At 43.1% G+C, this 71703-nt stretch overlaps 6 protein-coding genes across 6 annotated transcripts in view; all 6 read right to left on the bottom strand.

Annotated features, from left to right (window-relative positions):
• The window catches only part of LOC133921513 (MYG1 protein C694.04c-like), a 4710-nt gene extending 1948 nt beyond the window's left edge, over positions 1 to 2762 (bottom strand). Inside the window, exons 1-3 of the mRNA XM_062366427.1 lie at positions 2358 to 2762; positions 1445 to 1591; positions 962 to 1060 (exon numbers count right to left, since the gene is read on the bottom strand). Of these exons, the coding sequence (XP_062222411.1) occupies positions 962 to 1060; positions 1445 to 1591; positions 2358 to 2657 (546 nt within the window). The 5' untranslated portion in view covers positions 2658 to 2762. The remainder of the gene's footprint in view (positions 1 to 961; positions 1061 to 1444; positions 1592 to 2357) is intronic.
• Positions 2763 to 14635: 11873 nt separating this feature from the next.
• LOC133921511 (FCS-Like Zinc finger 1-like) lies at positions 14636 to 15473 on the bottom strand. Its single transcript, XM_062366426.1, has 2 exons — positions 15172 to 15473; positions 14636 to 15062 (listed from the first exon to the last, which is right to left on the bottom strand). Exons 1-2 carry the CDS (start codon positions 15258 to 15260, stop codon positions 14882 to 14884), a joined length of 270 nt encoding a protein of 89 aa, XP_062222410.1. The 5' UTR covers positions 15261 to 15473; the 3' UTR covers positions 14636 to 14881.
• A 6740-nt stretch (positions 15474 to 22213) lies between these two features.
• On the bottom strand, positions 22214 to 23247 carry LOC133920417 (uncharacterized). Its single transcript, XM_062365036.1, has 2 exons — positions 22783 to 23247; positions 22214 to 22683 (listed from the first exon to the last, which is right to left on the bottom strand). The coding sequence occupies exons 1-2, from the start codon at positions 23064 to 23066 to the stop codon at positions 22521 to 22523; spliced, it is 447 nt and encodes a 148-aa protein (XP_062221020.1). The 5' UTR covers positions 23067 to 23247; the 3' UTR covers positions 22214 to 22520.
• A 2034-nt stretch (positions 23248 to 25281) lies between these two features.
• Positions 25282 to 26268, bottom strand: LOC133920416 (FCS-Like Zinc finger 2-like). The gene is made up of 2 exons (XM_062365035.1): positions 25975 to 26268; positions 25282 to 25878 (listed from the first exon to the last, which is right to left on the bottom strand). The coding sequence occupies exons 1-2, from the start codon at positions 26181 to 26183 to the stop codon at positions 25719 to 25721; spliced, it is 369 nt and encodes a 122-aa protein (XP_062221019.1). The 5' UTR covers positions 26184 to 26268; the 3' UTR covers positions 25282 to 25718.
• A 20624-nt stretch (positions 26269 to 46892) lies between these two features.
• LOC133920415 (FCS-Like Zinc finger 2-like) lies at positions 46893 to 47613 on the bottom strand. Its single transcript, XM_062365034.1, has 2 exons — positions 47387 to 47613; positions 46893 to 47289 (listed from the first exon to the last, which is right to left on the bottom strand). The coding sequence occupies exons 1-2, from the start codon at positions 47521 to 47523 to the stop codon at positions 47118 to 47120; spliced, it is 309 nt and encodes a 102-aa protein (XP_062221018.1). The 5' UTR covers positions 47524 to 47613; the 3' UTR covers positions 46893 to 47117.
• Positions 47614 to 54150: 6537 nt separating this feature from the next.
• On the bottom strand, positions 54151 to 55925 carry LOC133921510 (BOI-related E3 ubiquitin-protein ligase 1-like). Its single transcript, XM_062366424.1, has 4 exons — positions 55714 to 55925; positions 55485 to 55576; positions 55043 to 55392; positions 54151 to 54956 (listed from the first exon to the last, which is right to left on the bottom strand). The coding sequence occupies exons 1-4, from the start codon at positions 55758 to 55760 to the stop codon at positions 54429 to 54431; spliced, it is 1017 nt and encodes a 338-aa protein (XP_062222408.1). The 5' UTR covers positions 55761 to 55925; the 3' UTR covers positions 54151 to 54428.
• Between the last annotated feature and the right edge of the window lie 15778 nt (positions 55926 to 71703).

The following is a 71703-nucleotide window of genomic DNA, read 5'->3' as shown; positions in this document are numbered from 1 at the left end:
AACACTTCTTTTGGTCAAAAAAAGAAGGCAACAAATCTTGTCACCTACATAAGTCAAAAGACTTTATTCTAAGATGATAGGCGGAGCAAATTAAAACTATCAACAACCCTAATTGCAGAATGCATCCCTGAAAATCTTATTAGGTCCATAACTTCCCACCTAATAAGAAAAGGTTCATTAGGTGATGGTATTCCGTAAGCTGACAAAATACAACAAGAATAATCAATGTAGGAGAAAAATAACTTAAGCCTAAATAATCCTCAATTTCGACTGGTGGATCCCAATAAAATCTCTCAGAAGCTATATCAAACTTAGGGTATGTTTATTTTAGCTTGTAATTCTGAAAAGCTGCTTTTAAAAGCTAAAGCTAAAACAAACAAGTAGATTGTATAATCTACTTTTTAAAATCTAACCCCCTTTTCTACCACAATATACAAGTTGTCTCCCACTAGCTTTTTACAGACTGTAACTATATGAAAAATAGAAGTACCCACACGAACCTAGGGTAATGGGATCCAGATCCCCTGACTTCACAAAAGGGGCGTACAGTAAAACGCGAGGGTGCTACAGCATCTCTAACACCGAACACTGTAGCAGGGATACTGCTCACAGAAATCCTGTGTTGGCTTTACTGTTTACGGGTGCTGTAGCAGTACCTCTCGTCCATCAGTTCGCGATCCAACGGCTCACAACCGAGTAGTCAAGGAATCCCGAGCCAGGGTAATTACCCACCAATGCTATTACTATTCCCAAACCGTTTAGCTTTTTACACTCTACAATCTAGAAGCTGCTTTTCGAATCCCAAGCTAAAACAAGCATGCCCTTACTAGCCTTAGAGATGGCTAGACAAAAAATAGAAGTTAAGTTGCCAGATGTTTTTTTTTTTTTTTTTTTTTTTGGGAAAAGGCAAGGGAACATAGTCATATACTGAGCTTTTACATCTGCTTAATAAGATTCACACCTCAACAAAGCTTTTATAAATAGCAAGATACAAGCGGTGAACATCTTCATGGTCCTCATTGAGTCCAAGCTCCCTTGCAATTATCTCTTTACCAAAATGCTGCAATATCAGAGCAAGTTTAAATGATAAATCAATCTATTTCTGTCAACAATGAAAGATAAAAACAACTATTAGACTAGCAGTCACATTCTTCAATTTGAAAATTGTAAGCTTCAACAACCTAGCACGTTAAGGTGAGGTTGTGCATACAAAATAAAAGGTATGCTATGAAAATTATTTCATGACATCTGTTACGAAATGACCCCAAGAATCCACCTGATGCAGTGGTGCAGTTAAGAATCCTGTAGCAAATGTTACCAAATTTCAAAACAAATATTCTACTTTAGAGGCCTTTATTCAACAATATATCTAACTAATATAGCTGTAATTTCTCAGGAGCTGTCCGGAAAAGAATTCAGGATTGGCATTGTCCATGGGGAGTACCTTGTAGACAAGCCCGGCGCTGCTAAGTTTTGTGTTAAATCCATGCCCAAAGACTTCGTTGAAGCCCTTCTGGTGATGATCATAGCGATGGCGGCTGGGATCATAGACCCCACCAACATCAAGCACGACATCCAGTGTATCAAGGATCTACAGTGAAGTTCAATAAGAAAGGGAGGCAAAGAAGTGAGTGCAATTGCATTATACACCAGATGGCAAAGTATATATCTCTTGCAGTATCATACACAACTACATGCCAAATATTTTTTAAGAAAAAAACACTTGAGTAATGACACACAGGTGCCCCATTTTGACAGAATGTAGTGACTCATAACCGCACTCACCACTAATTTGATCATTGCACTTATGTAGTTATGTACCAACAACAAACAGGGCAATGAACGAATGCACCATCCCGGAGGCAATTCAACAGCGTTTAGCATATGCAGATAGGTCGAATTCATGTCCCAGATGACAGGAGTTAGCAACGTATACTCGCCTAATTTCTAATGTTTCAGTTCAGAACTTGTAATGCAGCGGTGTGCAATCTCAACAAATGCAAGGGTACTACCGATGTGCTGGGGAGAGGGGGAAAACACCCTTATCCATTACTCTGATAGAATTAACGCACATGGACACACGAAATTTGGAATATGCACACTACTCAGCTACAGAAAATCGAGTCGCAAATTGGTACCCGCAGACCAACTTGCAACCCAACAAGACTATGAAATAATTAATCCTCACATACAAACCGGCGTGCCAATGCCAGAGCCCCAGACACAATGCAAACCTTAACAGCTCAAAACCATTTGAGAGAGAAAAGAAAACCACGAAATCCGGTAAAAATTGGGGGAGAACCCAGGAATGCTAGGCTAATCGAGCCAGTAGGGAAGGGGGAGAGGGAGAGAGAGACCTGGGAGTCGCGGGTGCGGACGACGTCGGCGCCGGCGAACTGGGAGGTGAGGCGGATGAGGAAGCAGCCGAGCGCCTCGTCGCAGTGGAAGCTGCCGTTGTGGGTCCCCACGCGCTTGCCGCTCCCCGCGCCGTTCGCGGAGTCGCCGTCGGCGGCGGCGGACGAGTGGAGCCTCAGCCTCTTGGGCGAGGCGGCGGCGGGAGACGCCATGGTGGGGAAAGTGTTCCGGATTTGGTATGGCCTGAGGCCGAGGAGAGGAGACGCGACGGCTCGCTGCGACAGCCTCCAGGCGGCGAGCATACTAGACTCGTGCCGTGCGGACGGTGGTGGTTATGTCTAGGGTTTTGTTGGGGCTTTCGTCCATGTGGCATCGCGTGCGCTTCCCTGCTTATTTTTGGTTGGCTCGATTTCCCCCTCCATTTTTAGATATCTCTAAGACCGAAATCGTGTAACATTTCTCAAGCGACGTGAAGCCAGCAGCTTGGCTACAGCCATCGGATAAGAGTCAGGGAGCGTCGTGCGAAGTTAGATAGTGTTGATGCAGGTTTTAGAGCGACGTCAGATAGTGTTGATGTGGGTTTCAGAGTTACTATATATCGGGAGACATCGAGCGTTAGGAGCAAGTGAAATATAATGTGTAGATTATTTTAAATAATTATATGGAGGATAAGAGATATAGTATAAATGATAAGGCTAGAAAAAAAATAAAAGTGTCTGATTTTTCATCATATAACTAAGAGATAAGATAGTAGTCCTTATTCCCGTACGCTTGCTTTTGGATTGAAAATCATTTGGCTCTTCTTTTTTCCCTTCAATTTGTTTCGTCAACACTGAAATCGCGTAAGATTTCTCAAGCGATGTGAAGCCATGTCAGCAGCTTGGCTACAACTGTCAAATGGGAGTCAGGGAGCATCGTGCGACGTCAGATAACGCTGGCGCGGGCTTTACAGCTACGTATGTATCCAGAAATATCGAGAGCCAGGAGCAAGCGGAGCACAGCGTGTAGATTACTCTAGATAATTCTGTGAAGGATAAGAGATAGAATATAAACAAAAAGGCTAGGGAAAAAACAAAAGTGTCTTTGGCTTTTCATTACTTAACTAAGAGACAAGACAGTAGTTCTTAATCTCGTATGCTTGCTTTTGGATTGAAAATCGTCTGGCTCTTCTTTTTCCCCACGCATGTCCTTTGCGCCGGTCAGCTCCTGACAATGGAGTATCGGAGCCGGTAATCCAGTTGGAGGCAGGTTTACCACCATTGCGGACCAGCTGAGTCCAAGGTCAAGCGGACATAACAGCTTGTCGATGGTGATTTGCCACAACCGAGAAATAGCTTTTGGCACTGCCATTGCCGGCGACACCTCATACTTCTATTTCACATATGCTTATTTTATTATGTTTCTCAAATGATCTTCTTCTTTGTTTTTCTGTGAATGTACTAGATTTAATAGAGAACTTCATGATGGAACTGTATTATTTTTCAGGGTTAAATCGGCAATCACAAAATAATCAGAGGAGTGGCACAACGAAAAGAGGATAAGTTAAAGATAATAATCCTATACTTTTGTTCTGATGGATTTGTAATTACGGGTGTTCAGATAAGAAGTACAGTATGAAAAATTCATGAAAAATTGTTCTTATTTTGCACTCTACATGGATCCGTGGTCCAACTGATCTTAAGGTATGGATTTGGCACGGTCCAAGATGTAGTCTGCTCAGATTCCCTAATAAAATAATGCTTTGTAGTTGGCTTCTCCATGGATGAGCTCCGATTCCAAGCTGTTTATGCAGGTCTAGAACTCGTGATTTTGTGAGCTCCGGTACTAACTTGAGTTTAATGCATCAATCATCTCGCCCCCAAAGGAGTGAGCATATAATTCTACTCATTGAAGTTTGTTGCCACCGTTGGACCTTGGAATATATTGTTTCTGAAGCCTTTTGGAAACCTTGCAATAATGCTTCACATCTCTTCAGCTTCTCCATAATTTTTCTTTGAACAGGACAACATGGGATTTGCATTTGCTATCATTTTGCTTTCATGTATCTGTAATTTCTCAAGATTGTCACAAGTGATGTATAGTATTTTCTACCAAGTGAAAGGACTTGCAAAAGAAGCAAACACGTGAAGAAAGCAAATTAAAAAAATACAGTAGTTGTGGAAGGATATAATAAAGATTGAGAAACAGACAAGATGAGATCAATGAATATTTGAGCGTGTAAAAATATGTGAATTTCTTTGAACAGGACAGCATGGGATTTGCATTTGCTTTAATTTTGCTTTCATGTATCTGTAATTTCTCACGATTGTCACAAGATGAGATCAATGAAACAAACAAAATATGTGAATAAAGGTCCCGATCGAGCTAAAATTATATTTAAGCGTGTACTATTTTGAAGAATAAGCTAATATACTATATACACAGCTAAATTCTGAGTAGAAAGAAGTTTTTCATAGAATAGTTGATAGTGTATTAAACAACAAAATGATTTCTATTATATATATCAGGTCATGGGGGAACAGAAAAAATATTTTTGTGGAACACTATAGTTTCATATCTTATAGCTAAAAAAATTGTCTTAATTGTAGCTTCATCGGGAGTAGCCTCATTGTTGCTACCAAATAGCCGCACAACACACTCGAGATTCAAAATACTAAGTAGATATTAACGAACACTCAATATGAGATATAAAAAGAGGAACAATGTTAGCAGAACTACTGATTAAAATGTCTCTTATAATATAGGATGAAGCTTTAATGACAAACAACAATGCTTTGAAGCTCTAGATCGCATATATGAGCCAATTTAATACTGATGTAAATGATATACCATTTAGAGGTAAAGTTGTTGTACTAGGCGAAGATCAAAAACAAATATTACCTGTTACCGAGAATGGCTCAAGATCTCAAATAATAAGTGCTTGTATAATTAAGTCATATCTTTGTAAGTGTGTACATGTGATCTACCTAAATGAAAATATGCTTTTAAAAAAATAGATAGAAACAGTAGCAACTACAAACATATTGAGTGTTTTAGTCAATGAATTCTAAGCTTAGGAAATGGAACAATCACACCATCCGTCAATAACAACAACAAAGATTGTACACTGATAGATATACCAGAAGAGCTGCTACTGAGTCCTTCAGGTTCAAAAATTGAGGCTTTAATAAATGCTACATATCCTGAATTTAAACAAAAATATTTCGATGCTAATTAGCTTAAGAAAAGAGCAATATTAACCCCTACTAATGACTTAGTAGATGAAATAAGTTTATATTATATATTTTAACACTTGTGCCAAGCAAGGAGAGAGAATACTTAAGTGCAGATTGTATATCAAAATGCTTTAACACATGCAATGATATAGATATTTTGTATCATGTTGAGTACTTAAAATTAAACGTAAACAATTTTCCTGAGTATCAACTAAGATTAAAAATAGGAGTTCCAATCATGCTCTTGTGAAATTTAAATCAAAGCTTGGGTCTATGTAATGGTACAAGACTGATTGTAACAAATTTGGGAGACAATGTAATAGAAGCAGTTATAATAACTGGGACAAACATTGGAGATAAAATTTGCATACCATGTATAAATTTAACCACACGAGGCTCACGACGGCCTTTTATTCTCAATCGTAGACAATTTCCTGTTAAGGTTTGCTATTTCATGACGATAATCAAAAGTTAGGGTCAAACATTGTCAATGGTAAGTGTATAGTTAAAGAAACCAGTATTGACACATGGACAATTATACGTAGCAGTATCATGTGTTACAAGTAAAGATGTGTTAAATATACTTATAGAAAATGACGATGGAACATGTGGGTCGCAAATGTAGAATATATTATATAAAGAAGTTTTTAATTACATATAAACATACTATTTCCTTAGTTGCTAACTAATTTTACTTTTACCTCATCTTTGTCTATAGATGAATATCAGCCTACCGTCTCAGCTCCAGCCAGTAGGATAAACTTATGTACTATGTGTGCGAATCTCTAGAATGTGGAAATTTTAAGGAAGAAATTATGATGACCAGTCAAACATCTCAACCTGGTCATCGTAGATCAAAAGTAATAATACTTCTGAACTCCAACAGCAAGATATTTGCTGGTGCATGACACCTTATGATCATTCTCCTTTGCTCTGTACTGATCCCAAATGGCTGCGATCTCCATTTTAGCATTTTCTGAACTGGTACCTTCGATATTTTGTTCTATTTGCTGCTTAACTAAAAGGATTTGTACCATAACAAGGAACCGGATTTTGCACCCAACTATTCCTGTTGTTGCCCTGGCTGCTACTGCTACCGATTATAGTAGCAGCTAGAGGTTGTGTCACATATTTTTACATTGCTAAGATAGCTAGTTGTTCATCATAGGATAAGTGTTAACTTGTTCAACCAATGCTACTCGCCTCTGCAATAGTCTCCGTGAGTAAAAATTTGATAAGCTCAAGTCTCAGTTGGAGATATAAATTAAAAAAGGAGACCATTCGATTAACTACCATTAACACAAAAAAGAAACAAAACAAGGCCACAACAACCACATACATATGGATCTGCTAGCTCTGCCCTGATGTTTTTAGAATCAGAGCAATCTTCAGAAGAGGTTCAAGAACAGATACTGGGCTAGCCTGACCTATGTCTTTGCGGTAAATGACAATTGTAGAGTGTAGGCGTGCAGCAAGAGGGCAGCATACCTGACCCTCAAAAGATTGCATGAGGTCAACCTTCCTATCGGGTTAAGGAAAAGGAAAGGTAAATAAATCACATAGCATTGGGCTACCTTCATAGTCCATATTTTAGAGATGTCGTACTCCATCAGAGCTGCGAAACATAAACATTTTCCTAATATAGTCTCAAACTAACCATCTATCACCTACAAACCACATGCTCTCTGTCTATATAGATAACTGTGTCTACTTGTTGCCACCTGATTGTATTTACGAAATTTTATACTAACGAAAACTCGAACATTGACATGCTTCTCAGGGTGACTCAATGTATGCTGAAATCCCACCTGATGCAATGTCATTGCTAGAACCACGCTCCAAGAGAGAAAAATTGTTCTCATCGGAAAGATCACTGTTAAAAGAGCAAAGCCTGGCTACAAAGTTGTCCCCGCTCCATATATGATAAGGCTGAATAGAAGAACTGAAATAGCGGAAGTGGAGAACGAACCTCCTGGTTTCCCAAACTACACTTTTTCTTTAACCTCATTCCCAAATTTATATCAACACACAAATAAAACAAACCAGTTTCTTGGTACATATATAATTATGATAACTTACTTGATCATATATCTATTTCTTTATTTGATTAGACATATACATCTTAAACTTTTATTTTCCGTAGATATCATAGGCCAAATCACTGGAGTTTCCAATGCAGCCAGAGTATCAACCAGTCAAAAAGAACTATAAACTTGCGTGACCTCAAGTTAGATAACCCCTTATTTAGTAATTCTATGCGATCTTAAAATATAGACCAATAATTACTAACTTTTATATTATTGATATAGTGGCAATACGATCGAACTCTCTCTTTGGGGCACAAGGGCACTAGAGTTCAATGCAGAGCGGGTCTATGGGATTGGACAAACGAATCACATCATAGGCATCTTTGTTGGTACATCTATGAAATCATATAAGGCAGGACCTCCTTTCTTAAGTGGAACTTCAGCTTGTCATTGATATATTAATCTCGACGAAATCCTAGATTAAAGCCTTCTATAGAAGGTAATTTACATATTGTCATATTCTGATTACGTTTGTAACAACAATTCCATCTAACAGTTAATGTTCTGTTTTACTTTTAAAAACAGCATGTCACTAACCAAGCTGTACACAAACTTAACCTCAAGAGCGATGATGACATCCAAAATCAAGTTCAACTGAAAACAGTATTGCAGCTAAAGCATATCGACCCTTTTGATACCCTAGTAAATACTCTCGTCTCAATAACTATTACACGCAAGATAGGCTGTAATATAGAACTGTTCTCTTAAATACACATATTCCCAATGCAGGGTATTAGATTTGAATGTACTGTCACCATCACAAGAATTGCTCCAAACAAAGTTGGTATTATTCAACTTGTAGAGCGTGTAATGCGAAGTCCTTTTTCAATGGCACAACTTACGAATGCAGTAGAGACAAATGCACCTGCACACAAATTTGTAATAATTAAGTTTATATTTGTAAGTCATCTTATTTCTTTTCAATTGCAATATGATTGAACTATATCTACCTTATGAATTTCAAACACATACAGGTACAAAGTTGGTCTCATGGGAAGTGACAATACATAGGAGCTCGAATTCGTGCTCTTCCATGAGAAAGCTATGCAGCTGATAGGAAAGCCGGCTGAAAAATTATTAACTATGTATGATAACTTGAAAATCCCTCTAGAAATATCAGCATTGTGTGTAACTAGGTCATAAGTTCATTTTCATTGTGAGAATACTAGCTAACAAAAGCATCAAAGCACAAGATCCATCGTATGAAGTTCGTAAGATCAAGCAAAGATTCGGGAAACAAGGATATATACCAACTTTTCAAAAAAAATGAATATATCGTTGTTGTTGCTCAACCATCTCTTGAAACTGATAACCTGCTGCCTTTAGTGCCGATTATGAGCAAAAGAATAGACAATCAGGTAGTGTGATCTCTACATTTTACATATACCTCTAATTACCTAACATTAATATCACATTTTACTCTTTATTATATTATCAGGCACAATCCAGCTCGATCAATCAATTTCTCCAACACTCTGAAGACATGGAGATTGAACAGCCTAGGTACCAACCTTTTCAATGGTATATTCATTTTACTTCCCTTTTAACAATGGTAAATACTATTCATTAATTACAGATTTTGTGACAACATACAATCATCCAAAGAAAAGGGACTATCAAAGCATGGCTAATGAAACCAGAGGTATTCGACTTTCTCTATTATCAAGTAAAGTACATATCTTAATTACTCCGCATGGTAGTTTATATTATAGTTCCTAGATTTTCTTTCAAATTTCTGCTTCGTTGTCACATAGCATTCAGCTCGTCCAGATATGTTATTGGATTTTTAATTGACCTTGCTATATCTCTAGTTACACTTAGGATGACGATGAAGATACTTCACAAGGTAACATAATGACCTCAATGGAAGGTACGAGCAAGTGCTACTTAAGATCAATATTTCAATAGAAAGTATGTTGTTTTATTGCATATAACCAGTTCCTCTTTTTATTTCAGTGACATGGAATCGACGAGTACTTTCAGACAACTTGTTTTTTGGTGTAAATAGAGCGTCATCAGCAGCATGACGAACACCATAGTTACCATGTGTAACTAATATTTTGTTGTACATAGAACATCCTAACTAACTATTTTGCTCAGATTCCAACGAAACTCTGCTTGTCTTAAACATATGTGTAGAGTTCTAATTGAATCTGGTAGTGACAAACAAGCTGCTTAGATCGCTGCACGGACAAGATCTGTCTACCCGTAGAGTGACATGCCTTTTCCTCTGAAAAAACTTGTCAGTATTCATACTAAGCTATGCAGTATATTTCAGCTTGAAAAATACTGATCTCCTAAGATGACATCACTTGACTCTCCTGATGATATCAAACATTGCTGCTACCTGACACTTAAACTTTGCTTGACCACAGTTAACTTTCCACAAATTATCGCTTGATAACCTGTATCTTGACGATATCAAACTTGTGCTGAGTCAAGTGAAATCATCCTCCACTTGTAAGTTGTAACCACACTGCGGATTGGCCACCGTGATTACCAGGCTGCGGGGTGAAGCCTTGCCGCACCTAACGGATGTCAACTTGACGGCTATGGACTGATTCGACGCTATTTGGGTCGAGACAACGTACTTACGAAACAGGATTGCTATCTCACTTTCATTTATTTGAGTCATTATACACTGCAAAACAGGCTGAGAATGCTTAATGTTTGGTTGTTGCATTGTTGAATTATGAAATACTATCTGTTTAATTGAACTTTGAAAACTCTAAGCTTCGTCCTTGCATGGAACAAACTGATGTTTCAAAGTGTATAGCGCTTCACAAACTGATGTTGGACCGGTGTTGATTGAAGTATGTCTTGCAGGCTAAGCAGAGGCTGGATTTACACCTCATGTTATTTTTGTTAAAGCTGTAGAGGTATAACTAATCCTCAATCTCCAATTTCCTGGATTCTTATCATATGTCTGCTCACTTTGCATAAGCTAACAGTAGATAAAAGTAAAGAACAATCATGTTGAAATATTTCCTCTATTGTGTTGAAAGAACTGGATGCAGATACAACAGTTTTGTTTTTATAGTTCATATCAACTGTACCGACCACATGAACAAATATCTACGTATCTTGACTGGTACGTAAATTATATATGGGCTGGACCCAAACAGGGCCCAATTCATATACAGTGGTTACCTCTGCTATTTAGTCATGCTTGTAACAATGTTTAGAAGATCAAACAAACATGAGTTCTCCTTCAATGCAAAACGAAGGGTCATCTCATTGAAGGCTAACGGACGCGGCAACGCAGTGCCATTTTTTCTAGTTTTCTTCTAAATTTTAATGAAATTTATATTAAGATACCGTGATATACAGTGGAACGTTTTTTTTTTTATCAGTTGATGAGCAAAAAATATGGTTTTTTATCGCAGAATAAAGATATTCGGGCCAATCAAAATTTATTGTTCAACTGAATTTGGTGAAATCAATAGCTCGAAAGAAGGGATTTTAAGAATAAACATCCTCTCCATTTTATTTTATTTTTTGAGAGAGAGAGGGATAAGCCTAGTTTCTAGATTACCACTCGGTATCTTTCTTACCAGCATATCAGCATGCATCCTGTTCCAACGAAAAAACTGTTTAGGCCGAAAATGCTGATCTCCATCACTGTGCCATCCTTTTTGCCGATTGGGAAGCCGAATCCACCGCTACAGTTATATGGCAGTACTGCTATAGTGATGCAACTAATCATATATTTGCCAATTCTTCATCAATGTTCATAAAAGATGACTATGAGTTTTAAAGAAGAGTGTGAGTAAGAGATGGTAGGAAATATGGTAGCTGCAAAAAATAAAAAAAGATATATTATAATAATGTTAGATGATACTGTAATAGTATTATATGAGATAAATTTTTAAAGTATTTATTAGAAATAGTCTTACATAGCTGTCCCATAAAAAAGATCAAACAGATCACCACACTGGGCCAACATTCTAACAGGCCCCGATGGCCCCATCAAGCGCCTTCATGTAAATGGGCTCTGTATATTTGCTAACCTGATAGTCTGATACACACATCACAGACTGAGACATTCAATCAAAGGTCACTCGGTTCCAAATCTGAGCCATTGTATACCTTTTCCTTTTTGCGCTTCAACCATAGTGTACCGTGTACCTCTCATTTATTGACCTCTCAGCCTACCAGTGGACAAATCAAAATTTACAAACTTGTCGGTTAGATCAAATCATAAGCTCGAGATTTCGATTTGGATGCAATATGATTTGTAAGTTCCCCTGTGTACCGTGCCTTTTTTTTCCAACAGACGGGAGGGCCGCCATTGCTAGCTTGATTCGGTACCGTGTCTGTGGTCCGTGCTACAGTCCGAGATTCACGCGCATATTAGGCAACAACACGTTCTGTGTTCCCTTTCCGACGTGCGCGTCACGGAGGCTTGTCCATTTGCTCCGACTCGTACCGACCCACAAGGACAAGTGAAGCTGACGACGACGGGTGACCCAGCGCGACCGGCCAGCCACTGCGATTTGTTGCCTGCTGCTTATACCACCTTTTCTTTAGTACTGGAGCAGCTAAAGCCAGTGCACCGGCACCGCCCGGGCGGTGTCCGTGTGATCAATAAAGCACGGCTCGGCAGGTCGCACGTCGTCTAATTAAGCTGCATCCTTCCCTCTGATTAATCACGCGTGCCGTTCCAATGGCATGTGCAGCATGTCGGTAGGCACCGGGGTAAAACGTAGCAGCCATCACTACCCAAAACGAATTATCATATACGGATTTTAAATCCTATAGTAGTAAAAGTATACGTGATATCGGGGTTGTTATAAACGGTTATGACTCTGTTTGTAATAGAGTAACACATAAATAAATATAAATAAGACTTCTGTTCGTAACAAAGATATATACAGACAAATTTTCTTAAAATTTGTCTTTTCTTATTTAGGGTCACAGATAATTTTGTTGAACCCGTCTGTATAAAATATCACAGAAGAATTGTTTTGTAAAACTATCTGTGTGACCCTTTCTCTCTTTAAAAAATCAATTTGCTTTATGACTCCTCTTAATATGGCATACATAAATCGCATTTCATAATATGCTTTAGAATATCATAGTCCTATACATATCATAAATAAGAATATCATAGACATATACGTATCATAAATAAGAATATCACATACATAATATACATATCATAAATAAAAACATCACACATATATGTAACATATAAGACACAGATATATAACACATAAAAATATATTATTCTACATAGATCATCTTAGCATCACAGATTGTTTAGAATATAAACCTAATTATACACAATCCCTAATTCTATCGTGCGGTCTTACAAAAGAATGAAATGATTGACACCAATAACGACGTTTTTCAGAAAAAGCAAAATGATTAGCATCATTGACAATATCGTCTTCTAGAAGAATAAGATGATCGACATCATCTCAATTACTTGTGTTTCACCACAATATCAACTCAACCGTCATCTTCAATCATCATCTCGCTATCATCCGAGCCAGGTTTCATCCTAATTGCATTACTGCCAAATCGCGAGCCATGGTTAAGTAAGAAATAACTACATTGCTGCTAAATTGTTAGCTATGGTTAAGTAAGAAATAACTGTCTAAACCAATCTCGTAGTTCACAAAAATATCTTCATTGTAACAACAATAATAGAGAAATTTTTATATGGAAGAATGGAATGTAGAACGTGATTCACAGCAAAAATTGGGTCTGCGATGGTGCCCTTCACAGCAGCGAAGAACACATAGTTCGCACGACTGAAATAAGCATCCAGACCGTGAAAGTAGTCATGTGAACAACCACATCCTATCGACGTCTGATAGCAGTGAATAAGGACATTATAGATTTGGGACACACAAACACCATGTTACTCTAAGTTACACAAATCGAAGCAAACTCTAACAAAATTGCGATGCAAATCCTACTCGTCTTAGTACAGGGAAGAAGATTCGGTACCTAGATCTCGAACCACTATCATGAAAATAAACCCTAAGACACCTCCACGAAAGAAGCTTGAGTGGCAACGAGAAGAGCGAGAGAGATGAACTTCTAATCTCTTCGGTAAAGGAGACGAGCGGTTTGTATTTATAGAGGGTGAAAAGCGAAAAGCGAGAAGTCAAATTTAAATAGTACACGAATCTTAAACTATATATGTTTTTTTTTAAATCCATCTATATCTATCATATAGACACAAACGAATTTTACCAGAAACCGTCCCTAACAATATCGGATTTTCTAAACTCTGATTTCTATATGATAGAAATAGATAGATTTATAAATTATATGTGAGCTTTAGCACGCTTAGATAGAAATTATAATACAAATATATCTGTCTTAATAATCGTTTATAAATATTTTGTAGGTTGAAAAAATCATGCGTGACACCTCGTCCGCCTTCATAGATTCTGCGATAGTGAATCTGCTCCGCTCCGTTTCCCTTGTGTGTCTTTCTGGTCTATGTGAAACATACGTCCGCGATGCCGTACGTGCAGCGTGTGTTTCAAACGTGCACGCGAAGAAATGATATTCCGCTTGTTAATTTTTCATCCGTTCGTTCTCACGTTGATACACGTCGGTTTATTAATATTGATTCAAAACTGAGATGGTTTGAAGACGATTACATCAAATGATCTTAGGCATGTTTAGTAGATTTTATCTGGTCTAAATTTTATATGTGTAGTGATTAAGTGACTGAAAATAATTTTTTGTAATAAATTTTTTATAAGAAATAATTTTGTGAAGGAATTGAATTAGGAAAAACTGATTTTTTTTCCTCATAATATCTTATTTATTTTAGTAAATCATTTTTATAAAATCATTCTTAAAACTAAAAACTAAAAACCAGTTTTTACTAATTCTATTACGAGAAGTAGTCTAGGGTCCTGCTAAACCGACTGTTAGGGCACCGGTCACGTAACACCGCCACCAGGAGAGCAACAAGAAGCTGGTGTACGTACAGACAGAGACGGGTCAATATTTTTGTAAGCAATACAGCGTTTTCACAGTGTCTCAATATTATTTCTCCCTAGACTAGTACAAGACGTGGTGCAGTATACATGATCACCATTCACCAACAAACCACCGAATGATCCCCAGGGGTTTTAAACAAAAAACACAAACCCGTGCAAACGAAAGCGATGATCTCTGGTGGTACGTTTCGTAAGGCAGAAATAATAGAAGAGGAAAAAAAAAGGCCATACATAGACTACTCCAGAACTTGCGCTACAGGGCCAGGACCGAGCCTTCTCGGACCTTGCCGCGCTCCTGTGGGCCATCCACTTCCCTGGCTGGCGGGGCCCCCTGTGCCAGCCTCTTGGCCATATCTCTCTCCTTCCTCTCCGCCGTCTCGTCCGCCTCCATCTGCGCCCTCCTGCACTCCTCGCTGCAGAACGCCGTGTCCCCTCTGCTCGCCGCACAAGGTCGCATGCATGGCTCGTGAGGGCGCCGTTCGATATCACTTTGCCGAGGAAAAGAAATAAACCGGGAAAGAGAGAGAAAAGAAATGGCGGCACCTGTACATGAAGATGTCACGGTTGACGGCGAGCGGCCTCAGGCAGAGGAAGCACGCGTCCAAGAAATGCACGTCATGCCTTCCTCCCATCGATGATCGCTCCCTCCCTCCCTCCTCGTCGCGGAGCACCACGGGCTGGCAAGCCGGCTCCACGCGGCCGCTGAATGAATGCAGCCGGCTCCGGCGAGATCCGGGGCCTTCCTCCTCGCCGGCAGCTGCAAATCGTCCGTGCTTTTTCCCGCGATTCCTTCGTGGCCCCGTGCTTCCTTGCGCGCCCGCGTCAAATGCGTGATGCTTAGTGGGGGAGGCAAGGCAGAGGAAGTGCGGGTGGCGTTTAATAATGGCGGAGCGGGGCTCGCGTGGAGATCGTGCGGGGCCCGCCTGTCGGTGGGTAGTAGTCCGGACCCCGCGTGGAGGCCGGCGCGCTGGTCACGGCCGGGGTGCGGATCTGCGGGTCCCACACTCCCGCTTCGTCCCCTTGCTGCGTTCCAGCTTTCCAGGCGGCTGTTACGATGTCGCGTGGGACCTCTTAAGTTTGTGGCCCCACTTGTTAGTGAGATACTGGGGGAACCTTGGCGGTTGGGGGCGGTGACGACTCGCGCGTCCGAATGAATCTTCTCGCCATGTCCGTGGCCCGTCCGCCCGTGCTGCCATCACAACGGACGGTGCTAATTAGAGTGCGTTTAGTTACTGAATTTTTTCAGTTTGATTAGATGAATATATATAATTTTAGCAAAAATATATATAATTATTTGTATCTACTATCTCCGTCCGTATAAGTATATATAAAGTTTGATTTCAGTTTCACTTCTTATCGTAACTGAGTCGTACATACAAATAAGTTCACTTATTAATATAATAAACTCATTTTCAATCACAATATCAACTCTGACATTCACTCGTGTGACTTAGATTTAGTCAAACAAACAGAAAATCAGATCAGTTCGTTCAAACATATATAATCAACCAATCACTTTTTTTCCGATATATATGTTTTACATCAGTCTGCTTATACAATACAGCCCTATAAAACCCAGTTCAAACAATCAAATGCAGCCTTAGTCAACACTCGTGTAGCCCTGCTCACACGCGAGCTGATAGCCTTCGGGTGGTGGCAGGAACGACGAGGGAGGTTGAGAAAAAAGTTTGGCTAAAAATTTGAAGAAAAATTTAATGAGAACAATTTTAGCTAAAAAATTTACAAAAATTATTGAGAAAAAGTTTAGCTCAAAACTTTTTAAAAAAATTACCCTGGAGAATAAAAGTTTAGACAAAACATTTGTAGGTAAAAGTCAACTAAAAAAGTTAGCTTCGAAAATTTAAGAAAAAATAAAAAAAAGTTTAACTCATAAATTTTGAAAAAAAAAAGTTAACTAGAAAAATTTTAACTTAAAAATTTTGAGAAGAAAAAAAGTCAGTTCAGTATATTAGGACAAGTCCTGTGAGCCGTCTCGCTCACGTGACTTAGGCTGCTAGCGCCTTCAAATCAGAAGTTGGCATCAGAACAGCCTTGCAATGCAAGCATACAAAATGAAGTCTCGGGTTCATTTTGGCCTGGGAATTTTCAGCCCTGGTCAAGATCTGAAGACCTTTTCCCGCTTTTGAAATTGCGATGCACTTTTGATGAGCCTGCTCTACTTGCTTCAGAATTTCTCGGAAGGACATCTGGCACCCTTGAACGAGAAGAGAGGCACAGATTCGTCGGTGTTCAGTGAGACATGGGCCTCAAGTTTCCGTCAATGGAGCCATGGAGGCATTTTCCTGATTAGTTGAGCTACTTGCATCAACGACCTGCACCGCGGTGCCTGCTCCCGTGCTCCGCGGCCTGAATTCCAGAAACGCGCCGAGGAGACCTTGACCTTGACTCGCGAGTCTGGACCACGGAATGGGTGTTCTGTAGCGCTTCTCCAAGGATCTATCAGTGGCAGAACTTGTGCTTGGCATCTCGTGAGAACGCTTCGAAAAAATGCCTCTGTTTTCGCGTGTGCTAGTTGTGTTGTGCATGCCCGCACATTTGATGTCAGTGCGGTCTGCCCCTTTTTATTCGATATAGACAGCTGCGACAGTTTGCAACTAGCAGGTGTGGAATCAAACCGAAGTGTGATGAAAACAACGACTGCTTCAAATTTGGTTCTCCTGGATTCCTCGACCGGCTGCTCACCCACGGGAATGCACCGGGCTGAAAATGCACGGCTGGGTTCAGCATGCAAGACAGAATCGGAACCTCAAATCCCCGGCATTTTTCTTTGTGTTTCGTTGTCACTTGCTTTAGTTGAAAATGGGGAAAAGGGAAGCTTGTGGCACTCCGTATGGATCCAAGGAGAATTTCCGAACATTGTCACGATTTTTAAAAGAACAAATCAGAAGGCCAGAAAATCTATGCACAACAACTCTTAGGTACGGCACAGCACATCAACTTCACTGCTATCTCTTCCGTCTAGACCCTAGTTGAATTCATCCTCCTATGGACACACCTTCAGCAGATTCAGTAAATGAAAATGTCCCTGATACGATCACCTGTAACCTCACCTCTCATGAAGAGTATACTGCTGCCTCGTCTTACCAAACATAGTTTTTAGGATCGACGTCCTCGGATATAGAGCGCCTGATTTGGGATGTTTGGACACCTTGAAAGTGCAAGTTTTTCTCGTGGCTTGTATTCCAGAATCGAATTTGGACTACAGATAGGCTCATAACGAGAGGATGGCCGAACTAGAAGACTTGTCCTCTATGTAGAATTGCAAATGAGTCGGTGATCTATATTTTTGCACACTATAGATTCTCTAGGCACATGTGAGAGACCATATACACTTAGTGTACTAGCAGGACCAACTACACACGGTATGAGATACCTTTGACACAGTAAAGAAATGGCGGACAGCAATAATATCTCTGCAAGGTGTACCGTCTAAAGCCATTAAATCTCTCATCATCCTTATAATATGGGAGCTATGGAACGAGAGAAATGAGTGTATCTTCGAGCAACATGAGAACGTGACGATCACCCTAGTAGCAAAATTAAAGGAGAAGGCTCGGGCATTGTGCCTTGCGGGAGCTAAGAGCCTAGCATCTTGTCACGGCCCAGAGTTTCTAAACACGTAATTAAGTGCTAATGAGCATCATTAGCATTATTTGTTTTTGTTTTGAGCAGTATAGACTTGCAATGTGGATTAAACCGAATTTGGTTAAACCAGGTTTAACAGATGCGTTGTAAAGCATCTCCCAAAACTTCCATGGAACATAGGGCTGGTGACAATTTTAGAAATTAGTAGATACCAGGAGGAGAATATAAATGAATTTTCCCAAATTTTTGGGAAATGTTTAGAAGGCATAAAAATTATCACAAGTTGGAAAGATAGCATCTTTGAACAATTTTTATTCAAAATTGGCTCAAGCATTCTGGATCAAACCAATTCAAATGGGTTCCTTATGAATTTTAGTTTCAAACAAAATTTGTTTTACCAATTTTGGACCTTGGGAAGGCATTCAAATGGATGGCTAAAGTGGTTGGGATATTTTGTCGGCCGGTTACTGTTCACGTCCCCACCTGTCATCCCCCTCGCACACACAGCTCTCTGCTCCCCCTTCTCCCGCTCTCACAGAGCAAGCGACGGCCGCCCTTTTTGACTTCGGTGGCCAGGCCACGTCGCCGGAAACCAGGATACGGCGCCGTGTCCTTATCCTCCCCTCCCTGCCTCTGCTTTCCCTCTCTCTTTCCCCTCTCGCGCGGCACCAGCGAGCACAGAGAGCAGCGCAGCGCTGAGCAAAGCAGAGCCACGGCCGCCGGCCAAAAACGCGCGCCACCGGCGTGTTCCGCCGAGCCCGAGCAGGGTGGAGCACCGAGGGAGGTTGCCAAGGCCCTCCTCTGCTGTTTCCTCTCCTTCCCCGGCCGTTTCCCGCACGGATTGAAGCCGTCCGCGCTTTCTTCCCCAACGGCGGCAACCGAGCTCCGCCGTCCTCCGTCGACCCGCCGCGTCCTCGCTTCTCCGGCCCAACCCGCTGCACGGTGAGCTTCCCCAAGCTCCTGTATACCTTATGCGCGTGCCGTTTTCCCTCCGTCCTGTCGCCGGCGCGTGCGTCCACGACGACCGGCTGCCGCCGCGCCACAGCTCTCGTCGCCGGCCGTGCCACCGTCGAGCTCCTCGGCGTTGGGCCGCGCCATTTGCTCCACGCACCCTCGTAGAAGCTATAGCCGCCCTCGTTCGAGTCTACTGCGCCACGGTTTCACCGCCGGCGACTTCAACCGTGCCGCCGCCGTGCTAGTTTCGCCCCTCGCCGCCGCTCGCCGTGCTCCGGCCATCGCCGGCGTCAACGTGTGCCCCCACTGAGTCCACATACCTCCCCTGGTGGTGTTGCTGCCCTCCCCGGCTACCGGCGGGCACGGCCCGAGCCGCCGGCCGTCTCAGCGCCTTTGGCGCTTGGCTGTTTTGACCCGGGGTCAAACAGCCGGCCCCACTGGTCAGTGGCTTGGGCTAGATCAGTGCCGGTAGAAAAAGGCGTGGGCCCATTTTAATATTAGAGAAAATCGGAAATTGCGAAATGAATATCTGTTGAGTTGATAAATCGGCTGAAATCTTGAAAAATGCATAGGAATTTATGTAGAGCTCTAAAATTCATGAAACCAATTTTGTTGGATTTATTATGACATGATCTATCCATTAAAAATACCAGTGGCCATGAAATGTGTTCTGTGAATTATTGAATTAATGAAATATGTCTAGGCTTTGATAATTCATAGTTAAAGTTTGGTATTTCCAAAATTGATGAATCCAATTTTGTTGTTCTTTTTTTAATACCCCCTGTTCAGCAAAAATAATCACCCACATGTTAGATATTGTTACAATTCTATATAGGGTTAAGCTTAATTAATTCTAGAAGTGTTCAAACGTTTAACAGTAATCCCGTTTAAGAAAAATCTTCGATGCTTTAGAACTCGTGCCCTGACGATTTGCACTGTTATCGTATTCTATAGAGCATCCTTCATTTCATAACATTCATATTCGTTACATTGCACGCGTTATTCTTTTAGGGAACTTCGACCCGGCGAACGAGACGAACAAGGCTGTCCCCGGAGGTTCCCGCAGTGGTGATCGTGACTCGGGTAGTGTCGGGCGGCAGTCAGGGCAGCAAGGCAAGCATCGTTCATATTGCACCGTGTCTACTTGAAAATTTAATATGTTATCTACGCTTAAGTATACATTGCATGTGTCAGGTACCGAGTTAGGTAGAACCTATGCCGATGCATTATCCCATTTCGGTCATGTGTCATGTGTTGTTCCTAGGAGCCTGGTGGTGTCGTTGAGGTCTAATTATAGTTCGCTATGCTTAGTGGTACTTAGGCTTTCCGGTAGAAGTCAATGACGGCGTCCACCGTTGTCGCGAGCCTAGGGCTTATTACTTGTTCACACTTGTGGTTGTGTTGAGGATGAGTCGGTTTGGTGAGTGGTGAGTTGAGACGAGGTGTGGGCGGTGTTAGGGGTGTCATCTGCTCACGAGGAGTCCTTAGGCAGTTCGGGGAGGGAACCCGGACACCGTAGATCGTTTGCACCGGTTAAGCACCGACCGTCGGTGTAGTCGGCTCTAGCACTTACCTTACTCACCACATGCTGATATAATGGTAGGCGAGCTGATTACCTTCGCAGACGTGGTCATGTGGGCCTCGTCATAGATGGTGTGAGTCCGGTTTGAGTCCGGGCTTTTAGCGGTATTAGTTTGCTCGGGGAGTAGTTCTAATATCGCCGCGTCGAGCTATGGTTGATCCACATGGTTGGGTCTGGTTGGGAAAGGTTGTCACAGGTACCCCTTGTGTGCATCTTAGCGGGTGGCACAAGCCGTATGGTCCCTGTGTCGTGTGGGTCCAGGAGTATCCCCTGCAGGGTGTATAATCAGTTCGAACTGCCGCGCTCTCGGTCATGAGCATCGCTATCGCTTATCTCCACCGAGCGACCATGTTTTGGTCGTAGAGTTTCGATGTGGGTTGTGGCATGGTTGGTTTGGTTGGTTTGGTCGGTGGTTTGGTGGTAATGGTTACTTTTATACACTTGTTGTTTACATATCTGTTGTGGTCAGTTGGTTGGCAGAGTTGAGTCGGTGGTTGGTTAAGTCAGTTACTTACACCTAGAGTCTAGGTTGCTTACCGCTTAATGAACTTAAACATGTCTTAATCCTTGCTACAACTTTAAATGCATGATCCTTGGAGTCGAGAATATATATACTCATACTGTGTAAGACTTGCTAGTACTTTCGTACTAAGGGGTGCTGCCCTTAAGTTGCTTTCAGGTTTACAGGTTGGCGAGGAAGAGGCAGTGTTCGGCTACTTTGTGCCTGCCGATCAGGGTGGCGGGCAGGAGTAGCACCTTCTACTTCGAACTCTGGCGCTTTTGGTATGGAGCCTAAGAGCATCCGGCTCCATACTCTTTTGTTATATAGGTTTATCTTCCACTGCGTAGTTGTTGTTGTTCCTCTTTTGTTGTAAATTGTGGAAGCAGTTGCATGTTTAAGTATTGTAATACAGTTTAATTACTTGCTCTCTGTTAAACTGTGTTGTGATATTTGAGTTGGAAGGCATGTGTTCCGATCCTGGACACAAAACACGTGCCGGGACTACCGGAATGGTATTCTGGTTAATCGTCGAGGTTGTGATTATGAATAATGATCCTCCTGATGATTAATTAGAATACTATTTGGACGGTTCCTCACACATTTTTTATTTCGTATCTCTAGTTGGTTATCTTTTTTTCTTTTTAATTTCTTAAAGACTATATTTTCTCCTCTTTATCAATAGAATTGGCTGTACTCCTACCGATTTCTTTCAATTTTTTTCTTCAGTTCATACATGTGAGGCTAAGCACCCTACTATTGGAATCGTCTCACTGTAACTGTTGTGGCAGGAGTGCAGCTTACCAAACAGCAGTGTTCCCCATTCAGACCCATGATTTCTTTTTTTTCTTTTTTCTTTTTTTTGGCAACGTTCGACGAAGTGAGCAAGCAAGACCTGTTACAGTGCAACCCAAAAACCTCTGTGCTATGGAAATCACACGCCATTTTCCCACAAAACATCACCCTAATATAGGAAAGAGCTCATTCACTGGCTCCAGTGGCCCTGGTCTTAACCAGGAATCGAACAAAAAAGAGCAAGACGAGCAACAAACTCGCGTGCTCATTGTAGTAGTACACAAAACAACCTTCACTACCTTCGTCACCTCCCCTTTACACAATCGCCGGGGAAATACGGGTCGTGGCTGCTAGAATCCTTGTCTAGTACTACAATCGTACGTGCAAGAATTCTTTCTTCCTCCGTCGGTACGTGGGATCGAGTTCGAATCGGTGTAGATCCTTCGTGGGCTCGATCTAGTGCTGTGGCTGAAGCTGCCGCTGGGGAGGCTCCCTGTGCGCGGTCACCGCCGCCGCCTGCTGCGCAGTGGGGGAGTGCTGCTTCTTCCTCCGGTGCTTCACCCGGTCCATCTCGATCTGCTCCCTCCTGCACTCGTCGCTGCAGAACGGCGTGTCCCCTCTGCTCCCAAAGCACACGCAGTGTTACTTACTTGGCGCAATCAATACGAACGTGCGTTCCAGTACGTGTACTACGGGTAGTATGCGTAGGCATGCAGACCTGTACATGAAGATGTCGCCGCAGAGGGCCTTGCGGCAGAGGGAGCACTCGTCCAGGAAGTGGTGCGCCTCTTCCGCCTCCGTGTCGGGGACGCAGAACACGGAGGGTGCGCGCCTCGCCGCTGGGCTCCTGCTCTCCGCGGCTGCCTTCGCGCCGGGGGCGTCGACGTCGGCCGAGGGGCGCGGCCGGAAAGCCTGCGTGATGCCACCGCCGCCGCCGCCGGAGAACACTGCCGCGAAGTCGGGGTTGCCGAACGCGTGGAAGTAGGACGACGTGAACTCCATCGGCCGGCCGGCGTCTGTGGCACGTACCGCGCGCTAGCAGGTTCGGGAGATGCAACGGCAGCTGGGCTTGTAGAGAGCGGGGCAGAGGGGCCGGGTTTTAACAGGCCAAGACGTTACCGACTTGGCGGTTAGTTAACGAACTCGTACCTGGCTTCCCTTCGTTTCCAGGGGAGGGTAAGCGAGAACCACTGGATGGATGCATGTGGTTTAACTTGGCAGAGGCTACAAAACATGCCAGAAAGGTGACGTGACCTGTGTGCTCTGCCATACAGCTATTACCACGCACATGTTTAAGTTAGCTGCATGCATCGACCTAAAGATAGATACCAATAGCTAGCATCTGTGTCACACTGCATGCATATAATGCTCTGGCAATGGAAGATTTTCCGTGAGTTGTTTTCTCGTACTACACTTTTGAGACAAGCATTAGTCATTTTACGGCTTCACTGTATGCCAAAATCTGGTGAGCCCGTGACGTTTCAATTAAAGTTCAAAACATTAGTACTACAACTTCAGAATGGGTCGCCATTCAAGTCTCGGTCACGAATCTCTAGACAAACGCCAACAGTTCATATACTTTTCTCCCCTCCGGAAAAAACACATTCCCGTCACGTCGATGCGAAAATGCACTACACTTTTTTTCTTTAAAACGAAGTGCTGAGCACCCTTGCCACCAGTAGTTGGGGGCTAATTGACGATCTGCTACTGTTAAAAATGTCTTAGCTTATTTACCACTTGACTCTACGGTTATAGATTGAGAGGAATCTATTTGTTATTGATTCTGATGATATTGTAATCAAAGTGATTTAAATTTTTGATGACAAATCATCAATTTCCCAATGTTGTGTTATTCATGACGACGTATTTACAGTGAGGTTCCACTAGAGCGAGTGCCAGTCCAGATGTCGACATGTTCCCAAATGGGTCCAAAACCAAATCCCCGGCCAATGACGAGCAAATGGTTCCGTGCACGCTGCTTCCAGAAAACAACAACCTAATTGACGTTATTTTATATGTTCATTACACAGCTGGATGCGTCTGTGTTTACCAAGGTGAGCGAGCGACTAAAGTATACGGGCGCCGCTGTTTGGCTGGTCGCTCGACATCAGGCCCTCGCACGTACGCCTGCAGCGGACGGAGGAAACAGTTCCAGCAGCCGGTGCACGGCCAGCGTCGCAGCGATGCGCGACACTTGCGAGCGTGTGCGCCGGGCTCTCACGTGTGCCCCCCGAACAGCCAGCAGCCCGGCTCCTCATGCGAAGCGTTTCTCGGCGGCACAAGGCGAATCATCTCTCGGTGTGCTGAGATGTCGTAACGTGTCAAGAATCTTAATCGCACGGGGAGAAGCTCCCAAGTGTGCTTTGTTTAGGGGCGGGGCCCTTCAGCGCATTGGCTGCCTAAAAACGATTCTTTCGCCCTTGGAGCGTGAGAGGTGGGCACATGGTCGCAACCTGCGAGCACCACCCATGGAATGAAATAATCGACGGCCCAGGTAAGAAGAGTTCACCGGTCATCAGTACTTTTGGTTAATTATATGGCCATTGTGGGTGGACTCAGCGTATAGAGAGGGAGGACACATGCCCCTACTCAATTTCTTATTTTCAGTGGATTTTAGTGAGTTTGATGTTTTTTTCGTGAAGTTGAAAGGCGTAATTGATATGCCGGACTTAATTTTTGGATTAAGTCTGCTCTTGATAGTCATTTCTGTTCATAAAGTCAGAAATGATCCTGCAATGTCTGGGAGTGATTCCTGTGATAGCAGCCTTTTACGTATATGCTTAATCGATATTCTATAAATCAAATTGTTTTTAACTCAAAACTGAAGGAATCACTGTATATTATTTTACTGTACAAAGTATTTGCCTTGCAACCCCTTTCGCCTTTGGTTGAAATATTTTCTATAAGCTCATGAAATGTATGAAACGACACGTATGACATGAACACTCAGTGTAGATGTTTTGGACTTACTGTATTTTAACCTAGATAAGAAAGTAGGTGATAGTAGGTGTGTGTATAATAACTCGCTTTTGTTATTGTAACTATTGCAAATTGATTCATATGCAAACCAATACAATTTGAATATGAAAATTCCACTAGCCCTTACGGATGCACGGTTTATTTACGTTAAAATTTGTGTTGAAAGTTAAGTGAAAAAATTACAGTGATTGGTTAATAAATGTATGAGTATCGTATATGATAGATGGAAGTCCGTTCATGTATGAAGAAATACAAAGTTGTATTTTCCGTACAATTCGTATTTACTCGTCGTAGTTCACACCAGAACGTTGGAGTACATGGCAATCGCACCACAAACACACACATACCAGTTGCAGATTGCGCCGGGCAACGGAACAAAAACCTGTACTAACGCGGTAATCCACACAAAAACCGGTCAAGCCGATCCGTTCTTTCTCCAAGACAACAGGGACAAACCGATTCCGGCAAGGCTAGCCCGCGTCCCCTCGAGGCTCAACCCGCTCATCGCGCTTGTTCGTTGGCAACCTCAACCTACCAGCTAGCTGGAGGCCACATGCGCCACAAACTTTAGGCGTCGACATGCGCGAATCAATTCATGCGCAATAATTCTGAAGCTCGTACGCCGTAGTAGTGTTCAGGATGCCTTTGGTTCGGTCGATCGATCGAGGCATCGATCTACAGCGCCCAGACAGGGATCCTCTGCGGGCTGCTGCTCTGCCTCTGCCGCCGCCGCTCCCCCGTCGCGGCGGCGGGCTGCTTGGACCTCTTCTCTCTCGCCTCGTCGGCCTCGATCTGCTGCTGCCGGCACTCCTCGGTGCAGAACGGGGTGTCGCCCCTGCATCAACGCGCGCGCGCGGATCACAACCAGAACGGCGGCTTCTTATTATTGCAAACTTACACGTAACAAGGCGTGTTGGCGCGTGACATTTACCTGTACATGAAGATGTCCCTGTTGCCGGCAAGCAGACGCCCGCACCGGAAGCAGGCGTTGAGGTAGTGGTGGCGGAGCTCGCTGGCGCCGTCGTCGCGGGGCCTCGGTGACGGCGAGCTCGGGTTGCGGGAAGCGGTGTGGCCGGGGAAGCCCGCTTCGACGTATCCTGTGGTTTCCAAGGAGGCGGGGAAGTAGTAGTAGTCCTCCATTTCTTGGCTCGGTCCCTCGGTGGGTTCCCTCTGTGCTAGCTGCTTCTTTGCCAGGGACAAGGGAGGAAGAAGGTGGTGCTGGTGTTTGCGAAGAGAGGCGGGCGCGGTTTATAAAGAAGCCAGGGTAACGTTGCATTTTTCATTTTGAACCCTCTGGTTTGTGCTTCAATTCCACGGTGCTCCTGCGGCATATGGTCGACAACTTCAGGTGGGGTTTTTTTTGTTTTTTTTTTCTTGCTAGCATATGTTTTTTTTTAAGGAGAATGCTGGCATATCGTTTTGTTTGTGTTGTTGGTGTTTTCAGGTATTTCACTTGTTCTTTTTCCGGTAAGTTATTGTAAATTAAGTAACAAAATGAACATAGTTCTTTAATGTGAAAACTAACGAGCATGTTTCTTATAATAGAAAACTTGTAGGAAAACTTACCCATGTTAGAAATAAAAGTGTCATCCCTAAAATATGTGTAGTCAAATCGCTTTAAGTATAAGTATCGATATCTTTGTGTATCTATGAATGGTCGTACGAAATGAGTGGATTTGTCTAACATACAATCATAATGTTTTATTAATCCCTAAGTGAAATAAGGATGTGCGGTTAAATTTATGTTGTAAAGACGAACAGTTGCGGATGAGTGGATCATAAAAGATTTTATTATTGTTATTAGCGAAATTTATTATTTTAAGTTACACGTACCAATGTATATGTGACATTGCATATGGTCATATAGTGAAGTTAGGTCGGTAGATTTTGCAATCATGGAACCACTATAGTGGCACTGAAAAAGTGAGAAGCCAATATATTTTTAACACAGCCATACTCTTGTGGGATATTGATATCATCTTGCCTTTCTAAAAGGGAAAATTACTCTAGAAATGTCGACAGGCCAGTCGTTAAACAAGAAATGAAACCGTGAAGGCACACAGGCAGTGAAGTTTCCTTGCAAGCACTGGGAGTAACAAGCTAACAACACATACATCCTTCAATGAGAGGTGGATCCTCCTAAGAGAATCAGAGGAAGGTGGTTAGGTAACTGGCCAAGTTGCAACAAAAGCTGGCTCCTTTGAGTGCTATGTGGCCAAGCAAACCGGTGGCCGGGCAAAACCAAGGCGCAAGGTGGCATGGTGGCATAAGGTATTATAATAACGAGCAGCCACACCTCACGCTCGTCGTATTCTATGCTCGCTCTTCTCCGTTCTCCCACTGGTCAACCCCATCGTGGTGTTTTAGTATTACATATGAGCTGTCCGTTCCGATGGAAAGAGTATGACACTATAACATAATAGTTCATCCATATCGAACTATGAGTGTCAGTTAGATTAGAACCGGTACTGATGAAGCATGTAACATCTCACGCTCGATTATTGATTGATCTGGATTGAACCGACATTGATACTCAGTATCAATATTGGCTCCAGACACAAACCGGCACTGATATGGATCGGATCCGAAATTACACTTCATTTAGCTTTTAACTCACAAGCTTCACGTCAGCCTCTCTCCTTGTCCTCTCTCTTTTACTTCGACCCTTTCTCTCCTCCCTCTCTCGAACTCTCATCTCCTCTCTTCTCGCCCTAGGCCGAGCTCCCTATCTGATCTGGTGCCCTCTCTACCTCATCGTCCTCGAAAGCACCAATTGCCATGGGTAATCTCTCGCTTTCGCGTCAGATTTGTCAACCTAATTAGTGCCACCACATCGCACGCCTCGGCTTAGATTGCAACATCGATGCTGAGGAGGAGCTCCGCATCTAAGCCGCGCTCGTGACTGCCTCCACCTCTGGCAACCTCCACCCCTGGTTCGGCACCGAGGAGGGCCATGGAGGGAGCAAGGGTGTGGTCAATGTGTTCGGCCAGACGCACCCGGCCATCACCGCTGACGTCCTCAAGTGCATGAACTGTGGCTACCCTGTCATCGCCGGCTGCTTCGCACCTCACCTCGAGAAGTGCGTGGGCAAGGTAATCCACCACTGTTGTCGTTCTCTTTAGATCTCGGTTATCTCATATTCATTCTTTTAGCTCCTAGCATCACTCCTAATTAGTGACTAGGCATCGAAGTGAAATAGAATGTCTGAATTCGATTGTTTTATGAAATTGAATGGAGTGCTGATATGTGGTTTGTGCTGATAGGAGTGGTGGTGATATGTTAGGTTCTTTGGTTATCTAATAATGTATTTGGATTTAGTAAATAGCCTGTGTGATTATTATTGTCCCTGGTTTTTTATTTGAAGAGTTGGTTGATGTGCTATGAATTAGAACAGCTTAATAGTTTGATATTAAGCACATGGTGGATGGAAGGTACATAATGTGCTGGCAAGATCTTTCGTTGTCGTTGCATGAGACTTTGTTGTGACATGATTTTGCTTTGAAAGTAATAAATCGATGCATATCATGCTTGGGAACTTTGTCTGATTGCTAATTAAATATTTTGGTGTTCCACTACACTACACTTTTATGATCATGATAAGTCTTGTAGTCACTAATAAAAAATGATTTAGTGGGACGTATTTGTACAAACGGGTATGTGAAGCCATATGTGCAAAGTTTATCACAAACGACTCTAAATAAGAATCGCCTGTGATAATAACAAGACCTCTTCAGAGGTGGTGGGACGCTTTTATTACAGATGGTTCCTATTTGTAACCGTCTATATTAGTATTACAGACGGCTCGTATTTGAAGCCGTCTATAATAAAATCAATATCACAGATGACTCCAAACACGAGTCGTCCGTAAAATTAATACAGACGGCTTCAAAAATAAGCCGCCAGAGAAAATAACCAGGGAGAGGTGGGACACTTTAGTACAGACGGCTTTAAACATGAAGCCATCTGTTCTATTAGAACAGTACATCATCCCCTATCTCCGGATCGAAGCAGAACAGTGGCGACCGAACATGCGTAGCTTTTGGAAGGAGGGGGCGATTTTGACCAAAAAATTTATTAGATTTGGTGAAAACTTGAAGATTCATTGACATTTGTTACTCCAAGGTAAGTATTATGTTTTATTTTAGTTCAGATGGTCTAGATTTTGGTTTGGAGAGGTAGCTAGATCTAGATCTAGACCTAGATTTTTTCCATAATGACATAGTTTTGTTCTATTCATTAGATGATGTAGATTTATGTTCTAATTTAGTCTTGAGAGATCAACTATATCTACATTTAAACTTAGATTTTTTTTTTCATGATGATCTAGAATATATTAGTTGTTCTAGGTATATATGAAGCTCAAAGTATAGATGAATGTTTAATTTTTTGTTACTATAAATGGCTAGCTTTAATCTAGTGTTGTAGATAAAATTTGGATTTTTAGTATATAGACATAAAATTATCAATAACTATAGTATTTAATGATAAGTTTTGAATTAATGTTTGTCCTTATTTTTAGGTATTCATGTATATAATATAACGATAATCATTAATTATTTTTGAATTAATTGTCATTTGTATGGTTCGTTCATGCATATATGGATGGTAGCTCCATTTTTTTTTGACGAAAAGCTTGGTTGCTCTATTTTATTAGGTTGATTGACATTAATTTACTTCTTACATTGTAGATGGATCGTGGTTGGATGTACGGTTCTCGTACGAAACAAGGGTACCTTGATGGTGTGACGGCTTTTCTAGCAGCTGCCGAGGAGGATTGATTGGAGAAGGGTGTTGAATTTATATATTGTCATTGTTATAATTGTAGAAATGAAAGATCCATTACTAGACAGAATGCAACCCTATAGATCCAAGCACACTTGATTATTAGGGGCTTCAAACTAGACTACACATGTTGGACTAAACATGGTGAAGAGCAGAATGTGTTATATGAAGATGTTGGTATCGTTGAAGAACCTGAAGTCGATGTAAGAAGAGAAGATGATGAGGAATTGGTGCAGATGATGATGACTGTGGTGCTATAGGCGACGATGATAGGTTGGATCAGATGTTGTGTGATACATACGTGAACTTAAGTGCATAGAGAGACTTTAACAAATTCATGTGCTTGATTGAGGACTCAGAGAAGTTGTTGTTCCCTGGATGCAAAACGGAATACACAAAGTTGTCATCCGCGCTTGAACTGCTTAAATTGAAAGCAAGCGATGGTTGGTTGGATAAGAGTTTCACGACGCTACTAGAACTCTTAATGAACATGCTTCCATATGGAAACGAGCTGCCCAGAAGAACATACGAAGTAAAACAGGTTCTTTGTCCATTGGGGATGGATTTAAAAAGGATACATGCATATTCGAACATCTTTATCCTCTACGGTAAGATCTATCAGACTTGCATTCATGCCCAGTGTGCAAAGCATCTTGATACAAACGTAAGAGTCAATCATACGACAGCGAGGTGAAGAAAGGAATTCCTGCTAAGATGGTGTGGTATCTACCTATAATTACACGTCTTAAACGTTTGTTTACGAATCGAAAAGATGCCAAATTGTTGTACTAGCACTCGGAGGAATCTAAGGTTTGCTTTGAGCACGAACGAGATGAATTCTTTTGGGAACATGAGCAACAAGCACAACACTTGGTCAGTTGTTCTCTTTATTTACAACTTACCTCCTTAGCTGTGTATCAAGTGGAAGTACTTGATGATGTCGCTGCTTATCCAAGGTCCGAAACTACCTGGGAACAATATTGATGTATACCTTAGAACATTGGTGGAAGATCTAAAAACATTGTGGAACGAAGGGTTGCAAGGTACAAAATAGAGAATTTCACGCTACACGCCCTGTTGTTCTACATGATCAATGATTTTCCCACATAACCTTTCAGGCCAGAGTAAACAAGTAGACATGACGTACCCTCATTGCTTAGATGGTACTACGAGTATGTGGCTACCCCACTCACATAAAACGATGTTCATGCAGCATCGTAGATTCCTTAACAGGTACCCGTACCGCAATATAAAGGAATAATTCGACGGAATGAGGGAGAGAGATTTATGTCCAATGCACTACAATGGTAAAGAAGTGCACAATATGGTTAAAGACCTCAATGTTGTGTTTGGAAAGGAGAGTAAAAAATCTAAGGATAATACCGCTGGCATGTGAAAGAAGAGATTGATATTGTGGGAGCTACCGTATTGGAAGCACCTTGAAGTTCGCCACTGCATCAACGCCATTCATGTAGAGAAGAGCGTGTGCAAAATCTTGGTTGGTCTTTTACTTAATATTCCATACATGATGAATGACGGCCTCAACACAAGGCTTGACTTGGTTGATTTGAAAATCAGGCCTGAGTTGGCACCTGAGCCCCCGAAAAAGGTAGAATGAGGCTTCCTCTAGCCTGCTATAATCTGCAAAAGGTTGAGGGAACCGAACTGTGCCGGTGCTTGCATGGTGTGAAAGTTCCGTCTGGTTACTCTGCCAATATCTCAAACTTGTTTCGATGCAAGATTTGAAATTAGTTGGCATGAAGTCCCATGATTGCCACGTGTCGATGATACAGATGCTTTCTGTTGCAATCCAAAATATCAAACTGACCTATCTTCGAGACACAATTACCAAGATGTGTTACTTCTTCAACATAATTTCTCAGAAGGTCATCGATCCTAAAGTACTTGCTGTTTTACAGGTCGATGTGTGAAGACACTATATCATCTTGAGATGTACTTTTCTCCGTCATTTTTCAATATCATGGTACATGTTATCATTCATCTTGTGAGAGAGATGAAGATATGTGTATCAGTATTCCTATATCAGATGTACTCGTTTGAGAGGTACATGGGAATTTTTAAGAAGTATGTACGAAATTGATCTCGTCCGAAGGGCAGCATCATCTAAGGTTACACAACCGAAGAGGTAGTCGAGATTTGCATCGATTACATGAAGCAGCTCAAACCAATTGGTTTGCCCATGTCTCGCCATGAGAGGAGACTGGATGGGAAGGGGACCATAGGTAGTAAATCAATCATTGCTGATTTTGTCACGTTATCTAAAGCCCATTTCACGGTCTTGCAACACATGACTGAAGTGTCCGCGCATATTGACATGCATAAGGACGTACTACACAGAGAGAATTCAGGCCGGACGGAGGCTTAGATCACAAAACAGCACAACTGCAGCTTCAACAAATGATTGATAGTGCAATTTAGTAATAAGTTCATCAGAGGATAATATTGGCTAGTTGGAAAGATAGCCAAGTCACAGAGTCGTGATATTTGAAGCATACGATATAAATAGGTACACCTTTTATACTAGAGCACGGGACAAAATAGCGATGTGCGCATAGATACCTTCCAGGACAAACATGGGGTTTGTGTGTACTATATGTACATAGAGGAGATTTGGAAACTCAACTATGTGCATTTCAAGATCCCCCTCTTTCAGTACCATTGGGTCGCACTCTCAAGTGTTAAGATAGACAAGTACAGAATGACTACTGTTGACCCGAACGTGCCGCATACAAAGATGAACCATTTGTACTCGCTAAGTAAGTTGTCCAAATCTTTTATGTGCAAGACCTGGTAAATCCAAACCTTCACATAGTTCTTTAGGGAAAAAGAAGGATTATCGGATATGAGAATGTCGTGGACGAAGAAGAGTATAATCAATTTGATGAGTACGCTCTTAGAGATGGCATCACCCTTAATGAAGAACAACTTCCGACTGGAGCCGCTTGCTATCTGCTCGTCCATCATTAAGAAGGGGTGATTGTTAAAGCTGTATGATATTACTCAGTTATTATGTACATATATATTGCAATTTAATATGTAAAAATGAATTAGTTATGAATTTACAAAAAATGATCTCATTAATTTGGAGTTCGAATGAATTATTTATGAATTTTGCTAGTTTTAGTTCAATTTGATATTTAGGTTTAATATTCAAGTTATTTTTTTGGTTACACTAACAAGAATGATACCTACACTATGTGATAGTATAGATTTAATCATAATTTTACATAATTTTTTTTGTCTCATTTGGAGTTTGTACGAATTATTTATGAATTCTACACGTTTAATGATGGCTCGAAGTTATAACATATTTGTACTATTTGTAGAGACGGCTCGAAGTTACGACCCGTCTGTACTAATGCAGCTATATATACCATTTCATCCAACCCGTGCCGTACCAAGTTTTCCTAAAAACCCTAGCCGCCTCTCGTGCTCCTCACCGATGACTATGCTCCTCCTGGCGACCTCCCTCCCCACAACGACCGTCCTCTTCTCGGTGACCTCCCTCCCCTCGGCGATCGTCCTCCTCCCGGCGACCACCCTCCCCACGGTGACCGTGCTCCTTGGCGTTCGTGCTCCTCCTGGCGACCTCCCTCTCCCCGGCGACTATGCTCCCCAACGACCATGCTCCTCCCAGCAACCTCCTTACCTCCAGCAATCGTGCTCCATCCATCCACGGTGGTGAGTAGCCATTCCCTCACGGTCAAGCTATCGTAGCCGGTGCTCTGGCTGAGCCGTGGTCCTCTCTTCTCTGTGGTATGCATGATTATGCTATGTGATGCCTGATTACGCTAGATGATGCTCTGGACAGTGCAAGTCTTGTATGTTATTTCCTCGATGATGATTAGGATTACTGAAATTGGGCATGTTCTTTGAGTAATCTAGTATAGACTGTGAATTATCTAGTTTCAACTCTGTTCTATGCACCGAGATACACCTGGTGATTTGTTCGGTATTGTAGTGATCACTGTATATGCTTCACATTTTTTTGGTATTGTATGAATTGCTAAGTCCAAGTTGTTGTCACTGTCTTGTATGGCTCGAATCAATTTTAATTTTAGCTTGGCAGTGGTTTGCTACTACTGTTCTAAGTCTAGGTCTTTTTACTAGTTGATGGTTAGGAATATTGCCTAATTAATGATGAATTCTCTAGGACAATTAGGGAGAAGGACTTTCAAAATCCTAAGGCAAATTATTTCTTATTGTCCGAGAGCAATTTTGCTTCAAAAAATTTCCAAAATTGCACTCTTGCATATTTTTTGGCCTATGGAACTTTCATGCAGTTTGGCAGTTTTGGAACATACAGGTTATCGGTTCCTTTCTTTGTGGTGTCTACAATTCCAAGTTCAAATGTTCAAATAAATGACCACTTTGAGTTTTTTATAATTAAGTAGTACATATAATGAAGCATTTATAATTACTAATTGTATAGTTTATATGAGATTAGCTTTGAGTTTTTTCATAGACTGTTGTGGAGGAGTCTAATAGTCCTTTTAAGCTAATATAATTCCTCATCCTCTAAAATTTCTAGCAACTCACTCTATAAAATATATTTCTACACATTTAGTTAGTTGATAACACATTATCCTTCTCTAACTGTTCTAGTATCATAAGTTTCTTGTATACATTATGACCCCAACCTTTAAAGAATTGATTGAAATGTTTTAGCTTGATTTGAATGCTATCAAATGCTGTTTCAGCATGACAAGGCTTATCCCATATATTCAAAAAAAATTACTTTTTGGATGATTGAGCGGAAACACCTCAAACTTAGTTAATCACCTTTATGTGAATTCGTTCTAGTCCAGGACTGATCTAACACTTATGCTTTTTCTTTTTTGCTGTGAGAAAGGTGATTTTGTCGTCTAGTGTATGTCTGGTCTAGTTAGCTGATTTCAACAGGATCTAGGCATCAAATTGCTTTATTTTTAGTTTACCTGCTTGCCTTGCCTCTCTCACCCGCTTCTTTCATCAATTTTCATTGTTACTTTTTAATCTCTTTGTCCTGAACAGTATGGTTGTCTGCGTTTGTATGCTCGATGATGATAATGTTTACTGAAATTGGGTATTTAGGCTAAGTACAATAGTTTGAGCCTGTAAACTTCTCTGTTACTATTTTGCTCATGCTGGTTGTGAAAGTTGTGACTTGGGAATCTCAAAGTAACCCCTGTATGCCGAGTTCTGCAGCTCAGTTGCTTCTCTGTGCACTTTCTGGTAACCTGAAATTCTGGATAAATTGTTACTAGATTGGTAGAGCTGTAGAATTGTTGGTTTGTTCAGTTCCATCTATTGCTCTACAACTCGATTTTTGCAGTTTCTTTTACATTATGCTTTTCCGAACCTTTTTAGTAGCTTTGTCTAGTAAATTTGTTTAGTTTCACAGAATAGATGGCATGTTTTTTTTCTAGGTGTCATCTTAGCTAAAAATGCCAGTTGTGATGTGTATTATAATTAGTTAGGGAGCAGAATTTTATACTTTTGGGGCTAGCTATTTAGAACTATCTGAGAGCACATTTTAATCCTTTAGCTTGCTATTCAGTACTGTTTTATATACATGATAGTTGACATATTTGATTATTCTCTGATGGTCTTTCTTTCAAGTTCATGTATATCAATTTCTTGTAGCCGAACTAGCCAGTATTTCTTGTAGTCACCATATCAACCTTTTTAGTAGCTCTGAGTATAGAACTAATAGCCCATAAAGTAAGGAAGGATCTGATTTCAAAGGGCACACCATAAACATCCACCCAAACATTGTGTAATTGAGCTACCAGCTTGATCTACTGATCCCACTCTTCAAACGCCATCACACCCTCTCCCTTGTCAGTTCTAATATCTTTGATCGCAATCAGACGTTGGTGCTCCACCGTATTTGGAAAAGGAACAATATATCTGTTAGCTCCATGCTCCTAAACGTTCCAATTCCATTTGACCGGGATAAGCCCCGCGAGCTCTGATTTGACAAGCTCAGTTGGAATCACTCCTTATTTGATGCGTATCAATGCAGTAGCACTCTCCCGTTTTGGAGCCTTCGCATGACGGGTGTATGGAATCCGGAAAAATAATAATCCCTCACCAGCAAAACCACAAAAAGTGGCGAACGGCTTAGGCTCCCTCAACAACAGGCAAGCTGGGGGTGAGATGTTCTTCTTCACATATCTCGCAACATAGCCCCGTCTTCTTCCTTTTCTTCCTGTCAGCATCCCTGTGTTTCTCCTCAATTGAGACCCCGGACACCTCCCCTGCCTCCTTCACGATGTTGGATTGTTGCTGTGCAGAAATAAGATTGGCTGGTGTTGAAGCATTGCCCTGGGGCACACCCCGTTGATTGTTGTAGCCCAGTGAGTTGTTGTCGCCACCGCGCCCTCTCCCACGGCCATGCCCGCCAAAGTCGTTGGCATAGGGAGGGCGAAAGTCCCTTCGTGGAGGAACGTGGCAGTCCCCGTCCCTACCACGACCTTCAAATTGCCGGTGATAGCCTGGGTGCCCATTGAATGGACGCCGCCGGTTCATCACTTCCCGATCCATGTCGCCGCAAGACGCATTGCCGCCATCTACGCCCGTAGCACTGCCGATCACAGTATTCCTGCCAGAACCGCTCCCACCCGCCATCACTTCTTACTTGAGCACTAACATAGAGGAACGTCGGTCACCAGAGACAGTACCTTGCCAGCTAGGGTTTCCTTGCCAAGAAAGATGGCACACAATACCAGGGTTCCGCTTCCTCCACCTGGTCCAATAATCAATCCATTCAGGGCCACAGCCCGCCTGCAAGCCCAGCCCATTATTGCTAGGTTTTGAAATTCTAGCGGATCGCTGCAATCCCGATCAACATCAACTCCCTCCAGAGATCTCGCCTGGCCAAATTGAATCGGCTAATTTGAATCAATGTCGCCGGAAGATTGCCGCCGGCCATCGCCAAGATCCACCTCGTTGAGCATGCGGTCGATGACGTGACCCAAGGACAGCCGCGGCGATACACGTGGCTTGGGAAGGGAACCCTTCCACGGCCTGTCTACCGATCGCCATGATCCCTTCCTATTCCATCAAGCCACCACTTCTACGAGCTGACATGCCAACGACGAGCATTTACTTGCAAACAAAGAATAACGTACCTTAACTCATGCAGGATCCGTAGCAGGGACCAGCACATCTATTGCCCCTGCTTGATCGGTGAGTGAGTAATCCACCACTACAGCCTCTCCGACCAGTGTTGACGTTGTAGGGCTTATCTCATCCTCGACCCACTCGTCTTCACCATCGCAATGCCAGAATCGGTCACACAAGGCCGATGCAGACGCATGCCAAGCATCTCCCTTGCATGTCTTAGATGCCATCTCTGGACACGGAACCGTCGTCATCGCCGTTGGCACCGTCGCCGCTGCAGTAGCATGACCGTCGAGCCACCTCCTCCTTCCAGCGATCTAGTAGCGCATTCGACCGCCGCCTCCTCTCTTCCTGATCAGCATTCTTGGCGGTGATTGTCTCAGCGGACACCAACGCCTTGCGTCTGCAAGCAGCCCTCATCGCCGGAGCCCACGCAATGCGATGCCTCATCGTCCTGATCGCTGATCGGAGTTATCGTTTAAGTTCGCCTTGGATCCGTATATTAGACTGAAGGCATCGGGCGGAGGAATGCCACTATTTTTGTCCTCGTCATTGATTGATGATGGCGGCCATGCAGTAATCAAGCGTAGTGATGTCATTATCTGCATCGCACCCCTTGATCCGTATGCATCTCGAGTTTAGCGTGACCAGCTGTTTCTAGAGTACTTGGCTAAAATGGAAGTATAGGTCAGTTTTTTATTCCCTGTTTATAAGCCATTCCGGACAAGGCACAATGAAACATTCAAACTTTATATACTTTCCGTGCTCTAGTCCATGTGCAAGAAACGTGCAGGTAAATTGGCAATCTCGAGGGGTTGATATGAAATTTTAAAAAGGTTGAGCGTACATATGGTATACCTAGAAGTTGTATTTTTTAACTTACGAATGAATACAGTGGCCAGCACCATAAAAATGGCATGTCCTTGTCAATTGTCACTTTCATGGCAACCGATTTTTTTTTTTTTTGACACCCAATACATTGGCCGCGTGCCTTCCTCGCCTTTTTTCCCCTTCAAAATTGCTCTCTCACTACAAGTTAAAATGCTAATGAGCAGCATGAAGAAAGAATAGAGGACAAAGGCGCTGCAATTCCGCATACACACATCAGCCTGCAATTTTCAACAAATGGTAGTCGGCTCTCACGCGTGCAAACCTTATTTTATTTACGAGCCAGTGCCAGGTGGACGCGTGCAGTAGCAGCAGTGGCGTCGTCGATGATACTGATAACACACAGCAGGCATGCACGCGCCTGTTCGCATGGAGCGTCGTTTTCGCCGGAAACGCGGCGGGGACGTTTGGTCTCGCCGGGCCTCGTGTGTTAGGGACGTCGCCTTGGTTAGGCCGTTTCGCCAAATACACGGTCGCGGTTTACTTGGACGTGTTGAAACGGCGGGCCGGTATGGGCTGTGGTGGGACATTTGGTATAAAGGAAGTGATTTTGTGGAGAAAAATGAATCAGAAGAAAAAAAAATTCAACCTTAGCATCTATTTTATTTTAAAAAATTACTTTCAAAAAATTAATCTAAAAATTAAAAATTATAAACTTTTATTTAATAGAGCTCTCACTAATTCTAACTTAAAAATATATAGAAGATCTCTACCACACATCACACATATCCTACTTTTACAAAAGTATATTATTAGCTTGTGCGAGCTAGCTAGGAAGAAGCAACAGTACTATTGGTGAAACAATGTGACCAGTCCAATCTGCTAGTGCCAGGTTGTGTCAGACGATCTATGAAGCAGAATAAGGTGGTGGCACATGGAGATTCATGGATAAACGGGGGGATCCGGATCCCTCTGTGGCGCATAGTAAAGTCAGGGGATCTCTGTCTAAACTGGGGTGGGGATCGGTGCGCCGACGAGCTGGTGAGAACGGAACGCCAGGTGGAGCAACTACTGTCCCACGTGCAGCACGGGCAAGGTAGCCAGGTAGGTGGCACCGCCGCACGTGTAACGGTCCAAGCAACATCGATCACAGGGATCTCCAAATTTTCCTCTACAAGACTACAACCACGCCCCTTGGCCAGGAAATTGGACCTGCAAAATAGTACTAGTTTCTACAACTGACTTTTCCAGTCCCCTAGTGAATCCGTGCAATGATCTTGCTATCGCTGGAACCATGTGCCGGCCTCGAGCTAGCCTACACCATTAGGCCACAGTTAAGAATTTGCTTTAAACTAATGCAACCTTCTAGAGGCTCCGGCCACGTACTTGACGAGTGATGACAGCCGCTTCACATTCACATGGTTTATGGCTAGGTACCAGAGACGCGACCGAGCGATCGACCCATCAACAGCTGAGAGCTAGCTCGCCCTCGCTTACAACATCATTATTGTTTTCTTCTTCTTTTTTTGAAATGGATTCACCCCTATCTATCTTCTATCTATTATATTATTTTTTTAAAAAAAACACCACATTTACTCTTAAGATCACAAAATTATCGTGTTAATTGTAAAAAAGAAAAAAATCTAGACCACTCATTATTATGAATATCTAATGGTCTATATTAGACCAAAGCTCATACCAAATATAATTAATAAATAGCTAAATTTAGAAGCCAAAGAGTCCATATACGATTAATAAATAGCTACATTCAAAATTAAAAATTATGAAAATTAACAGTTCGATTTCCATACAGTTTGTAAAGCAAAATATCTGAATAAAGAGTCCAAATAAAATAAAATTATTAATAATAAAATTGGGTAATTATAGAAAAATAAGGATCCATCTCAAATATAGTATTATAAAAATCAACTTATTATAAAAATCAAATATCTAAATGAGAGTTCATGTAAAATACAATTAATCAATAGCTAAAATTCATAGTAAAAAATAATTAAAAAATTAAAAATTCTAACTAAGGAAATAGATTAAAAAATATTGTGTAGATCAAGGTCATCACATCAAGCGACAGCAGGCAGGGCACAATACGCAGGTAAGATAAACCTATTCCGATTTTAGTTGGGATACACCTGACGTATGATTTTGATAGTTGATCAAAATGTATACGAATCGAACCAATACGTGTATATGATTCAGATACAAGTTTGGAGCATAAATATTTTTTTACTAACATAAATTTTATTTCTTTTTCTAATTTATGCATTTCGTAACTAAATGACACTAACCTTATAAAAAATAAAGAGACTAGTTTTTAATCAAAGATTATTGTGACAAAATATTGCAGTGTGTGGGCCACCTTGCTAGTTATATTAATAGTAATTGGCTAACAAAGAAGCATTCCCCTTCGCTCTCAAGGTCTAGAAATTACCACGTTAACCAGAGAGAGAAAAAGCAAAAGTGCCCCTATACATGTTTATAAATTACCCATCATTGTCACTGTGAAAAAAATAAACCCAAAATACCCCTATACATGATTCTATATTACCCACATATGTCATTCTTGAAAAATGAAACTACATTCCGGTAAAAAAGACAACATTATTTGATTCATACACAAGTTCATTGCACCCTGCCAGAGATGTCAAGGGGAATGGTTCCCCATCTTCGTCTCCGAACGAAAGAAAATTCCCTGTCCCTATCCTCGCCCTCGCTCGCGGGGAATATTTTCTCCACATCACCGTCCCTATGTGAGAAATGGGGACCCGACGGAGAACCCGTCCCTGCTAACAATTGAATGGATGGGCCTGGAATGAGTGGTTGAGTGTTCGACTACTGGCTGATTGAGCCTTGGGGTGAGACGGAGTGCAAGACATTGAGTGGATGAGCCTTACACAATTACACAATACATGTATACATATATAAGTATTATAGTCTAAATTGGTCTTTGTGGGGAAACGGTGACGGGGAATGCTTCCGCATACCCGTCCCCGATAGACCCTATAGAAATCATTTTTCTACCATTTGAATCTCCACGAGAAACGAAATCTCTCCATCCTCATCCCTTAATAAGGAAATTCTCCACGAGGAATTGAGGATCAGGTCTCCATTGATATCTTTACACCTTGCATAAATTTAATAGTTGAACGTTGCAATTCAATGTAAAAAGAAGTAGAAAAAAAGAAAATAATAGAAACATAGCTCAATACAAAAGGTGTAAAAAGAAAAAAAGAAGAAGATATGACCCACTCAAAGAAGTGTCCGCTCAAAGTGTAGGACCAATTATACTCTAATAAGACGATTAGAGGAGGATGAATAATTGTAGAAACCAAATTCAAAGATTAATTTATTCAAATTCAAAATCAATTTAAACTCGGTATTCCACTAGAAACAAATTGTACATGCTCTAGTAAAAATAATGTAGAGAAAGATACACTAGTCCGATTGCCCTCAAATTTGAACAGCATAAACTAGATTCAAATACAAAACTAACACAATATGAATTGAGCCAACCGGATATGTGGATCAAGAATAATGTCTAGTTGAAGCAAACTGTATCAACCAGAATCGAGTAGATCAAAATCTAGTCAAGTTGACCAAAAAGCTACTCGAGAGCAAACCAAACCCACTCAAATTTTTCTCATATCAAACACTAGATATTCTAGCAACATTTTGGAAAGAGTAAACCAAGATTAAACTTGATAGAGACACAAAATTAATCGAAAACCAAAACCAAGTACGCAGAATATAGAACAAAAAGGAAATTCCGAATAAGCAACTCAATAACTTACGAAACTTGATTTTCATTGCATATATAAGTTTACAAGATGTCTCTCCAAAGCATCCAACAAGGATTTCCATGAAATCCCAAACCCTAGACAGAACTACTCCCTAGATCAAAGTCTAAGTTCTCTAGGTATGTTCTCGTTCTTGATACTCTTTACCCTGACCGAGACCCTCTCAATATAGAGCCCTTCAAATCGTCCTTGGTTTGGAAACAACCTGGTCGTATCCTACCTAGAACAATATAGAGCCCTTCAAATCGTCCTTGGTTTGGAAACAACCTGGTCGTATCCTACCTAGATACAAACCATACCAAAACACGTCCACCCATAACTGAATCCAACTTGTGCTCGAGTCCGACTCCGACTCTCGCTCGATTTGTTATAGGACTAGACTTCCAAACCTGTCAGACCGCAGCCTGACCTAGCCATGCACTCGAACGACTCTATCATTTGAACACATCATCTAGTTGTCCACAACCTCGCGCTCGTCTGCACTCCCACAACGCACATAGTCGCACAACTGCAACCTTGTCTTCACGTACACTGTTCTCTAGCTCGAACGCCTGCATGACATCCTCGATAACTATGACCTTAGTTCCTCCTGAATCTAGTCGCCGAAGCTTAGTTTCTCCCTAAACTTAGTTTATCAATCCGTCATCGACCACGTTCGCATTCGAGTAACACATGCACTCAAATAACAAACTAGTACGAGTATAAGATCTTTCCGACTTGACTCAAGATTGGTTCACGCAAGACCACACAAATTCCAAGAAAAACTAACACGCTAACATAAGCATATCTAACTTCTGATAGCGCATCAAACCATCTATGCTAACATAAGCATACTCAACTTTGCTCTGCCAGTTTCATTATTCAAACCAATTTTTTATCACATTATCTCACACAAAGGAAAAAACAATGGAACATATTCTCTCTCCCCCAGACAATGTAGACAGGCTGACTGGCTGATGATATTGTCCGCTCTGCAGCAGCGTAAGGGGGTAGAAGGGGTTGGGTGCGGATGACTGAGGTGGATGCAACAAAAACTAGAAGCCTAACGTGGCCACCAAGATCAAAGTAGACAAGCATAGGTAGGGAAGAATGCATGCATTGTTGCACCAGGTTTGGACCCCATAGCTCGAGGTCATTGTGTCAGAAGGACATGGGTGTGAAATGTTACCGGTGGATACGGGCTCCGCTACATTGAGTTTGAGCTGTCCAGATCAAGGTCATGATGTTAGAAATGTGATAGGTAAAGGCACAATCCGCATACCACGTAGATGATGGAGCGTGACCGCTATGAGAAACGGTGACATCCTAAGTGGGGGGGGGGGGTAAATTAGGACACATAGAAATCTAAAATAAATTGGCTCCAAATACTTCATAAGATAAATCTATATCAAACTCTATCTAAATGTGTTCTAAGTTTATCTAGTGTATTTACTTTACCGCTTAAGTGGATTGTAACCTACTCTAGCAATGTAAATTGTAAGTATGTAAATACAGAAACATAAATAAGATAGAGAGATAAACTCGGCACAATGGATTTTTATCTTGTGGTATTGATGGCATGAATACCACCCCTAATTCATATTGGAGCTCCACAAAAAATATGCTCCCGGTCACAAAGTCTCTTTCAATCATAGCTCTTAAACTACCAAGTCACCAAGACAATGTCTCAAGCACAATGAGCCACCAAACCACCAAGGTAAGTTTTCACCACTAGCCCCACTTCTGATCACTTACCACCATAATTACTTTGAAGCTTGAGACACCAAGTCAAGAGTCTCTGCGTCCCCGTACACATGTTTTGTCGTCGTTGCATACCAAGTCGGAGGGTCAACAAGCTTGAGACACTAAGGCCCAAGATGTCAACGAGTCACTAAGACTCTAAGGTGCCAACGTATCACTTGGTACAAGTAGGATCACTCCTTGATACCTTCTTCAAGCTGAAACACCTAGCTACAACTCAGTCTTGGCCTATAAACACTAAACACTCTCTAATCTTGTACTTAATTATCTTAGATGATCATTTTAAGCACTTTAATGGCTTGAATATCTTTTCAAGTGTATATGAGCTTCATCTAGACTCCAACAGCATGTCACTCGATAAATGACTAAGTGGAGGGTTATTATAGTCTTAAACCCACCAACTAACCATTTTTTCAATGACTCAGAAAAGCTGTTAACACTAGATGATCTGATGAGAACAGTAGTACTAACACCGGATCATCTGGCGAGTATAAACTCAGAAACTAGCCGTTGAAACTCCACTCACAGCCTCTGTGAACACCGGACACTTCGGTGTGCCTTCAAATCCATCATCGGACCTTCCGGTCAGTTATCTTGAGTCAGCCGAGCCTTTGCAGCCTCTCTGTGTAAAATACTCTGATGCATTCATTTGGTGTTCATTTCATTCATACCGGACCATCCGATGAGTTGAATCTTCAATTATTTTCGTTGAAAATGCTCCGGTGCAATTATCTCTATAATTACCGAACTATCCGGTGAGTTGATCTTCATTCTTCAGCGCTTGTAGTCGGCTCTGCAAGAAATGCTCTAGTGCCTTACTTCGGTGTGCACAAACCAAGCACCGGACCTTCCGGTGGGTTGATCTTTAGTTTTCTGCACTTATATTTTTTTTCTGCAAGAAATGCTCTGGTGTTACCCAATGCAGATCACCGGACTATCCGATGAGGTCATCAGCCTTCTCTCTTTATGAGAAATACTCTGTTAAGTTCAACACACAGAGTACCGCACTATCCGGTGAAGCTACTAGTCTCTATGCATAATACTTCAGTGAGTGCAAACTTCTCTGCATCAGATCTTCCAGTAAGATCAATTCTACTAGGACTTTTCTAATTCAATTAAACTTATGCTCTGCATAAATTAGAGCAAATATATAACGATTTAGTGCCCCAACAGGTGAAAACATTATTATGGTACCCCAAGGTTCAAATTATGTTCATCACAAAGTAGACATAGTAAGGACAGAAAGAAGACCGATGGTAAAGTTAGGCACAAATTGTTGATAAAACCAGTCTGATAGAACCGTACACGTACGGTTAGATTCTTATAGTAGCTGTGCAATTGCGCGGACCACCTTGTAGTTTCATTACAATGATAAACGGAATAACAAGTTCAGCACATGCGAGATAACTACCGGAAAGTGTCTGGGAGAGAAAGAGGGGCAAAAGGACGGTTCGCACGTATACAACTTGCGGGTAGAGGACTTACAGCATCTCTAATTATATATTTTTTATTTTATTCTATTTTTGATTTATCTCCTGATTCTTATTTTTTTTATTTTTCTTTTATCTTTGAAAGTTTTTTTACGAAGGGATTCGTAAAAAGAAATAAGATAGAATCTCGTTCCGGAGGGAATAGTCTTGAAATCTCTTCGTAACGAGAACCGTGAAAAAAAAAAAGAAAACCGTTAGAGCACTAAAATTAACAAAAATTCCTTCGTGAAAGGATTCTCGTCCAAAAAAGAATCTCTTATGATGCTCTTAAAGCTTGCAAAAAACGTCAGGGGAGACGGATAAACATTGTATATGGTTCAAGAACTAGCAGGCAGCAGCGATCAAGAGGCGTTGGTAGCGCTAGCTGTTGCTCAGCCTACCCACCCGAGTATCCCAAGATGGAAACTTGGTGTTGCACTGGGCTATTTCTCCGATAGCGTTCGGATTAGCTTAGAATTAGTGTATGGTAAACTAAGGTATATATAAGTGTGTGTTTAGTGGTACTACATATTTTTACGTACTGAGATCTCGTGTCTCTTAATTTGTTCTTTTAACATGTATATAGATGTGTATGTATGTGTGTATATATGGTGTGAATGTGAAACGTGTATTGTTATTGTACCCTTAAAAAAAACTAGCAGGCAGCGGCGTGCACTTCCTTTTGTCATCACTCTTGGTGGTCTTCAGCATGTCCATCACCGTCTTCTCTTTGTTCATCATCACCAAGAGGCAGCAGCAGCCATTCCTTGTGCAGCCTCCAACAACATTGTAGCCTAGCCTTTCGCCTCTAAAATAACGACGTACCCTTTTCTCCGAATTTCTTTTGTCTTTTTTTGTGATTGTGCGTTGGGAACCCCGGGAAAGGGTGCCAAGTAGCGCTTTGGGAACAGTCATCATCTACAGCGACGATTGGCTTCTCGATCGCACTTTATCACATTAATATTACGCAGATTCCGGTTAGATGGTGGCCGGCGTACGTTGGATCGATAGAGGACTTGCGCCGACGGGAGAATGTGTGGTTGCGCGCCACGCTTGCTTGTACGCAAACGAGCAGGTGATCAGTCGCACGCGATTCCGCGTACCTAGAAGCTAAATTTCGCGGCGGTGCACACATTGTGAGCTTTTGGGACTGATCGGAGCGCGACAAGTTTCGGCATGTGAGCAGTCGATGCTTTGGCGTTCGTTAGGGGTGAAGAACCACGCGCCGCCCGGCGAATCGGACATAGGCCTAGTGGAGGCGTCGGATTGGCCGCCTGGTACTGGTTCCAGTAATTCGTTTGTCTGTTCATCTCGTCGGGTGCGCCCCGGTCGCTTGTCGTTGAGAAAAATGGAACCGGTTCGTCTCAAGTAGAGGGACGTCGAACCTGGTGGGACGTCCGACGGGAATTTAACGGCTGAGCAGGTGATCAGTCGCTGCTCGGGGTTCGTTCATGCGGGTTGGCTCGGCCTGAGCTGATGAGTGCTTCTGCTAGCTGCTACAGTGAAAAACTAGATAAAGTAGTTACATAAGTTGGAACTAGTGCATTCATAATCTTGTAAAAATCATAGAAAAATAATTATAGCTTAGAAAAATATGAAACAAATTTTGTTAGTTTTGTATTCGTCGATCCTACAATAAAAATATTAAAAATCATAAAACAAATATTCAAATTTATATAAATGATGTATCATTTATTTTTTTTACAAATTTTTATATTTTAAAATGAATTACAAGTCCAATGGAATGTGAAACAACTGAGGGCACCAAAGGCATTTGTGATATTTCTTCACTGTGTTATATTACTCTTAAAATTCAAACAATATCAAAATAGTCATGAATTTTTTTAATTTCACTGCATTATATTGCTGTACAACATACTTTTTTTCAAAAAAAATCTGATTTTTATACTCGCAGAATCTGGTAAACTTTCTTCCTCGGGGGGAAACTAAAGCAGCTATACTCTCTGATTCTGTTCAAGTTAATACTACTGCTAATTAGGACTTCATATGCAGTTTTACCTGAGGTTAGAACAGCTACTAATTCAGACTGCAGGCACACAATTATCCAAGTTCCAAGGGCGAGAGAAAATGATTGCAAGGGCCAACTGGGAATTGGGAAATGCCGTCATGTACACCCACTGTTCTTTCCACTCTTGCTCACGTCTACACCTCGCATACCGGTAGTGAGCGACAAAAAAGAACCGAAAAAAAGTCGATAACGAGAATACAACGTTGGATCTACTGCCTCTATTTATCACGATCGGACTGTTGCTTCATTCCGAAGGGAATCGGACGCTTCCTTTCTGCCTGCTGATTACGTCGCAACGGGCACATTTGCCGCGAGTCCGACATGGCCGGGGTCGGCAGCATGGCTTTGCTCTTTTTGTGCAGGATGCTCCTTGAAGGGCTTGCTGTTCTTCACGCTTGCCTCGTCCAATACCATTCGGTGGCACCTGCACTCCTCACTGCAGAACGGCGTGTCTCCTCTGTTGTTCGCAGCGAATTTTTTTCTTTCAGAAAACAGCTCAAGACTTACTAAGAAAGTTTACGGAATTGAAGCAAACAGAGGTGCATGGTTCAGACCTGTACATGAAGATGTCGCAGTCCCCAGCGAGCCGCTTCCCGCAGAGGGAGCAGGCGTCCATGGCGTGGCGGCAGGTCTCACCGCCGTCGAGCGGCTCAATATCAAAGAACGAAGAGGACGACGAGGAAGAAGCCATTGTTGTTCAGTGTTGGAGCTGAGCCTCAGGCCTTACGGAATTGGCACTACTAGACTGAACTGAACGAGTCTTGGCAGCAGAGGAAGTCTTCCTTCTTATAAAGGAGCAGGGCGAGGACGGAAAAGGTAGCGGTGGAGGTAGGCGCAGGCCGGGTGCGCAGGAAACCACGGCTAGATTTCCAGGAACCTCTTCTCCTTCTCCCTTGTAGTACAGCGCAATTCGCCAGCGCACTTTGGCCGTACAAGCACCGCTAGGGGCAACAAGAAGCTGCAGTACCGGTTTTGTTCGCTTACTCGCGTGCGGCCCTCCTGGGCTTTGGCCGCCTTGGTGGCGCCGGGCGTTGTTAACTGCGATGCGGCAGAATCCACTGGAAGATCTGTAAACAATAACGGAGATCCAATTCTTTATGAGCGTACTCGATTCTGTGGGAGACTCTTTGTTGCGCTGTTGCTGCTATGTACTACTAGTTTTTAGTGTGCCGGTGTCGCCACGTGTTGTATTTGCGAGATTGGGGCATCTTAAATTACAGCCCTGGTAAGCTTTTTTTTTTTTTTGGCGAATGGAATGAGATTTATATTAAAACTGGAAGCACGTACATCCTAACTTACAATCAAGTCCCTGAAAGAAAAGAAAATAACAAGATAGTACACCTAGGGCACACCTTCTTTAAGGAGCATCCCATCTACTGCCGTAACGCTCCGCTGTAGAGACGCAACAACCGTAGATGTAAAAGCTCTACCCTCTGTCTAACCTTGAAAGATGCCGCAAGAGCCAACACCTTGGAACGACTTTCTGGACGTATATTTATATGTTGAACGAAAATCGGTGACAACATCGCCAAAATTGGTCAAGGAAAATAAATTGGTCACCGCCGGAGCGAGATTCGATGACCCGAAAACAGGTCGGCCTTTGCTGGAGCTCCCCTGACAAGCCAAAGATAACAAACACCAAGGAGACCCAAAGTATACCATCAAATATAAGTAGTCTACATACAAACCATATTTTCCCCGCAGCGATGCTCATCGGAGACGAGCACGAAGAGCAAAGCGAGGGAGAGCAAAAGACTTACTATAAGCTCACCAGCAGCCCCATCAGCAGTAGCCACGACACCACCAATGGCGCACGAGGACATGGTAGGCAAGAAGCTGAGTATCTGCATATCGTCGTGCCCGAGGCTGCAAGACCTGAGTAAGAACGGCGCTGTTGACAAGTTCCATCTATGCTCGACACACACCCTTTCAAGGATACGCTGTCAAAAGCACCACCAGGAACTATCAACTACACCTAAATGAACTTTTCCTGCCCTATGTGTATACATTAGAGAGGCAGCTGGAGACAGGTGCTCAATAAGATTGACACCGAAAAATAGAGATGTCTTTTAAGTCGCCTGTCTCTACTGCTATGAGAGACTTATCCGAGAAAAGCTCTAGAAACTAACAGTATAGCTAGCCCTGGTAAGCTTTGTACAACGCTACAACTGTACCGCCATCTCTCCCGTAGTCTAGTTTAGTGCAATGGAGCAACGGTGAAAGATGAATTAAAGCTACTACAACTAACATTTTCAGTCCAAGCTTGGCAACTAAGACATGTTGCTCAACGACGGGAAGCAAAGAGGTTGGATGGAATCAGGACAGATGCATGCTAATTTTCTCGCTTTTGTTGCAAAGAGGTTGGATGGAATCAAGACATGTTGACAAGACATGTTGGCTCAGGTGGACGACTTCCCGGGAACAAAAATGGGCGAAAGGGCGAGGAAGCCGTGTCCCTTGTCTTGACGTCGTTGGTTTTACTCCTAGTAAACTTGCTTTACTTGAGTGGATCCAGGCTCGCGCTCCAACAAGGTGACGTACCTGACAAGGTCGCTGCGCCGTGTAATTGGGTGCTGACCAGACCAGAAACGAAGTCTCCTCGAGACCTTGACCCGAGGTGACCGAAAAAGCTTAATGGCGCGCGGACGGTAGCAAAAAATTTCTTCCTGACGCACGGACGGTGGCAGAAAATTTCCGTGTGAGATGATGACCCCATGGGCCAAGGCTCTTGCTTTACCGTCCATGATTGTCCTGAACGGTGTCAATGCGGATTGGGTTCCTTTGCTTTGGTTTGGTACACTTACTTTTTATTTTTATATTTTAAATAAAAAATTGCAAATATAAGCAACCTTCTAACAACGACAAGTTTAAAAATAAAAAATATTATATTTCAATACTCTTAAAATTTAAAATACTATCAAATTTATCATGAAAATTCTGTGATACAGAGAATGCTATCATTTAAAAAAAAAATCAACTCAAACAAGAAATTTGTCATTTTTGTTTCTTATTGTATAAATTATATTTTATCTAAATTTTTTTAGAAAGCTAAACAATAGCATCCTCTAGACCAACAAATTTATCATAATTTTTCATAACAATTTTAATAGTATTTTAAATTTTAAGTGCATTAGAACGTAATATTTTTTATTTTTAAACAAGTCACATGGACGATAGGTGGCATGTCACCCTTTCAAGGGCGACCGTAGTTTAGATTTACAAGTTTTTAAATCAGATACATATATTTACAATTTTTGGATTTAAAACATATAAAAATAAAAAAAAATCCACTTTTTATTTTTCTTGATGTGTAGGCCGTCAAATACAAAAAGGAAATTGTCATATTAAGCCAACGTGGAGTGTTGCAAAACAAATGGGCCAACATAGAATGGAATAACCTCCGGAACGTCATTGAGCCCAAAATGAAACTTATGGGCCAACGCTGAAGGCCCATTACTAAAGGCTGTCGCGGATAAACTGTTCAGCATCTCCGAAAAAGGCCATAGTCTTACTTAAAAGAAAAGAAAAGAAAAAAGCGGACCATACTCTTACTAAAAAAAAAAGACAAAAGGTCGGCCATAGTCCATAGTTCGGCTATTGCTTATGTAGGCTTGGCCTACTCCAGATCTCAACTATGCTTGTACGCCTCTTTCGGCCTTTTGTGTGTTTTACCTTTCTATTTTGGAAGACTCCAAGTATCGCCCCTACTTTTTACCTTGCCCAAAAGAATTCAACTTGAATCTGCACAGTTCAGTATGAAAATGATCACAACCCGAAAAGGTAGATCCAACCGCAACTGTGAAATTTGCCCCTTCGACTCGATTGAATGGAAGGTTTCAACAAAAACCAAACTTTTAGTTGTAAATACATGCTCCATCTGTTTAAAAATAGTAGGCGTATTTTATTTTAGAAAAAACAAACTTTATATATATCAAGTGTTAATTTCTGATAATAATTCCGAGATGTGCCGGTCGATAAACGCGTGAATGACGTTTGAGATGTGCTTGTGATGAACTAAAGAATACAGAGATTATCCAAGTTCAAGCCTTCTTAAAGATAACAACTCTACATCATATGTATTTTGTTATCAATATTTGGGAATTGGTTACATATGAGTCCCATTGACTCATATCTCCTCTCTTTATATACTATAAAGAATAAGAACTTACAAGTGAGTCCTGTTTAGTAGATTTATACCTGGTTAGATATTTTACTCTTAGATCATTATTATGTATATCCGGGGTGAATCCAACTTGTTCTGAGAGCTCTGCTTGTCCATCCCATTCGTGAAATGTCACCGCACCTACCTTGTTCAGTCGTCCGGTCTGTTCTATCGCCGTGCGCTGCAAGTTTGTTTGCCGAGCCGTTCCGTCTCTATGCTCATGAGCCTATTGCAAAATCATCCACTTGTTCGTAAGTTCTGCAAGTCATGTCCCATCTGTCGCGTGGCGTAAGTTAGTCCGTAACACCTCACTCCGTATCAATTAATGCTATGGGACATGGCTTTGCCCATCTGCGCTAGCTACGAATTTGTTCGCTGGAGAAGGTGCTTCAGGAAAGAAAATACCTGAGTAGACATTAATAAATACGATTAGACAGGTTAGTTATGGGCGTCGCACGACCAGCAAGGGTTGGTCGCAGCACCATATTATATTGCGAGGAGGTTGGCCGCGCGAGTCAAGGGCTGGTCGTTTGATGTGTCAGGGTTTAGGAAAAATCCTTCATCGGTCGACATATTCCTCGTGAGACCCGTTAGCCAGAATGTCCACTTACTCAATTCTCCAACAGTGTATTTTGACTAACGTTAATTAAATTATAATAATATATAGTGTATAAAAATTATACAATAAAGTTCATAATTCAAAATAATTTCACATCATATAGGTTTTGTAGATATAAATGATATATTTTATGAGAAAAATTTAATCAAAATCTGACTTCTAAGATCGAACCTAAAATACATATGATTACTATTTCTAAATGGAAAGAGTAATTTCAGTCTAGGATATTGCAACTTAAAAAAATGATAAAATCTTTGTGTGCCAGTGTCCCCAGTCATATTGTCGTGGCATTGCGGTAAAGGTGAGTTGGGTTTAGCCCCCCTATGCGAGTTGAAAAGGGGGCGAGCATAGGAGGATGATGATGAAAAACACGAGAAACATTGTGGGATGAAGTCACCGACGATTGGTTTTTAGAATAATAGTATTTTAATAAAAAATTGTAAAAATAAAGTTCAAAAATGGATAATTGCTAAATTGGGCCGACTTACACACATTTTTGCAATTATCTATTTTTAAAATTTATTTTTACAAATTTTCTATTAAAATAATATTATTAAAAAAACTCGTCACCGACACGGTGCCAGCCAAGAACCCTATGCATGAAACAAGGTTGGCTGATATCACGGAGGGTTGGATCGGACGGCAAAAGAACGCGTTCGTGAGCTCTCATATACAACAAAATGAAAAGGTAAAAAACTACCTTTCTTTTTCTGATGCATGGGGAAAAGGCAAACATTGACACAAAGTTGCACATTCAGATTTTCGAATTCTATGTGCTGGATATCCCAGTACTTAACTACAGGGCCAACGAGCTTGGTAGCTATTCCTACCTCTGCCTAGATAATATACACTTCGGTTAGTCTGATGATGCGCAGTGGGGTTGACAAACGCATTGGATTCTAAATTATCGAGAGTCCATCAGGCATAAACTTATTTTGGATGGATTTCCACTCCATTCGCTTATCCATAGCCTTTCTGTGGAAGCATTCCTTTCTTCTCCCAAATCAGCCGTTAGGCCATGCCTGTGGCATTGGGATACAGCGCATCGAACCATCACAGGATCAGATATGGTGTGACTACGACTGTGATCCGCAGTAATCCCGTGAAGCATCAGATCAGATATGTGGCAGTAATAGAGACTGATTCCCAGTAACCCCGTGAACGAAGAACTGGATCAGATATGCGGCAGTAACCGCGACGGATTCCCAGCTATCCTGTGACGAAAACGTTCGCCTTTTCCGGCGGGTCGACGCTTTCCGGCTCTCGTACGTTCATGCACCCAAGGCCCATCTGGACATGTGGGATCGATGCACATGCTACCGGACGGGTTGGGCTGATAATTGGACGCAGTTCGGTCACGCTGCTCGCTGCAGTTGCGCATCTCACAAGCAGCTCGTGTTGGTCTTGGTCATCCCTGCAGACCTGCTACTGCTACTCTGCCGGTACTCGTACGTACTCTTCTGAATTTTCGCATCTCACGGCAACATCACTGCGCAGGGTTCGTGAAGCCGGATGATCCATTGATTAATGCGTATAGGACAGCCTTTATGTAGCGTACTGACGGGGGATTAGTACACTTTGGACAGACTAATTTATTCGTTAGGCCTACGCTCGAATTCATGCGTTCTCTACGGCCTGTACAGTGGCAGCCCGGCAGGCATCGTCTCCAATGGCTGATAAAGTTTTCTGCCAGTACAGCTTCAGAGATACGCCAAAGATGGCGAAGGCGGCGAGTTGGAGTACGAACCATACCATTGTTATTGTTAGCGAAGAAAAGGAGACTGCATGTGGCACGTAGTGTGCTTGCGCGATGGTGGTGTTGGTGCCCATGCTAGTTGCGACGAGCAGTCGTAGCCGGAGCCACGCGAGGAGGCGCCGCTCCCGCCACAGTGACAGTCTGACAGCCCTCCACCCGCCCGCCCACCCGTTCCTCGTGGCAGACTGACAGATCACGCGCCCGCTCCCCCGTGCCACCTCAGCTCCGCTTTCCAACATGAAGACTGCCCACCGACGGGTGGGGCACACGTATTCTCCCAGGCTCCACCACCGGCCGCGCCGTGCGCCCCGCAATAACTGACCACTCACGCACTGCTCCGTCGCGCGTGCCGTGCCTCCAGCCCTGCACTGCACGTATGTACCCTGCCGGCTGCGGCCGTAAGCCCGTAACCGCGACACCTCTCTCCTCGCGCGCTGTTCGTTTGGGGACTCCTCCCTCCCACGCCGGACTGCCGGAGCTGCCAAACAATTGAGCGGCCAGCCGCGCACAAAACCTCCGTCCTGTCGTACAGAAATCTCGAGTTTTTGGGCCGGATTTGAGCAATGCAGTGCAGGCGTCGCGTCGCGTCAAATGGACGACGTCACGAATAGGATGGCGGTTGCGACCACTTGTTACTACTGGCACCGCCTGCTACGATGCCATCGCCATATCCAGATGCCAGGGCGTCAAGACAATCACAAGAAGCAAATCAGGAGCAAACATGGAAAACCTGCTCTGATTAGTAGTGTTTAGGAAGAAACCGGAAAGAGACAGACGGAGAGAAATTAATAAGGTGCACCACCGGTCACCTGCTGCACTTGCTGGGTGCTATTAACAATGAACTTATCAATTGAATTCTCCTAAACCCCAAGTATAGAAGGAGATTTGAGGAAGAAATACTCCGCGGTGAAGGAGTTGAAATATGAACAAAAACTTGAAATAAAAAAATCTAGCCGTCCTACAACCTTTTTTCTTTTTCATTTTCGGGAAGGCATTGATGCCCCCAAATCATGCACTCACCGGCTCACGAGATGGATGGCCGGATGAGAGCACGACAGCTCAACAGAGGATGGCCTCCACGCTCCCCGTCCGCACGCACAGGCACACCGGGCACGCCATTGCCACGTCCACGTCGCCGCCGGCGAAGCACTCGCCGCAGAGGCAGAGGTGCCTGCAGGGGAGGAGCACCACGGAGGCCGGCCTGAGGCGGCAGCTGAGGCACGCACGGTCTGACGATCCCTGGGTGCGGCGAGGGTCCACGTACGCCGACGACGAGGATTCCGCCGGGCCCGCATCGCCGCCGGCGATCTCCTCGACCGATGCCCGCGCCGCGGCTGCAGCTTGCTGGAGCTGCGCGTGCAGGGTGACCGCGATGGCCTGCTCGGAGAGGGCCTTCGCTTGCCACGCCGCTGCCTCGCCGCGGAGGAGCGCGAGCCGGTCCTCCAGCTCGGCGCCTCGTCTCGCCTCGCGCTCCGCTTCCGCTGCCTTCTCGCGTAGCCGGCGCGCGGCGCACTGGTTGGCCTTGACCAGAATGGCGCGGTTGTGGCGCCGCAACCGATCAGCGAACGCCCGCCTGAGCTGCTCGCCCTGACCAGGAACGTACGGGCACATCAGGCGCGAAGCCTAGAAACAAACTTGACGATGAGAACACGGGTTGCGGGGGCAAAAGTTACCTGTTCTCGGATGAATCGATCGATCTCCTCATCATGCTGCTTCACCTGCGTGGCAAGCTCGTCGGAGACGGAGGCGAACAGAGAGGGAGACGACGAGTAGCACGAGGCATTCATCTGTTTGCTCTCCTGTTGCTGTTGCTGCCCGTCGAATGCCAGACGGAGGCCAGTGGACACGAGCGCGGTCGCGGCAGGGGACGGTGATGAGGAGAACCTATTCTGGTTCTGCAAGTGCGCCATGTAGGCAATCGACGTCGACTGCTGCGGCTGGAGCGTGAACAGGTTGACGTACTCCTCCTTGGCCGGCGGTGGCGCCATAGCTTCCCTGGGTCGCTTCCTCCGATTCCCACTCGCTGCAAGAAACCAAAACCGTCATAATCGGGGAACCGTAGGGCCGCGGCACGGCACGCGACGTCGTCGTAACATCAGGCACAGTGGCACACACCTCCACCGCTGGAGAAGTAGAGAGCCGCCGGTGAGACTCCGGCGAGCTGCGGCGGCCCGGGCATGTCCATCTCCTTCCTCTCCGGCTCGCCTCTGCGACGAACACCACGGAGCAGAGGAACCCGTGAGACCACACCAATCAAATACTTCTCAACACTAGACACCGCTTCCTAGGGCGGAAGAGGACGGGTCGTGAGGAGGAGGAGGAGGAGGAGGAGGAGGAGACGCACCTGTCGTGGAAGGGGAGATTGGACGGGTACTGCGCCTGTACTGCCATTGTTAAGGAGGAGGCAGGGGAACGTGAAACGGATGGGTGGTGGGTTGGCGAAGCGGGCGGGAGGTCACGGAGAAGAAAACTTCCACTCGTGGTTTTAATAGAGCGGCAGCCGAGTCCAATTCCACCCACTTCGCACGCTCGCCTTTAAAAACCTCTCTCCCTCTCGCGTGAAACGGAACGGAACAGGACGGGATCGCGCGCCCCCGCTTCTGCGACCGAACGACGCGTGAACGGGAAAGAGGGCGGGGTAAACTTTCTCGAGGCGACAAAGATACGGACGGTCGGACGGATGGTTAAAATTAGGGGAGGACGTGGGGATTTGCAACTCGATTTGGTGGCGTTAATGCGGGAGATTAACATGGGGTGGCTTCGGTTTGGGCTCTCGCTCGCTTATCGACCGATCGGCCGGGTTTCGCTACGCATTTGGGAAAGTCCCGGGAGGGGGGGGGGGGGGGGGGGCGTTGGAGGAACGCAAGGAGAGGAGGAAGAAGCCTTCCTTGATGGCTTAGCCGTTAATCTTTCAATGGAATGCTCTGTCAAGCACGTATTGTAGCCAGCTAAAGATATCGGTCATAAATGTCTGCATCACCTAATTTAAGCCGAAGCCATTTAGTAGCAGCAACTTCTTTGGGGCTCATTTCCATGGGTGAGAATTTGGCACAATTATTTTGGGCGAAGACAGACCAATGCGAAGCGACTAGTCGATTGGGTCTAATCTGTACCTATTTTGGTAAAAATCTAAAAATACATAACAAACATCATCGTAATTATCAAAATAGATAATATATCGGTGTATTTGTAAATCTAGCATATATTTTGGTATCTCAAACATCGAAAAATTGATTGTGGTACATGAGACACCGAAAAACAATGATCCAACTTATATTCAGTATATGAGGTGCTGAATATGACACTGTTCATCGATTCAGCATCTCAGATGCTAAAAACTCCATGTATTTGGTATATAAGGTGCCAAATATGGTACTGTACACGTATTCGGCACCTCCCTGTACCGAATAAAGGCCAGTGTGGTGCTGCCGTCCCTTCACATCGCGTCATGTTGCCACTTTTCTGTGCGTTGGCTGTTTTGGCTTTTGTCGGTTTTGACAACACCCCACGCGCTGCTATCCTTGTGTGCTTGCATGTCTTAGTCCCCGCGCTGCCGTGTTTCGCTATAAGGAGACGCAGTGCTGCGAGAGGAGATGAGACCAGCAGCGCGAGCAAAGGAGGAGAGGAGAAGCAGCAACCCGAGGAGAGTAGCAGCGTGAAGTGAGGAGTAGCAGTAGCGTGAGGAGAGAAGAATATGCCCGAGATAAGGAGGAGCAGCAGTGCGCGCGAGTTACAATAAATACTTAAATTATGTATTCAATTAATGCTTGTAGTAATAATAGTAATAAAAGTAAGTAGATTGTTTAATTCGTTCGATTACATTTGTATAATTATTTGTTTAATTTGATTATTTACTTAGTTGGTATAATAGTAATTAGTGAGAACTTGTATTATAGTAATTAGTGTGAATTTGTATAATAGTAATTATTTGCTTAGTCAGAGTAAGTAGATTGCATAATAGTAATTAGCGTGAATTTGATTAGTCAGTGTAATTAGATTATTTAATTTGTTTAATAATATGATGACATAGTGGTGGCACTTTGTGCTATGGTGGCGTAGGGTGATGGTCTAGTGCATGCATGCTCTCTATAGGTGTGTAATATGATAAGAAGGATATTTATCTCTTCATATTCTAGATTCATAGCCTGTCATAGTTCGGTCAATGCCCACTGGATACGGACAAGATTACAGTTATACAACATTATGAGGTATACTTATACGTCCTGCTAGGAGACATCATGTTCTGCAACACGGCAGGCGATTATATCGTTCCCCATATTGTATGGTTAGCGAGTCAGCTAGCGTCACATCCTTATGAGCCAACGTCTTACAGTTAGGGATCTGCTGTGTTGGCTGCCACCTATATAGTATTGTATGATACAACCCAACGATCAAAGAAGAAGGGATCTATTACATGCTACCTACACGTCATATAGCTATGGAGCTGGGAGTACCTCCCTGTTTGTCGGCCTTTGGTGAAGAGCTACTATCCAGTCCCTACCTCCGATGGTATTACAGATGACATGAGACCTACGATAGGGTATCGGTGGATGCATGCTAGATTGAGATAGAGTCAGCAGCAAGACCATGATAGCTACTTCCGGATGATCAGTGATTTGGACGTTCTTAGCACCGATCTCGTGCAGTGAGATCCATGGCGTATGGCACAAGTGGCCAAGATTACGACTGAAGGGCTCATTGCATCATATTGTTGGCGTAACTCAGACTTATGAATGACCATATGTTTATTATTGTACATGAATAACGTTGAAATATATTCTCTTGAGCGTGTACAGAGATAGTTCGGGTACTGATAGGTGGTGCCAGTACCTCCTCCACAAGACGCCGGTCAAGCGCACAAGTGTGTTATTGTAGGTAGCATTAGTGTCTTAGATGATCTATGCTAATAAATTATAACTATTTATGTCACGTACAGGAGGAGCGTATAGGGGGTGGAGGCTTGCGAGACTGGGCATCTGTGAATGCCAAGCACCTACAGAGGTGAACGAAGTCAGCCGCGGTGGATGTCGTCGTTCCTGCTGGATAATACAACGACACCACGTATTTGGAGTACCTTTCGTGGTATTGTCCGTGCACGCATGCCACCTTACTCAGCGGACTTGTAGAGCCGCCCCGCAGACCCTTTCTCAAGGATCGTGCCCACATTCTTCATGTTGTGATAAGTGATGCGATACTTATAATAATTTTTATTAGTTAAACATCTGTATTACTAACATGACCCTCATTTTATACAGACTGAAGAGACGTACAAGATACATACGTAGGCAGAGCAAGCTTATGGGAAGCAAACGGATCATCAACATGGTGGGATCAGAACCCTCTCCGATACTACATAAGAACGAGAGGGTCCCGCTTCCTATCCACTATACGTGGTCTAGTGGTTATGCCCCATATTGGAGGGGATATGACCTACCAGCCATGGACACGTCATGTGCCTCCCACAGCAGGTGCTCGTCCAGTGCCATGACGAACCTGTTCGAGCACAATCACGAGAGGCACCTTCGGCTTCAGAGCATCGTGAGGAGTGCACGTAAGCTCCAGTGTACACTGGATTCACAGGCTCTGTAGTGGACACATCCTTCTCAGACTACATTGACACCTCGCCTGCAGCATCGACTCGTCACAGGGACGTCATTGACTGCAAGTAGCAGACGCCTGACTGAAATGGCATGCATGATTTTGACTAGGCTGTTGCAATGTAGGCCGTGAGCTTCACCGAACTCCTCAGTGCACAATACCCCTAATACCCCGATATAGCTAGGAGTTCACAGTGGTACCAGCAGGGCGATTCTTCGGCACATCGGACTCTATCAGAGTACGTTCTAGGGTCATCCACACTACCACATGAAGATCCTTCTTCATGGTACATGTGGGGCAGAGCTAACGGGGCAAGATACAGGTTCGATGGGGGTCCCACAAGGAAGAACGATGATGATGATGAGCAAGGGAACACGTGACAGAGGCCAGCATAGGCCGTTGGGAAGAGGGTCACACACCCACCAGACACGTACACTCCTGGGAATTGCGTGCGAAGTCGTCGTCGTTGAGTCACCAGTGCAATTGTTTGGTGCACTTGTATTTGTTAATGACGCATGTATTATTGACTTTATTGTCATAGTTATTCCTATTATGTATTATTCACTTTATTGTTAATTTAATTATTTTAATATACGTAATATTTATCAAATAATTCTAGCATATAACTTTATTTGTTAGTTATTTATTAAGTTTTGTTACGTATTAATTATGATCTTTAATACTTGTTTAACATTTCTTAAATAATCAGGGAATCGTGTTTTGGTACAGAGCCATAACGTTGCAGTGAAGGATCAATAAATCTATAGCGTGATCTTTGAGTAAATACTTTCTATGGACACCTACAACAATCCATATAGCACTTAATGCCTCTTTGCATGTTGTGCATGAAGGGAAGGATGATACCTTCAAGGAGAATAACCTAATCCAGCTGTGGCCAAATTGCATGCAAGACTCTTCTCTACGTTAACCGCTTCGCTCCAACATGTAACCACCGAGGGTATTAAGGTCTTCTTTCACGAGCAGCGTCAACCGTATCTTAGGGTTTGCGAACTGGCCGATCATCCTTCTGTTCTATGTTTCTTCAGGAGGCAAAGAACGATAGTGATGTTGCCTGACTAGTATATATCCCACATTTAGGTTCGTAATTTCCTATGTGCTCACCATACTTATTTTTTTCCCCATTGATTCAAATGCTCATCTTTTGTGTTAGGCATATTTGAAAGACAGTTGATCAACAAAGACATCACAAACTTCTTGGTGATGTATATGCTCTTCGGCGGGGGTGTCATGCTTGGCTCACGTAGAAGACGATGACGGTCGGTGAACCTAAGGGGTATATGGGCGCCCTCTACTACTCATCTAGAAAATAATGAGGACGATGAGGATGATGATTTGATGCCCCAATGCCTCGACGTTCTAGCAGCAATACAGGAGAAAGTTCAATGATCACTGCAAGAGATGGCAACGATGGCGTACAACTAATAAGGAAATAGGACCTGCCACTATCGTGATAGCTCAAGGTGATGACGATGACGACGATTTCATACCACAACGACCCCTCCCTCCGAGGCCTCCATCTCCAGAAGATTTGCTAGTACCTATCCTTACAACTTTCTATTATCACCTCGGAGACGACAACCATCTTAACCTGATAGCATTGGCTGGCACAACTGGCATTCTTCCGCTAATTTGCATCGCCACTTTCTTCCGCCATCTTGAGATGATCTAGGTATTCAATATCTATGCACTATGCAAATGCCGGATATGACTATTTATTTTGTTTACTTTTCCATTTCATTAGTTCAGTTTGATGGGTATATGGTTAGTATCTTATATTAACATACTATGTTACAAACTATTTGTTAACTTTATGTCTAATCAATATGATGGTAAGTTTATTATATTAATGTACTATCCAAGCACAATTCTTTGTAACATATGAAAAGTATTTGTCAACTCAGGCTTTAGACATGCTAATACTTATGCTAGTGTCCTCTTATGACTACTGTTGTAGCATGAGCACCTTGAGATTGGCATAGGCTGGGGTTGTATCACCAGCACCTTAGAGATTAACATTAATTGCATCTCTAACATCAACCATTTGATTGTATGAACCGTTCAACCTTGGTCTGTGTTTGCTTTAGGATAAATGCTTAAAGCATGCTTTGACTTTAGATTAAGATCAAAAGGATAGATGTTATTTCTACACCAACTCAAAATCAACAACTTTCATAGGGAATGCCTTTATAGGATTCTATGCCTCCATGTAGAGACAACAATAACTCATTGCTGAAATTTTTCAGAATAAAATGACTACACCAAGCAACAGTTTTCACAGGGAATCTCTACTAAACATTAATGCCACAACTTTTCCAACTTTCATAGGGAATCCTATGCTCCAGCCTCAAGACAAGACAATGCACTCAGTCCATGCACCAGCCCTTAGCCACCATAAATAAACTTCCTCAGCTTTGTAAACTGCAATGTCTTCCTCAGCTCCACCAAGCCCACCTAAGAAACATTGGAGGATTTTCATCCCCCAGGGGGTCGAACCGTCGATGTGCTTTTGCGACGACTCTTCTAGGCTTCACGAGTCCCAGGACATCTCCTACACCTATGGCCTACGCTTCTTCATGTGTGCTAACTACAAGTACGACAAGCCTCGACATGGACTGTACGAGTATCCATCGATATAGCGATGTATATCACTAATGTGGCACTTTTTGTATGACTTCATGCACTGTCTTACTAATCTCCCCTCTTGTTTCATTTGTCCAGTCTCCTCCACCTACTAGTGACTTCATGGAATGGCTGGACATGGAGCAAAATGCGCACCAAAAGTGGTGAGTCGACATAAGAATACGGTGAAGGAGAGAAGAGTATGAATGCTGGGAGTACGAGCAACAACACGAGAAACCACGACTCAAGCGTCAGGAGGAGGAGCGTATGAGAAAGGCAGCGAAAGAGCACGCCACGGTTGAGGCACGTGAAGCAGAGAGGGAAAGGAAGCAGGAGAGGGCCTGTCGTGTTAAAACGGAGGGCCCTGATGCCTTACGAAAGGGTAAATATCCTAAATACACTCAGTAGAGAGCATTTATTGTAACCCGGTCTATTTTTGTTCCCTAAGACATGTTTAGTTTAGCAGTAACACACTATGAAGTTAGTCTTTAGGCGTACCGTAAATATCAACGTTTGTTGTCTTTATCTTTTTATGGTTAGGGTCCATTCGCGCAATGACAAAAAACTACATATCTAATGTAATGTTTATCATCGTATGTAACCACTATACATGTTATATGATTATCGTACTTCACAAATATTATTGTTTAACAAATTAGAATTTGTATACTCCTAACGTTAGTTCACTAAAAAGTTACCTACATAAATACATTAAATGAATAATAAAATATCGATAAAATTATGTTGAAATAAATTCACACACGACAAGACGTGGCGTGAGCGATGGAACACGTCGGCTTGTATTTGGCACATGAGGTGCTGAATACGGTACTATTCAGATACTGCATACAGGGAGTTTTCAACACCTAAGGTGCCGAATACGGTGTAGGCCGAGCTCATCGTTTTTCAGTGCCTTAAGTATTAGAATTGATTTTTTGGTATTTTAGGTGCTGAATACAAGTGCTAGATTTGCAAATACGCCAATATGTTATCTATTTTAATAAATACGGTGACATTTATTGTCTATTTTTGAAAAAATACCTATTTAGTAGCATCTTATTTGGGGCGTATTTGCATGGGTGAGAATTTGGCACAACCGTTTTGTTGAAATTATAGCATATGCAATCCTTTGATATGGATCAAAGAAACATCGAAGTCAAGTGACAAATTTCGAGTGCTCTCTAGCTAGGTTAGAAGCTTCCAAATACTTGATTTTCCGGGCGCCTTCACCCTAGCTGTCAGATATTCCATCAAATGGGAATGGTGGTGGTAAGCGAACCAAGCAACACGTCGCGTCGCTTCTCTTTGGCAGATAAGCTACTCGCATAAATACGGGGCAGCAATCAATCGTTGAATTTTTATCGTCGCCTCATTTTCATGTGCGTGCTGTTGATAAGAAGGGATTTTTTTTCTGATGGAAAAAAATAAAAAGTAGCGTCTTGTTCTAGAGATGTTTGGTTTTATTGGAGGCACTTGTTTGAACTTCCTTTCCTTTTCAGCACTTTCATTGTCTCGTGAAAAATAAAAAACAAAAATTCATGCTTCGACATCTGGAGGAGATTGAGGCATCCAACCTACTCTTGAGTGGTTGTCAGACTCTTTTGTATGGATTTTTGGGATTCCTTGATGGAAGATGATGGATTGACCGATATTATAGCAAGTTGCACTGGCTTTCTTCTTTATGCCTTTAGCAATAAGTCTCCAGGTTCTGATTGAGTCTAAATTCATTTCCTAACATTGCCAAACTTGATAACTTGGTGAAGAGATTTGTCATTAAGGTCGTCAGTGGCACGTTGTGCTTGAATTGGAGAATAGTAACAAGCACGCACACATGGTTGGTCTGTACATATACTACTATATATTCCATGGAGAATTATTGTTTCTTTACAGTTGGTTCTTCCTAGCTAGCAGCAACAACACATACGTACATCGCTTAACTGCCAAGTACGAGCAAGCACTGGCGTGCGTAGGACCCAAAGTAGACGCAGCTAGGTAGAGTTTATTGACCAGTAATACCGGTTGTAAGTTGAATAAGATTTGGTAAACATCGATCATTAGGACAACTAGAACAAGCCTCCCTCTCTCCTTTTAGCCATCTCAAGAGAATCCTCAAATCTCACTTTTTCCGTGCTACAGTGTTTGCGGTCCACTGTAGCACTGGAAATTCATTTCAAATGGAGCCTCTATCCATCCAGTACTACAGTGCTGCTACAGTAAAAAGATGTTGTAATAGTGTTTTGAGGATAAAAATTTAAGGTAGCTGTTGGAGATAGCGAGACGTCTTTAGAAGAACTGAAGAAGCATGGCGATTGAAGCAAGGAGTTGCAGGATAAAGGGGAAAAGGAAATATCCTTGCTCTAGAATATTTCTTGAGATCGAATGAAAGATGCGAAAGAGAGTTGGCTGGCTGGCTAGAAAGAATCAAATGCTGCCCGTCTTTGTTCCCAAGGTGGCTCACCTGATGCATAGCTGCATCTACCTTCCTTGCAAACAACCCCTATGCATGTCAAATTTTGCCCCTGTGTTGATTTGGCAACCTTTAATTTTTTTCCCTTCTCGACAATGCGTTTGCACGTGATCGTGATTGATTCCAAGTTTTACTTCTACGTCCGTCTGGACGTGGAAATGTAAACTAATCAGTGGTGACAAAAAAAAAGGTAATCTCGGTAGCATTGGAGTACCGCTTTGCCATCTCTGTACGTACTCTGTGGAGAATACCGGCCATTTGGCGAATTAAAGACACAGTTCAGACTAAAACGAGTCATCATGATCTGCAGTGCTAATCCATAACAGAAATTTTATCATACATGATTTATTAGAACCATTTATTTATATTAAAAAATAAATAAAAATCACGAGATAGGTAAGAAAAATCAACGAACAGATATATATAAAATAAGAAATTAACGACTAGGATAAGCTATATGTATAAATCCATACAATTTTGTATTTTGCGTACTCATCCATGATCACCTATTTCCGGTACTAATGCATGATCACGTACGCGAACTCGATTGGAGACGCATATATGCCCTTGGTCAAATAATCCAATGCGTGTCTGGAACGTCAATCGCACCGCACCAAACCAAATGCACTGCCGTTATTCCCAAGGGGACAAGGCACTGCAGCGTTAGCCATTGCGTACACACAGAGATCCACGCATGTTTCTTCCCCCTGCGGGTTTTGTTAATTAGGCCGGCACCACTCGAAAACGGCCGGTCAATTCCGGCATGCACGCATCTATGGTTGAAGCGCGATGACACACAGGAGGCAGGCGGGCAGTTTCGCAGGGACGACAGGCCCGGCCGGGGTGGGTGGTGATAACCGAGAGGCGCGCGGGAGGGACAGGTCCGCCCCGCGCGCGCATGGTGCAAGGCACAAGGCAGCTTCAACGTCCGTACGCGCGCGTCTCCAACCCCAGCGCACATTAAGTGCGGACAAAGGAAAGGCGAGGGAGGGGGATTTTTTTTATTTTACTCTATTTCAAACTAATATTTTATTAATAGCACGTGGCAAACTAAATTTTCAGAAACTAATTTATTTAGTTACCCTAACCTCCTTGACGTGACTAAGACGACACGCTAGCACGACACTGTGATAGCCAGCCGACATGACAAACTTGAGTCGTGGCAGGAGTCTTTGCATGATCAGATGTTTTTTTTTAAGAAAGAGGAAGGCCAAGGAAATGTTGAAGAAATTCCAATCTTCTCTTTAAACAGTGAGGATAAAGATGAAGACGATGATGTAGAAGAAGTAGAACATGTGCTTGGTGTTGAGCAACGACATGTTGGTCCTGAGGTTGAAGGAGAAGCGAGCGAGGATGAAACGGGGGTTTGGTGGAATGGAATTTACACGGAGCAGGAGATGAGGATATTGAAGGTTGTACATGTGCATATGCTCGATGTGACAGGGTACACGGATATTTCATTGACTAAGAAAGCTCTATATGATAACGACTTAATGTCTATGGAGGAGGAGCGAAATAGTGCAAATGAGTTGATTAAGAAAGGGATGATATTTTATAGTCTTGACGAAGTGAAGTTCTGGTTAAATGACTACGCAGTGCGGCACCACAGATCGTATGATGTGGTTCATTCTTATGTGAATGAGAGGTACACTATCAAATATCAGAAATGTTATAGATGGGGTGTATGGGTATGTGTAATTTCAAGTAATGACTGAAGATGAACTATCATAAATATGAAACAACCCACACTTGTGGGTCAGCAAGGCCAGAGCAAGTGCACTCACAGTGCACAACGAGGTATCTTGATCGGCACTTCGCCTCTATCATTTGAGCAGACTTGGACGTGACTGTGACCTCTTTAATTGGGTGTATAATTGGGTTTACCAATTACTAGGTGTTGTATGGCAAGGCATGGAGGGCAAAGCAATATGCGATGACATTACTGTGGGGAGATTTGAAAGAGGCATACACGAGGGTGCCTAGGATATTGGATGCAATTTCACATTTCAATCCTGTAACGAAGTGCTTCATTTCAACTGGTGGCATGATGGATAGCGATAGTGGGGTAATGAAGCCCGTCATGCAGCATGTGTTTTGGTGCTTTCCTCAATGCATGGAGGCCTTTAGGCAATATAGGCCCGTGATTAGCATCGACAGACGGATGCTCTGATGATTGATGTCGGCATCATTGCGGAGGATCATTTGGTCCCCCTAGCATTTGCGTTGATAGAAGGAGAGAGGAACAATAGTTAGTCTTGGTTCTTGTATCTGGTTCGCCGTCATGTAATTGGAGTGGGACACCAAATTTGTATGATATCAGATCGACACCAGGGTCTCCTTAATGCAGCTAGAGAACAAATGGAGGGTTACCCACCACTTGTGCACCGATGGTACATGAGTCATTTTGCAGCTAACATTTGAAGAAGATAGAAGAGTAAGGAGGTAATTAAGAAACTGAAGATAATTTGCAAAGTTAGAGAGGAGAGACATTTCATCAAAAGACTTGTAGAATTGGAGAAGATGTTGAACGAGCCTGCGATAGAGTGGTTGCAGAGCGAAATGAATAATAAGTCCAAATGAGCGCTAACATATGATGAGGGTGGTTGTAGGTATGGTATAATGACCATAAATATCTCGAAAGTGTTCAACAACGTCCTGAAAGGCATCCGTGCATTACCTGTGTCTGCCATTGTGGAGTACACACCATACACAAATGCAACTTCTATTTTGTCGATGGATGGAAGAAAGCACGTAGCAGACTCGATGCTGGTGAGGTATGGGGAAAAGCCATCGCTAAACACCTCATGAATCAGGAGGAAATATCTGCTACCCAAGAAGCACATCTCTTTGATCCAAGGAACTATGCTTACAGTGTTATATCAGCATTCCAGACCACTGCAGGTGGTGAGAGCTCTGGCGGCAGGATCTGCAAAGCAGACTTAACTACAACGGAGTGCACGTGCAGGACCCCGCAATTACTAAATGTCTCGTGCTCTCATATTATCACAACATGTCATATTAGAAGAGTGGACCATACATCCGCCGACTACTTGATCCCAATTTATTCTAATAGAAATGGCTCTGAAGACGTGGGAGTCTACCTTCGAGCCTTTACTTGATCCTTCGCAATGGGCGGATTACAATGGTGATGATTATGTGCCTGAGTGTGGTCTATTAAAACAAAAACTAGGGAGGAGGAAGAGAAAATGACAATTACAAAAACTTAGCAAAGACATAAATAAAACAATTCATATGGTTCATATAGTACAATAGACGATGATTACAAATGAAGTTCACAAATAGTTCCTAATATAGTACATTAATATAGGACACCAACAATATACCCATCGAACTGACCCCACATGCTAATCGTCCGATCCTTCATAGAGCAACGCATCATCATTATCATCATCATTGTCGTTCGGGACAACCGTAGTCAAATTAGCAACAAGAGCCTTCATTGTCTCCATTTGCACTGCATTAGCCACTGCCTCTTCAACCTCCATGGCTCTCCTCTTGTGCTGGGGATATATAGCATGGTAAAAATCATGATTTGCCTTCTAACTGTTGTCCAAATAGCTTAACAGCACCATCAGATGACACTTACTCTTCCATGCGATCTCATGATTCACCTCACTTTTATCAAGGTACTCCTCCCATGAATATTTCTGTGTACTCTATCCCTAAAATAAATTCATACAAACTCCCATTAGTAAGGTACAACTAACATAGGATATCAAAATAGAAAATATAGATAATATGCATCAAACTAACCATGTCTTTGCAACCACATGCCCGTAGTAGTACCCCACACCAAGTTTTGAGGGCACTATCCTGTATCGAGCATTGACACCATAATCGCACTTCCTTGGACGACATGGTTCTATCACTGTCGGTGGATGAACACCGCGAGCAGGGATCCTGAGGGATCCCCTTTGAGATTCGACCGGGGGGCTGGTCCTGGAACTACATCGTATATGAGATTAATGTGAGTGGAACTTAGGCGGGATGGATCGTCGTCGGCTAGTAGTAATGAATGCACCAAGAATTTAGACAAGTTTAGGCCGCACGGAGGCGTAATACCCTACTCCTGTGTATCCAGTATGTTATCAATGTTTTTCTCCTTTCGTCTTTCCTATCTCTCTCTGGATCTCTCCTCTTTCTTACAAGTGCTCCCCCTTAAATCTACCGGGGGGGGGGGGGAGGCCGTTCAGGGAATGCCCAGAACGAGGGCACAAGTTCCCGTAAATAATAAATGGAAAGTGACTATCATTGGTCTACAGTTGATGTTATAGAGGGTTGAAAATACATCCCTCGGACGGTTCCATCGGTCTTCGCGTCCCAGCTTTAGCAGGCGCAGGGGTGCCCACCGGCCAGCTTCTGAGTACTCTCCCATGCCCGTTTGGTCAGAGTAGGTCTGACACGGTCTGATGCAACAGGGCGATAAGCGATAAGCCTCAAGCCCATCAAAGATATCTTCAAGCCGTCTTTTTTCATAGGCCCCGCGAGGGGACATGCGATGGGACCCGCCACATTAATTGTGCCCACGCCTTCCTACCAGGCGATGGCAGGGACTAGCGTATTCAGTACGATAGGCGTGGGGGGAGTGGTTGGATGTGACCGTGCACGCTCCCCATTAAATGCAACATCGGGCCTCCCACCGACCAATACCTCATCGTGGAGTCCCTGCGGGGTCCACCGGCATGGGGCTTGCCGGGTGCTCGGGGACCAACTGTTCTTGACCCCGAGCACCTACCCCCGGACCATGCTTCCCTCAGGTCCTCGAGGAGGTGGTCCCCGAGGGAAGGCGCCATGTGGCACCACGCTGTCCTGACCTCAGTGTTGGTAATATGCCCTAGAGGCGATCGAGTTTGCGGATTGGATCTGCTAATGGGCTTTAATGTTGATTAAAGGACCATTAGGGTTTAGAGTCATAATGGGCTTTAATGTTGATTAAAGGCCCATTAGTGTGCTCTATATAAGAATAGGCAGGGGCCAAGGCGCATAGTGTTCTTCAGAAACCCTAGCCGCCTCCTATTCCCGAACTCCCTTCGAAACCCTAGCCGGGCGCGCGGTGCTAGCACACCGGCGCACGGCGATTCCATCCTTGTACGTGTGGATACCGTGGAGGCGCTGCTACTATTGCGGTGCTGATCTGCTCGGGAGTACTCGGGACGTACCCGCGAGTACTCGGAAGGTGCTCGGGACGTGCTCGGGACGAGGTTGACGATCGACTACTTGACGCGCACGACGTTGGATTGGTCTGCTCCAACTCTTCTTCCGCTGCACTGCTCGTCAAGTGGTAACGATTCATGATCCCCTACTCGCATGGCTTCCTGGTTGAATGCGGTAGAGAAAATTTATTTTGTGCTAGCGTAGCCTACCCGCAACCCTTCAGTGGTATCAGAGCCATCCTGCGTAGTTTTCGATCTGGATCAGTCACATATAGAAGATATGTGATAGAAATAGATTAGATCTATTGTTTTTGATCAGTTCATATGATGGATTGATCAATGCACGGTTGGTTAGGTGAATTAGAGATCGGATGAGATGCCAGTCGATGAAACCACATAGCCAAAAAGATTAGCTCGATCTGCCACCTGTTTTTGCGTGCGACTTGCCCCTACCGGCTGGAATCACCATCGGGGCTAACTGCGTGCATCGCGACATGGTCGGGAGAACAGCAGATCGAGGTCGTGTGTGCTGTCATCGTTTCTGGAAAAACCTCACGCGATGATCAATGGGATTGATCTAATGGAAATTGAGGCATTATGAATGACTCGGAATTGGCTCGATACGATCGATCCGATGAGATTTTCATAGCGATTTCATAGATGCGATCTATGTATTTCCGAGAGCAGGACCGCCGTTGCGTACACGCATAGATTGTTGTAATAACATGATCCCATCACGACATTAGAATTCGATTCTACGCTTAACTCGTTTTTGCAGAGAATGTTGTGACTGGTATGGCCTTGTGATATGTGATGCATGTGTGTAATTTTTCATGGCCTGCGAGTCATGGTTAATTGCAGCCCAAGGCTGTCATGTTATTGTATAACGGCATGCGTGTCGACTTGTGATGCTTCTTCTCATGTAATTTATCTAGTGCTATTAGGTGTAATAGACTAGAACAAGATCATGGAGATTTGAAGCATGATGACCCGGAGGACAGGAACCGTGGCGATGGAGATCACCATGTGAAGGGGCCATACTATGTCACAGTTAATATGATTGCCTGTGATGTTTTTATGTTCCTGTCATACTATTCTTTCATGTTTTATATGTGGTGGATATGATTTTCATGATTGAGTAGTTTCCCTCAGAAAAATCAAGAGTAATTGATGCCCTTCCAATAGCTGCACCTACAAAGGTTTTGATCATTGTGTGGTAGGTCTGCCAAAGCAGGGTGCCATCATTTATCTTAACCAGTTAGAGTGGATGTCGGACATCCACACGCATAGTATTGGTTTACTTGATAAAGCTATCAAAACGGTTTTGGGCTTTGGGGCATGGTGTTGGGCGCCGGGGCATTCGATGCCACCCAACAAACAAGAGTCACATATGGATGTGATTAGCAAGGCGTTGCTTACCTATGTCACTAAGTTTCTAGCAGTGATGCCAAAGCTCACTAGAACTTAGTTGAATATGGATCTTGATCCTCTATATGTTGTTAGAGGGAAAACACATATAGTGGATTATCTTTTGTTAAATTGTTTAATAGAAGATTCACATAGGCATAGTGCTGAACCTGCATTTTCTATTGTAGATCATGGCACCGGCCGCTAGTAACACTTCCAGTTTTAATTTGCGATCGATTCTTGAAAAAGAGAAGCTTTCTGGAACAAACTTTATTGATTGGTATAGAAATCTGAGAATTGTTCTCAAACAAGAGAAAAAGGAATATGTTCTAGAGGTCCCCTATCCTGATGAACCAGCTGATAATGCTCCTGCCGCGGATCGGAGGGCTTATGAGAAGCACACCAACGATTCACTGGATGTTAGCTGCCTCATGCTTGCCTGTATGTCCTCTGAGCTTCAGAAGCAATATGAGAACAGGGATGCCCATGATATGATTGTGGGACTCCGAGGCATGTTTGAGAACCAAGCTCGGGCCGAGAGGTACAACACCTCAAAGTCCTTGTTTGCGTGCAGGTTAACAGAAGGCAGTCCAGTCAGTCCTCATGTGATCAAAATGATTGGTTACATTGAAAGCCTGTAAAAACTTGGTTTTCCCCTTAGCCCTGAGTTGGCTACGGATGTAATTCTCCAGTCGCTCCCTGCGAGCTTCGAGCCGTTCATTTTGAACTTTCATATGAACAGCATGGAGAAAAGCATGGCTGAATTGCATGGGATGCTAAAAACTACTGAGGAAAGTATTAAGAAGAGCTCTAGTCATGTGATGATGGTTCAAAAGGATAGCAAGAAGAGAAAGCGCAAGGGTAAGGCTAAAACTTCGGATGAGATCTCGAGTTCTAAGCCTAAACCTGTTGGAAAGCCCAAGGCTAGCCCTGCCGCTTCTGACACTTGCCACCACTGCCATAAGACTGGTCATTGGCGGAGGAACTGCAAATTGTACTTGGAAGAACTCAAAAAGAAGAAGGGAAGTAAGACTTCCTCTTCAGGTAT

Source organism: Phragmites australis, chromosome 6 (assembly GCF_958298935.1).
Source record: "Phragmites australis chromosome 6, lpPhrAust1.1, whole genome shotgun sequence".
Taxonomy (NCBI): domain Eukaryota; kingdom Viridiplantae; phylum Streptophyta; class Magnoliopsida; order Poales; family Poaceae; genus Phragmites; species Phragmites australis.
Note: the sequence above shows the minus strand (reverse complement) of the source record. Positions and strands in the feature narration are given on the sequence as shown.

Coding starts and splice junctions, on each gene's coding strand:
- LOC133921511 (XM_062366426.1), bottom strand. CDS start 15,260: ATGGGAGGAAGGCATGACGTGCATTTCTTGGACGCGTGCTTCCTCTGC. Junction 15,063..15,171: donor CGTGACATCTTCATGTACAG/GTGCCGCCATTT, acceptor TGCGGCGAGCAG/AGGGGACACGGCGTTCTGCA.
- LOC133920417 (XM_062365036.1), bottom strand. CDS start 23,066: ATGGAGTTCACGTCGTCCTACTTCCACGCGTTCGGCAACCCCGACTTC. Junction 22,684..22,782: donor GGCGACATCTTCATGTACAG/GTCTGCATGCCT, acceptor CTTTGGGAGCAG/AGGGGACACGCCGTTCTGCA.
- LOC133920416 (XM_062365035.1), bottom strand. CDS start 26,183: ATGGAGGACTACTACTACTTCCCCGCCTCCTTGGAAACCACAGGATAC. Junction 25,879..25,974: donor AGGGACATCTTCATGTACAG/GTAAATGTCACG, acceptor GCGTTGATGCAG/GGGCGACACCCCGTTCTGCA.
- LOC133920415 (XM_062365034.1), bottom strand. CDS start 47,523: ATGGCTTCTTCCTCGTCGTCCTCTTCGTTCTTTGATATTGAGCCGCTC. Junction 47,290..47,386: donor TGCGACATCTTCATGTACAG/GTCTGAACCATG, acceptor TGCGAACAACAG/AGGAGACACGCCGTTCTGCA.
- LOC133921510 (XM_062366424.1), bottom strand. CDS start 55,760: ATGGCAGTACAGGCGCAGTACCCGTCCAATCTCCCCTTCCACGACAG. Junction 55,577..55,713: donor AATCTCCCCTTCCACGACAG/GTGCGTCTCCTC, acceptor TGTTCGTCGCAG/AGGCGAGCCGGAGAGGAAGG. Junction 55,393..55,484: donor CTACTTCTCCAGCGGTGGAG/GTGTGTGCCACT, acceptor GGTTTCTTGCAG/CGAGTGGGAATCGGAGGAAG.